The sequence below is a fragment of the Chlamydotis macqueenii genome, chromosome 13, assembly GCF_036417535.1.
Source record: "Chlamydotis macqueenii isolate bChlMac1 chromosome 13, bChlMac1.mat, whole genome shotgun sequence".
NCBI lineage: Eukaryota > Metazoa > Chordata > Aves > Otidiformes > Otididae > Chlamydotis > Chlamydotis macqueenii.
In genome coordinates this window covers 3,536,402-3,591,290 of record NC_141568.1, presented here as the reverse complement: position 1 = coordinate 3,591,290, position 54,889 = coordinate 3,536,402, and the positions used below count along the sequence as shown (strand labels likewise).

General features: G+C 45.3%; 1 protein-coding gene across 1 annotated transcript; it reads left to right on the top strand.

Moving 5' to 3' along the window:
• The first annotated feature begins 1,240 nt into the window (after positions 1 to 1,240).
• Positions 1,241 to 31,819, top strand: CRISPLD2 (cysteine rich secretory protein LCCL domain containing 2). Its single transcript, XM_010120281.2, has 15 exons — positions 1,241 to 1,388; positions 5,400 to 5,725; positions 11,055 to 11,173; positions 13,257 to 13,389; positions 13,517 to 13,632; positions 15,574 to 15,674; positions 17,176 to 17,331; positions 18,202 to 18,262; positions 18,905 to 18,971; positions 19,947 to 20,077; positions 20,223 to 20,266; positions 21,175 to 21,247; positions 21,736 to 21,811; positions 26,276 to 26,409; positions 28,444 to 31,819. The coding sequence occupies exons 2-15, from the start codon at positions 5,483 to 5,485 to the stop codon at positions 28,496 to 28,498; spliced, it is 1,509 nt and encodes a 502-aa protein (XP_010118583.1). The 5' UTR covers positions 1,241 to 1,388; positions 5,400 to 5,482; the 3' UTR covers positions 28,499 to 31,819.
• Positions 31,820 to 54,889: the final 23,070 nt, after the last annotated feature.

The window sequence follows — 54,889 nt, the reverse complement described above, 5'->3', positions numbered from 1 at the left end:
TTAGAAGAATGGGAGGACTTTTTTCCCCAAGAACTTTGGAGAGAGGACCAGATGGTAGATTTGGAAAAATCTTAGCTGCTTTGCTTGGATTTGCCAAAGCCGGGAGATGGGTGCTCCCCTGCCTCGTGCGGGGACCTGGCTGGTACCAACCCCGCGGTGCTGTCGGACGGGACCCCAAGCGATTCCCATGGGTGGTGACGCTGGGACCAGTCACCCCAGTGCTAGGCACTGCAGCATCCTGCTGTGGCAGAGATGCTGTCGTATATCCATATTGTTACTCATGATACTGGTTTGTTTGGTTTTTTTTTACTTAAAAAAAAAAAAAAAGAAAAAAGGAACTTTCAGCTTCTCATTTGCTCAATCGTTTCCTTTCACAGCGAGTAAAACCGTATTTCAGCAGTGCATGGAGGACCGTGAACGCAGGCACGGAGCTTGATGTGAAAGCTGGGGGTTTGGGGGTAAGATGTAAGCCTTGCCTAGATGTTTCGCTAACTTTTAAAAATTTATTTTCCGTTTTCCCTGAGGCTCCCGCTGTGGTGCTGGAGCACACGGGCGTGCGTGGGGAATCTCGGCGCCGAGAGAGCTTGGGGAAGAAACCACGGAACGAGAGATCTCCCGCTTTCCCAGCAAACACTCAGCTCTGGGGGGAAAAAAAAAGGGGGGACGAGGGGAGTGTGTCCGAGGCTGGACCCCAGCTCAGCCCCACTGCCGGAGCCGGCGACCCCTCTCTGCCGTGGGGTCCAGCGCAGCCCCCTCCGCCCGGCAACAGCGGGAAGCACTGGGTATATTCCCGTGGGGAGCGGGGGGAGCCCCTTGCAGAAACCCCTCTTTCTCTTGAACTCCCCTCCCTCGCCACCCAGCCCCTCACCGCGGCTGCCGGCACCCCGCGGCCGGGGGCTGTGCCCGGCGCTGCTGCGGGGGAAGGCAGAGCGAACCCTTTTATAGCATCACCGGCTCCCCCCTCCTCCTCCTCCTCCTTCCCCTCCCCGGGTGTTGCGTTTCAGCCTTCGGGAGGATGGTCCTGGCTCGCTGAGCCCAATGACTGTCTTCAAACAGCGACTCCCCTCTTCCTCCTGCCTTTTTTTTTTTTTCTTTCTTTTTTTTTTTTTTTTTTTTTTTTCATTATTACCACAGGCCCCTTGCCAAGCAGGGACGATCCCAGGGTTCGTCCTCTTCGCCTGGAGAGCATAAATACCACTGGGGAGCTTTGTGAGACTGCAGTTGGTACGGGCTGCCGAGCCGAGACCTCGCATTCCTCACACCTCCCAACGCTTGTCCCATCCTTCCCCCTCTCCTCCCAGCTGAAATATTTCAGATCTATAATTTATTTTCCGCAAGCGGGCTTGGAGGAGCTGCAGTTGCCCGGGGACTTGGAAGTACTCGGCCAGGTAAGTGCAAGCTTTGGTCCCCGCTTCTGAAATGTGGTTTTGAGGGGTGAGTGTGTGTGTGTGAGCAAGAAATGGCTTTGTTAAGAATGCACAATTTTAGAAACTTCTCCAAAAAGTTGCCTGCGTGGTATAAAATAGCACAATACTGCCTCAGCTGCCCTTACGTGTGCTTTGCAGAGGTTAAGGCAAGATTAATAAGCGTTAATCTTGAATGAAGGGGAGGAATTCACAAGGCCAGGAGTGGATTTCCACTGAAACAGAAAACACCTGCGGGATGCTGCGGCAGCCTTGAGTAGCTGGCTGCCCGCGGGCACACCTAGTCTGCTCCAGGGAGCCTGTGCTTAGGCAGCTCTGCTCTCAAGCCCGGTCTAAAAGGAAACTTGCAGCGTCGCCACGTGTTGTGTCTGTTACCGGTGGGTTTTCCATGTGGTTTTTGCGGAGAAACTCACCCACTTCAGTTCTGTGGGAGTGGATTGTAATGGGAGATCCAGATGTTTTGGCCGGCGGCCTCGAAGATGCTGAATGCGTAGTGTGTCCTGCGCAGGCAACGCCATGTCCTGTGTCAAGGAACTTGTCATCCCGCTTTTCTCCTGGAGCCAACACAATTCTTCAAAGCTTGAAATGTGCGCATTCGCTGAAGAGATGACGTGGGTTTAATGAATTAAGTCTGCTGTGGCTTTATCACTGGCTTTCTTTGCACAGGTTAGAAGCTGATCTAGGCTAACTCCCCTCTGCTTTGCTGGTATCCCAGGTTAACTTTTAGCATTTTCCTCCCTTGTCAGCTTATTCCACGTGTAATTCCACAGGTCCCGGGATGTTTTAGCTGCAAGTGCCATCCATAACCGAGAAGTAGACAGCTATTCCTATACTTCCCCGGGCAGGCAGTTAGGGATCCGTAGCCGTAAGGAGTGAGGTGAAGCGAGGATGTAATGCCGTACCGACGTCAGCCAGCCCGCACGTGGCTTTCGCAGGCGGCGCTGCATGCCAGGCTTCGCACGCTACCAGCTCTTCTGCTTTCTGTGACACGCAGGCACCATCCATTAGCTGGGGAAAATAGCTTTCTAAAAATAATCTTTTCCAGAGTCCGGTGCTGCTTTTTAATTCCCTCAGAGCCCAGAAGAAGGCCTCCTTTTTGTCCCCAGCACATCAAGGAGTCAGTTTCTGCTGACTCACTCGTTTCTGATCGCTCCCAGATGTTTACCTGGCACCAGTATCAAGGGCCTGGTGTGTTTAAAGGGAGGCTGTGCTAATGCTCCTCTTGAACCCTTGAAAACAACAGCAGAGACTTCCTCAGCTGACTGTCAGCTGATAATTTTCTCCGGATAATGTCAGATCCCAACTCAAAGGCAGTATGATTTCAATCTTCCCCACAAGGAGTTCCTGCTGCTGCAGCCCGGAGGCGTCGTCCCAGCTCTGCGGGGCGCTCGGGCTGGCTGAGCTTTAGCACGTGTCCCGGTGTTTCATTGCACCTGGGCACGAGGATATTGAAAGAGGCAAATAGATGGACATCTGACATCGATGAGAGCTTGCTGAAATGTGAGCATCTTTCTCCTGCTTCCAATTAATCCGGCCAGGGAGCCCCCTTCATCCTTCCCTTGGATGCTCAGCGCCTGCTGCCCCGGGCCAAAGCTGAAGAAGGGACCTGCCCACCCCAAGTGAAAACAAAGATGGTATCAAAGTGACCTAATTTTAGAGAGGTGCTAGTATCCCCTCACTCGCAAACGGGATACAGGGCAGAACATCCCAAGGAATAATGCCCCATCTGTTGCAAGGTTTTGGCTGGCTGGCAAAACCAGACATGTTGGCTTCGCTGCGTGGCCGTGAGCGGGGCAGCTCCTCCGGGCTTTCAGATGTTACAGCTGACCTTTTTTTTTTTTTTTTTTTTTTGCGCAAGCTGCCCTTTCTGTAAGTTCAGTGTTTGCCTTAAATGGGTGGTGGATACGGGCTCCTATTTAGCGAAGGGCAGCCGGCCAGATGAGGGGGTCCAACTGCAGCGTCTATCGCCCGTCTGTTCCTGCCCGCGCTACCTACAGGGCAGGCTGCAGCTAAAGCTGCCGGTGCTAAATGGCCGCATTGTGAGCGGCTGTGGCAGAGCATCTATTTTTAAACTTTTAGGGAAGTGCCTCAAAGTAGGAATTGTTCCCTGAATTTGGGTCAGACAGTCTACAAAAGCACCAGCTGGTTTTGCCTCCCCTACCCCTCCGTGGCCGTTGGGCTGCTGCTTGGGGGGTGGGGGGGGGGGGGGGGAGCAAATGCCAACAAATGGGGCTGAGAAGAGGATGAGGTTAAAACAATGTTTGTCCCGATGCCACCGAACGTCCTGTCTTTCAGGTGTGTCCGGAGCTGGGGACAAGGCATGTGTGTGTTCGACTTGCTCTGCAGAGCAGGAAATAATGCGAAGCCGTTACCTAAACGGAGCAAATTACATTCCTGCATTGTTCTGCCGAGGCGAAGGCTTAATGCTCTGCCTGGACAGCGGCTGAGGGCAGCTGGTTTTCATCTGCCTTAATTCGGCGCAAGGAAGGAGCCTCGAGCAGGGACTTTTTCTATTTTTGTGTAGACAGCCAACAAGTTTTCAGGGGTTCAATGGCCTCAGGTTTTTGGGGGTTTCACCTCTGCAAAATACCTTGTGCCTTGCCACTGTGCCCCGCAGATGCTGTTGTGCTGGGTCTGAGGAACGGGGATTTGGGACTTGGTGCTCCAGCGCAGCTTTTCCAGCCGGGAGCAGGCGCCTCCCTGCCTTGGATGGTTTCCCGCTCACCCGGTCTCAGCGCGTCCAAATCCCCTGTCACTGGGATGAAACTTCTCGAACAACTCTTGCTAGCCTGGGGTTTGTTTCCTGGCGCTGCGTAGGAACGCTTCCAACGTGCCTTTTAACAGTGCTGTCAAAACCCGATCCTCACTTAGTGTTGAAGACAGAGATGGGGAAGCTTGCTCCCAAAATTTAACCCCAAGGAGAGAGATGCTGTGCTCACACCGTCGGTGCGGATGCTTATTGCCCTGATGGGTTGATTCTGCCGTGGTGGCAATTAGGTCTCACCTAAAGAGCACCAGCTGCTGCAGAGCCGTGCAGCAGGACACGTTCCCTTCCCTGAACGGCTCATGATCTAAATAAAACTGGCTGAGAAGTGCAAGGCTCATTAGATGGAGAACTTGGGGCGGGGGGAGTGGAAAGGAGGAAGGGTTTGGAAATGGCAGGTGGAGTGGGAGCACCACGGAGCAGGAGAGATGTTGGAGATTAAATGAAGCCGTTCCAACCGGGCAATGACCAAATCGAGACAGTCTCTTCAAGCCCTCGGTGCTGATGGCTACCGAGCGTGCACGGGAACACCTACTCTGGCTGGGGAAGAGTCTGGCTCGCTCCTCTCCTAATCTGCCATAATTCATATCGCTGGCTGTGCTCCCGCCCGCTGTAAAGCGATGCGTCAGCGAGAACACCCCGGTGCGTCATTCGCCAGCAGGGATTTTGGTTATTCGACGTTACGGTGATATTTCACATAAACAGCCGCTTTCACGGAGTCTGGCAGCTGCTCTGCTGGAGCAGGGCCTCCAAAATAGCTCTTGCTGATATCTGACCTCTGCGATCCAGCTTGCTGGGAATTTTACTTTCCCTTTTATTCATATCCCTTCTCCACTTTAACAGCTGCTCAAATGTCTCCCCTTCCTGCCTGTGAAGGGATGGAGCTGGGGTTATTCAGAGCTGCTGGAATTTTCTGGGTGACACCTGCAGCCCTGGCATCTTTGGTGGAGAAGGCATCTGCCGCCTTGCCTGGGTAGGGCTCGCTGCCATTGCAATGTCGGTGGAGTTCCCTGGGGTAACAAACTGAGCTGCCGTCACTCACGGTGTTGTTTGGGTCTTCCTGTCATTGGAGTGAACGATAACTGCTTAGGCTGCAGGCATCACTCTTCTGCAAGCGAAAATCTGGGGTTTGTGGCTTCCTTGGTGGGGGTCATGTGCACTGAGAGCTTCTCTGGTCCTGCTCTGACTGCCTGTTTCTCCCCAAAATCCAGGCCTGCGCTGAGCCACAGGAGTCCCTGCAAGGAACCCTACCGTCATCTTCATCTCTGCTTCTGCTGGCTGCAGAGGAGGAGGCATGAATCCTGCCCTGCCGTGGATCCTTCCTCTTGGATGCGTACTGTTCCTGACACAGGCAGCCGAATGCTTCATCTTATCCAACTCGAGTCACCTGGAGAGCATTCTGAGCAAATATCGGGGTGGGGAAGCTCACTCCAGATCCAAGAGAGCTATTTCATTCTCGGACAGACAGGAGATACTGATGCTCCACAATAAACTGAGAGGTCAAGTGTACCCAGCGGCCTCTAATATGGAATACATGGTGAGTCCAGCTCCTGATAGCTAACTTGATTATTACTTTTTGTTTCTTATTTTATTTTAATATTCCTTACGGTGCAAGAGGTGTAGCAAATTTCCTCTTTACTTCAGAGTTTTTCTCAAGAGGTTTCCTGGAGCAATTTCATTCCAGAGTGAATGATGCTTTAGATCATTGGACTGTTTTGGTTGGAAAGGGCCACTAATGGGTCATGGAGTCCATCCGCTGCATAGTTTCAGGACTGGTTCCATTATTCATAAACTAGCGTCTGGCCCAGCGCTGGACGCATCTCCAGTGATGGCAATTCCACAGCCTGCCTCAGCAGGTTCTTCCATTACCTTAATGTCATAAAAGCATCAGATTTTCCCTGGTGTTTAACCCACGTTCTCCCCGTGAGAGCTCTCAGACCGTTGTGACTGGTGTTTCAGGACAGCAGAGTCTGCTCAGAGAAACCTCTGATGGTCTGTGGGTTACCATCGCTACCACCCAACGCTGGAAGAAGCATTTGCCCTTTTTTTCACCCACTGATCACCAGAGATTATCAATGTGAGCCAAGCATCCATGATGCTGCTGGGAATCTCTTCAGGACCTTAGAGGAACAAGGCTTGAGGAATGTGGCTCCATCCACAAAGAATTTTGGTCACTGGAAATAGCTGGAAAGGCTTTGGGAGTTTGTGGGTGGATGGGTCAGTGCTGTTGGCTTTTCATAGTTCAAGAAACCAAAATAAAAGTTTGGTCAATGTATTCTCCCACTTCAGAGGGAGAACTTAAAAGTATGAGTATGAAATATGCCTTTACCATCAACAATTCAGATGAATAGGTTTTTTTCACCTGCTGCCAGATCCCTGCTTTGAGCTATTTTTGACATGCCACCAAAATATTGCAGGGCCAGAAAATGATGTAGGCAAATAATTTTTTTTTTGTGTGTGCCTTTTCCCAATGTGAAAATATAGGTATGGCTGAAACCAGCCTGACTTCAACTGTGTGCTCCTGTTGACAGATGAAATGATTAATGATTTGTTAAGACCGTGTTTAAAAGGGTAAAAGAAAAGTACACTAAATGTAGTGCAAAATTGTGTGCCAGCTGTGCTGAAATGAGTGCTGCAAATGGAAAATCCTGCCTTTTGTGACTGTAGGGAAAAGGAAAAGAGAAGGGAGGGCAGAGGAGAGTCAGGAAGGACAGCTGTCCATCAGCTGGTCTCCATGAGCATTCACACTGCTGGTCCTTCATCCCACTTTTGTCAGAAATGGCGGGCCTTTCTAAGAACTGGTGCTTTGTATCTCTCAGCGGGCTCTCATGTTATCCTGCAGCCAAGGTACGGCTGGAGAAGAGGTGACCTGATTAATTTCCAGAAAGTAAACACAAAGCATGAGAAAGCCAAATGTGTTTAGGTTGGCTTTGGGGATCTGAGAGGGCTGCCGTTGCGGGCTGTCCGCCGGCCGGCTCCTGTTTATGCTTAGAGCGTGGTTACGCTTTTCTGTTTGCCTTTGCTCAGGCTGCTTTTCTAGTGGGTTTTATGGGCGATTGAGGGTAAATGAAAGGGCCTTATATGCTGTGAAGAAAGAGGCTGAGTCTAAGATGGTGCTGCTTGGAAAGGCTATAATCAGGCTTTCATGTATTTGTGTTTACCCAATACTACTTGGAAATGCTGTGTGTATTCTGAACGTGAATTTCACTTTAATCCTTTGTTCTCCCTAGGACATTTCTCATTTGGACTTGTTTAAGAGGACAGTCTGTGTTTAGTGCTGGAGATAAACTTTTCTCTTTTCCTTTGGTGCCGGTGTGGAGCGTCACAGGCGAGGTGTGGTGCTAATTCGCGGATAAGTAGGTAGAACTTGTTCTTGCCCATCCAACTCCAAATGCTGCCTTGTGAAAGTCCTTTCTCCCAGCTCCATATCTGACGTATTTAAGCCATCTGAAGTGGCCAAAGGAGCTAATATCTTCCAGGAAAGGGACATATTTATCTACTACAGGATGAACTTTAGTTAGCAGAGGCTGTTAGTAAGGAAGCAATAACAGTGAGTCCCGTGACTTACCTGGAGATCAAAATAATTTTATACACATGGGATAAAGGTAAAGGGGAGTGAAGAAATGCAGAAAGAAAGAGTTTTGCTGCTGGGTTGGTGTAATTAATTGAAAGCTAGCACTGGTGTTCAGTGTTAACGGAAAGTGAGTGAGTAGCATACATCTTCCTGGTGAAGCTGGTCAAATCCAGAATTAGCTTAACTCCTCTAACAGCTTTGTGATTGACACTTCACGGCGTGTTCGGATTGTATAACAGCGGTCATGGCAGTGGATGGGATCCAAGACCAAAACAACCTCCTGCTTAATGAACCCAGAGCAGAAAGGACAGAATAGTTCCGAAGACATCTTGACCTTTCAGGATGGCTTAGTCAGATGGCTTTCAGCAGTGATGAAAGGCAGGAATCCTTCCTCTTGCAGAGATCTCAAAGACAGCTGGATAAAACAGAATTGTTCTCAGTACGGATTGCTGAAGGAAAATAGTTTGTTTTCATGTATAAGGTATCCATCCTTCCTCTAAACTGTAGGGTGGTGACTTTCCCTGTCAGGATGGGGTAGTATTTCTTTGTGGGTTAGCAAAGCACGTCCAAGCTTCTGCCAGTACATCTCAGTCCTGGACTCTCATGCCACTTCTAGAAGTGAACTGCCAGTATTGCAAAACATCTCAGCTGGGGAGAAAAATGAGCGAGCAACCTGATCACTACAGTTCAGGTCCCTGGGGTCAGGTTTACAAACTAGTTAGGCTGAGTAAGTAGGCTCTTTGTGGGGTATATCCTTACTAAATCCAAACCTGCAAATTGTAGTGTGGTGTGGGTCTGCTGTACATGGATTTACATATACATATTATACTGTACTTTGAAAATAAAAAAGAGAGTCCATGTGCTAAATCACTCTGAATTACACATGCCTGAAGGCTTCTTGACCTCTGCTTGAGAAGGAAGCTGAGCACAGGCGCACAGCACCCCTCTGGCTTCAGTAGTCTTCCTAGAAACTGCTTTGAATATTGGCATAAAGAATTATTGCAAGCATAGCTGGGAAAGTCTGAAATAGCTTTTTTTTTTTTTTTTTTTTTAAATATGCTTATTGTTCTGAAATAATTCCAACGTCCTGACCGCATTCACATCTGAGAAACAAGAGGCAAATAACTGCTCTAATTTAAATGGGTTGGCTTTGTAATCTGACGCCTGCAGAAACGAGCTTCTCTACTTATCAAGCCCAAAGCCGTGCAAAGATGTAGTTCATTCCCAATTGCCCGTTGAGTATCTTTTGTCCAAGTTCATTCATTTTATCCGTAGGCATCAAAGGAAGATGTAGCGCATATGTTCACATCAATTTCCATTTAGTGGCCTATTGGTCCTAACGTCTCTGCATTAAATTTGGAATGTCTCCGCCTTTGAGGCTGCAGGGAGTAACGCTCTGCTAGAAAGTCTGAAGTGCTAGCAGTGCACAATGTCTTGGGAGAGTTTCTGTGGCTTACGTGTTGGATGGGAAGGCGGATTGTGGCTGGTCATTGCCTGGTGCAGAAAGTGGGAGACCACAAAAAGCTGTGTGTCTAGGCACAATCGCAGCAGTCTGCTCGAACAGAGGTTTGGAAATATGTGTGTGTGTGGTGGGTCAGATCCCATGCACCTTCAAGGAGTTGGAGGGCTGAGACGGAAAACGGTTTTATTCCCTCTGTCAGAGCCGTGTCCGCACGGGGTTTTGCAGACTGACATGAATTTGCTTGGCTGCTGGTCAGTCCAAAGCCGAGCTGCTGAGCTCAGAGCTGCTCCGGGACGTTGTTGGAATTTGGGTTGCTCAGCATGCTTAATGATAAGCTATTCTCAGAGGTCTGGGCTGTTAGCTCAGTCAGATGAGCTCATGTTTGCCTTACGAAGATCGTGTAGACACACCGAGTTCCAGGAGACACTGCGTTTTCCTGTCGTCGTAGCCAGGGGTATGTGGTCCCTCCCCACCCCAATTATAACTGCCTGAGACTGTGTTCAGATACTCAGAATGAGCACTGGATGTTTTTTCCAAATGTGTTTGAGAGCCTAAATGCTCTCCAGTACTGCAAATGGGCTCTGACAGGTCTTTCGATGCGTTTGAGATCAGGAGTTGCTTCTCTTCTGGAGAACACGGGACTTGGAAAGAACAACTGGTTGTGATAGTAAATGTCCAAAGAGGATATAATCTTGTGCTGGCACGTGAACGGGCTGGAGACACATTACAAGACCTTTCTTCTCTTTGGTTTCATTTGTAGGAATGTGAGGTAATGTTTTAATCCCAGTGAATTATCGAAGGACTGTTGTGAATAGACCAGCTGTCAGTAATTACATAATGAACTTGAGGCACTGACTGCTGGGTCCAGCAAGTCTGGCCTGTAAAACAGATACGCTGCTGGGGAGTGGAGCCAAGGAAGCCTGCTTTCCTATTTGCCTTTGTGTCATATTTGAGCTCTTGCTTGGCTTACAGGTGGAGGGTGTTCAATGAGAAGTGATCTCACACCCACGTCCTTCCCTCAGTGGGAACGTAAATGGGATTTCTCACTTCCAACCTGATGCCTGATGTTGCAGTGAGACTGATATTAGCTTAACAGCTCTAGGACTTTGCCACCGCTGTCAAATTCGACTGGATTCACTGCTGGACTCCGCAGTTATTGTGGAAGGAGGGGAGATGGGACCGGGAGACTCAGACCCACACCCCTTGCTCAAGAGATTGGGCCAAAAATCTCCAGCTATGTCAGTAGTGAAGGGCAGGAACACATCCACTGCTGGAGTTCCCCTTGATGGGAAAGCCAGGAAATGTTCTGATAATAAGGACTACGGATGGAAAATCGCGCTGCAGCTGCATCAGAGCACTGACTGCATGTCAGGAGTCTTGCAGATCTCAGAAACAGGTGTCACGAGGAAGCTCTGGGATCTCTGCCCTTGATGTTTTTTTTTTTTTTTAATCAGATTAGAATGACACCTACCAAGATTGTCTTTTCGTGTTTTAGGATGGATAGTCTAGATGGGTTCTTGAGGTTTTGCCAGGTCTGTTTTCTGCTGATCTGCACAAAGCATCTCCTAAGCAGCACGGCATCAAGCAGGAAAAATAACAAACCCTTTAGTGCCCTGCATTCCCATAGCAGGGGGACATAGTAAGAAACTTGCTTTTATGTCAGGGCTCATCATTACAATGTGCTGGCTTCACAAGGACATGCCAAACACCAGGACTGAGCTGTAGTTTAGGCTCTCTTTCTCCTCTAGTTGCTGTTGGTTGAGTGTCCTGATCTAATAAGTTTGAGATGACAAATTGACCTGCTCTTTTTTTTCTCCTCATCCTCTGCAGACCTGGGATGATGAGCTGGAAAGATCAGCCCAGGATTGGGCTCAGCAGTGCATCTGGGACCACGGGCCTAGTGCCCTCATCAGGTCAATTGGACAGAACCTGGCAGTTCACTGGGGCAGGTAAGAGTTGGGCTGCTACAAGCCCATTGCAAAGAGCAATTTATGGATCCTCTTCTAGAGCCAGGTGGGAAGGCTTGCCTTGTTGATGCTTAGTAGAGCACTGGGGAGGTGGGAGAAAAGGTGAGGATCAATAATTGGTATTGCTTCAGTGAAATGGTTCTAGCGAGAACATCTGCAGCCACCGGCAGCTGACCATTCCCAGCAATCCAACGTTGATGTGGGTTACTCCGTTTATCCGTATCTCCAAGCACTGCAGCTGTAATGTTTCTGACGTCACTCTTGCTCCTTAAGGAGAACAACTAGAGAAGATGTGACACCTGCTGTTTTGGGGGTGGTTCTGGCACTGTGCTGAGAACCAGCTGAAAGCTGAAGTGTCTCAGGAACAATGTCTGGACTCAGCTGCGAGTTTGGAACTTAATTATCTCTTGCTGTATTTCCCATAAATGTTTATCCAGCTCCTATTTTCTCTTTATTGAAAACACTTTGCAGGTTGGGTTTTTTTGGTTTGTTTTTGGTTTGTTTGTTTTTTTTTTTTTTTTTTTTTTTTTTTTTTTTTCAGCTTCCTGGGGAAGGTTTATAACCTAGAGTTGTTAACCCATCTTAGGAAAGCTGACGTTAAGGCTTCCAAACAGACTTGCCTCTCCATCTCGTGGTGGGGTTTGTTTATTGTTAAGCCTGCTTTGTACAGCAAACATTTTGTGTGTGCTCAGGAGCCCTGATGGGTGGAAATGCACTTGCGCTTGTTGTAAATCAGGTGGAACTTGGTTGAAAGCAATGGAAATTTGCTGGTGTGAAATTTGCCCGATATAAAAGTCGGGCCCGTTTTTGTTGGCAGAATTAAGTAATGATTGGAAAGTAGAGTGGTTAATCCATTGGAAACAAAGTGAAAAGATCGGGCTGTTCCTGGCTCTCCTACAAGTGCTCGGGATGGCCATGGGTTACTGATGGAGGCAGATCCGATCTCCCTTCCTTTGCAGTCACCGAGAGGAAAAAGAAATCAGATTTATCTCCATTTTTTCAGCAACGGGCCATAACTTGATTGCCTCAATTTCCTCTCCTGTAAAATGGGATTCGGAAAGTATTCACTTAATGACATCATGAGATGAATGTTTTTAAAATACTTCTAATGAATGATTTTTAATGAAGAGCTGGCTGGAAGCGCAAACCCCACTTGGTAGTGATATCATTGGTATTTCTGGCAGCTGGCTTCATGTGAGCTGCTGAAAGCAATAAAAAGCAGCGAGTTTGAAGTGCTGCTCTGCTTTGATGCAGAGTTTGCTGACTGTGTGCGTAGCATAAATTCGTATGAATTTCAATAGGCGGCTCAAACACCGTTTGTGTTCCCCCAAACGGCACAGGTAGCATCAGCGCTGCCACAGACCGCAGTATCTGGTCACAGCTTGCACCAAGCACAGGCGGCGTACGCAGGGGCTTGATGCAGAGGGAAATTGCTGCCATGAAAGGTGGGGTACGAGTGTAGGACCCCAACTGTTCTGCACTGCTGACTCTCGGTGTGACGGGAGCGTGAAAAAGCCCACTTGCTCTCAAAGGTCTTACAGTGTTAACTGCTAGTGTGCTGCCAGATTTAGCAAATTGCCTGGCGGTAAAATAGGTACACGATGGCTTTCGGTTTAAGATGTTTGGCAAACCTTAACTCCTGTTTACTTTCAAAATACAACTTTCTGCCAAACTAGAAGGTTGTTTTTTTTTTTTTTGTTGGTTTTTTTTTTTCAGTTGTGTGGAAAAGTCAGGAGGACATTTCAGGTCAGCGGCACTTGAAGAGCATGTCAAACCTATAAATAATACAGAAAGTCAGACCGGGCTGTGAATCTTAGGGAAAAAATTTGTCTTGAACATTTTCAATGAGATTTTTTTTTTTTTTTTCCCTGTTCATTAGACCACGTTAGGGAGTTCCGTCAGCAACACCTTCTGAATGAATGGAACTCACCTCAAGAAACTTTTATACAAAAATTACCAAAACTTGTATTAAAAAATCTGAGCTTACAATATGACAGGAGGCTACAGGTATTTTCTGAAAACTTCTACCAGACCTTGGTGATTTGAACTGTCTTTGCTCCTTCAGGTATCGGTCTCCGGCTTTCCATGTCCAGTCGTGGTACGATGAAGTTAAAGATTACACGTTCCCGTATCCTCACGAGTGCAACCCGTGGTGCCCGGATAAATGCACTGGCTCCATGTGCACGCATTACACCCAGGTAAAGGAGAAGAAGGCCTTTTGGACCTCCACTCCCCACATCCCTCCGTGTCCCGTTTGCCGCTGCAACTTGTGCCTGCAGCAGAGGGGTGGTTTGCTTATTCTCAACAACTGCGTTGCGCTTGCAGATAGTCTGGGCCACGACAAACAAGATCGGCTGTGCCGTGAACGTCTGTGAGAGGATGAACGTCTGGGGAGAAATCTGGGAGAACGCCGTCTACCTGGTCTGCAACTACTCGCCCAAGTAAGGCAGATGAGCTGGGCTCTCTCCAGCTTTCCTAAAACTGGAAAGGTTTTTTTTTTTTTTTTTTTGACTAGCCCAGGATCTGGGGAAGAGATTTCAGGCAGTCTAGACTGGTGGTTGTGGCTTTAAATTTTCTCTTTAGACGGCAGCACAGTGCTGGTTCAAGACTTCTGGAAAACTGAATGAGGGGCTGGGGCCAGGCTGGAGCTTTGATGTTCCTGCCATGGGAAGGAGGAGCGGGAGATGGCCAGGATGGAGCTGGCGTGCGCTGCCAAGCGAGGCTTGCTCGCTCTCTCCGCTGCTGCGAGGGCGGGAGGGGATGGGGATGGTGATTAACGCCGCTCTGCACGGCTCCGGCAGCAGCCTCCGGACCCAGCCGGGTGGGATTGTGGTATCGTGACACATTTTCACGGCTTTCTCCTTGTAAAATCTGCTGGTTCAAACACACCGTTGCTTTGCGCGAAGCTGGGGCCTGCTGCAAGGAGCTGCGGAGAGATAAATCCCAGACCCGATGAGCTCCCCGTGGCTTTAAAAAAAAAAAAAGTGAAATAGTTAAATCTTGACTGATGCAGTTAACTCAGTGGTTTGGTTAAACTTAAAAATGAAAATCACATTTCTTGACTACTACATCCAGGAGAAGTTTCCTCCCTGACGATGGCAATTAATATTTTCTGCTTTAATGGCTAATAGGAGAAACATTCCCACTCCAAGCCCTTGGCAATTTAAATCTTGGAAACAAAATGAAATTGGGAAATCTCTATATGTGAACAGAGTGGCTTGGAAAGCATCTGGCTGCTGGAGATCATAGGGCAGAGAAATGTGTGGGTACAGAGCTGGCACCTCGTCGCACGATCCCGGGTGGGTTAGCTAAGCCCCTCTCCCCACTTTAGCTACCGCGCACATTACGCTCTTGATTTGACGGGATTTAATAACCTGCTCCTTGTAAGGGATCACGCCGTCCCCCATGGAGTTCCCGTAGCAGACTAGGCTGTTTGCACATCAGCCACTCAGGGCTGCTGGATGGAAAAACATTCTATTTCTGCAGTTTCTGCCTGATCTTTTCTCTCTGGCGTCAGTGCGCATTGTCCTCATCTAGCCTTATAGGTGGAGACAGCTGAAAGAGCAATAACCCAAGGGTTCGTAGCCACAGGCTAAACTCCGGCTCCTTCAACCTTCTCAGCCCCCAAAATTTGCAGTGCAGAGTGCCAAAAAGAGCTTTTGTTTCTGGGTAGTCTCTTGAGGAAAATGCACTCATCCATTGATTTACTTCTGTTTACATAAGATCGCAGTATTTATATTGGAATTTAACGTAAAACCTATATTGTGCGCAATTTATTTAAGTAAACCCCTAAAAATGTCATCTTGGAGGTGAAATGAAGAGTAACATTTTTCTTGCAAGACTTTCCTGGGCTGGTTGTTTGCTCCTTGCTGAGTTACTCTGGGCCAGGACGATGTTTCTGCAGCCTCGGAGGCAAAATTGGCGACCTGGGGTTGGCCAGGTTGGGTGAGGAGAGAGCGCGAAGAGCTGCTGTGTTCTCCAGATGATCTGGCATGAGGGCCCGTGTGTTTCTAGTGTTTGGGAATGGTTCTAAATGGAAAATGGAGCAGCTTTTAAATGGTAAGAGCTGTGCTCCTGCCTGTCCCCATGCAGCTGCCTGGGGGTGTCGCAGAAAATAGGGGGAGGCCTGTGGCTCTGGTGAAGGTAGCATTGGGCAAATGGAGGCCCCTAAAGCCCACTGAGCTGTTGCTGGAGGATGACAGGCATCACAGGGATGGAAGGAATGGGTACAGGTCATCTTTTTCCCATTTCCAGCCCCTTATCCAAGGACGAGCACAGCAGAAACACCCATTTTCCCCACTCCCTTAGCGCCAGGCGGTCCCGGGGGGCTTGGATGGGTATTTAGGGTGTCTGACAGGTGCGTGTTGCTCCCGTGCTTGCAGGGGCAACTGGATCGGAGAAGCCCCGTACAAGACCGGCCGTCCCTGCTCCGAGTGCCCGCCGAGCTACGGAGGAGGCTGCCAGAACAACCTCTGCTACAAAGGTACGGGGAGCAAACTTAGGCCTGGACACTTCTAATTAGAAGCAGCCCACAGCTTTATACACCTTTTTAATTAGCCATCCTTAATATTTTGATATTACAACACGTGGGCAATCAGTGGCTGCAGCTGAAACAGAAAAGCCCTGAACAGCTTAAAATTTGGAGCTCGGCTTTGCCGCGTTTTCCCTGGTGAAACGGCGAGCGAGCGCTCGGGTGGAGGGGAAGCTGCTCTGAGCTGATGTGGGTTTGGCTCCGATGGGATTTTGAGCGCCGGCAGGCTGCGGGCAGGAGCGATCCCGTCCTCGCGGGGTTTGTTTGGGAAGGGAATGTTCTCCGGCGCTTACCGGAGGCGACGTGGGTGGGCAGAGCTTGGCCGCCTGCCCCGCTCCTTCGGGGGCCGGGGACGGAGCGCTTCCCTCGCTTCCCACCTCGGTTTTCACGGCTGCAAAATGAATATAGCGATTCGTGTCTCCTGGAGGAGAGAGGGGGATCGTGGATGGTTTTTCTCGACGTGTAGAGTTCTCTAAAAAACATTATTCGCGCTGAAACCTCCCGTGAAGCAGCTCTATCCTCCAGCACTTGGAGGATTTTCTGGGGACGTGCGTCGAGGGCGTTTTTCTTCTCCCATGCGTTTTGTTTCACAGAGAACTGGGCTGTTAGAAACAGGCAGATTCCCTGGAGGCTTGCCCAAAGCAGAGCCTTATTTTGCTGCCACGTTGTATTTATAATTTTTAGCCCAGGATTGTGGGTCCAGGGGGAGAGGAGAGGAGTGTGGCCCGGTGGTAGAAAGCCCTCTCTGAGCTGCCGTCCGTCCTCCCTTTGGTTGCATCCTTCCCCTCCTCAATGCTGAGGACAAGAGCAGCGGAGGGTTTCGGGTAGGACCAGCCAAGCAGAATGGATTTTGCTGGTAACGCTTCCCAAAATTGCTTTGCCCATCTGCCGCGGCAGGCAGCTTGGTCTGTGGCAGATGTAAAGTGAGGGATAAACCTGCTGCAGGTGCTGAAGCCAGGACGGGGCTGTAGCAGGACCTGTGCTTTACCAGAGGAGCGTTGAAGCTGTGCTGATGGGGTGGTTTGGAGAAGCAAACCCAGGCAGGAGGAGAAGAGGTTTCAGCCGCCTGCCCGAATACTAAAGCCCTCCTTTTGCACGTGTCCTACGGCAAATTTGTGTTTTCCTCCAAGGAGAAAGAGTTGTATGGGAAAGAGAAGAAATATCTGCACTGTTTTCACTAAATAGTGGGGATCATTTCAAACCTTTATTGTCAGACGCTCTGAGTGCCGCTTTGTGTGCAGAGGAGCGGGCGAGGAGCCATCTCCCCTCCTGGTGCTGCTCTTGCCCCGGCACTGGCCCTTCTCTGCCTTTAACGGGTATTTTTGAGTTTCCAACTATTTAAAAGTAGATCCTCATCAAACCAAACCATCATCTCCCTCAAAATATGAACCTGTATGACTTCTCCACCAACGCGAACACGCTGTAATTATTTTCAAACCCCTCTTCTAACCAGATTACCAATACGAAAATCCCATCGCTGAGACCGACGAGACTAACGAAGTGGAGATTTCGCAGACTGCGGAGCAAAAGCCCGTGTGGTTCTACCCTTCGGAAAGCAAGCCCAACAAACCCATCAAGTCCAAGAAAATCATTCCAGAGACCTATATGAGTAAGACATCCTCTTTCTTGTTCTGCCCCTGTTCATTTTTAAAGTACCTCAATGGGAAAAGGTGTGGAAAATTATGAGGAGGCTGAGTGGAAAAATAGCTGGGAGGATGTTTGAGTGGAGGGGGAAGGTAATCTGTGCAAAAATGTGCTGCTAATTACAGCAGAAGCCTGCTAGAAGCTGGGAGCAAGACTTCCAAAAGGCACTCGTGCCTTCTGCATGTCAATCTGCAATAGTTATTTGTTCTTCTAAGGCGTCTCCAGGAAGTGTCAGTGAACCAAAGGTCCCCTGATCAGCAATCACTTTAGGAAATATCTATTTTATTTCCCATGTAAAAAACTCCACGATCAGCAGTTACTTTGCAGGTTTTCTGTTTTCTTTTTTTTTTTTTTTTTTTTTTTTTTTAGTTTGTTTCCTTTTTCTTTCTTGCTTGGGAAGACTTCTGAAGTTATTTATGAGCTGGTAGTACTTCCTCAGTTGTTCAAATCGCTGTTAATTAAAAGAGACTTATTCTGAGAACAAGGTGAGGCAAGCCAGCGCATCCTTTTCAAGTTTATCAACCGGCATCTCGGCAGTCTGTAATTAAATGGAGAATGAGAGCTCTGGCTGCAGACCTCGGGCTGTAAATCAAAGCCTTCAGCTGTCAGATGTTTCTTCCTTGCTAATATTTCCAAAGACACCTGTCTCAGGTGAGCGGCCAAGGAGGCACGAACTGCTCCAGGCTGCTTGGTCTGTGATAAGATTTTATCTCGCTGCACCAAAGACCTCCAGGAAAGATGCACGGTGGTTGCTCATCTCCATAGCTCGAGAGCAGGCTGTAGCAGTCTCTTTCCCTTTTAAAATATTTATTTATTTCATTTTTTTTCTCCCCAGCACAAGTCATTACCTGTGAAACCAAGATGAGAGACAAATGCAGGGGCTCGACATGCAACAGGTAACATTTTATTGATACCTCTTGGAGTGTCGTGGGGAAAAAAATGGCCTAAAAATTGTCTGGTTCTTGCAAATATGGGATAGGCATACTATACGTATGTTTTTGTGATTATCTAGGTAGATCTCCTTTTTTTTTTTAAAAAAAAAAAAACAACAAAAAAAACCCAAATAAAAAAGCTTTAATTCCTCCTAACGCAAAGCCTTCAGCCAAGCCTAGCAATAAGGTGATTCAGTTTGTTTTATTCAGCCATGATGACATACAGTTCCAGGTGTCCAAAATCGTATAATGAATTTTGACAGAGTCGTTTTTTGAGCCTTATTCAAGCATTCCACCGCTGTCTAAGCCAGACCAATAATTCATGGCTTGTCCCCTCCCAGCCAGTCAAGAACTTCTGGTTAAGGTTTCTGCAAAGAACGGGACAGTTTATCACTTGGAGGAAAACCAAATCCACAGAATCTAAATATTGGTCGGGCTTTTAAGGAGGGTGGAGAAACTGTTTTAAAAAGTAGCTATTTTGCAATCTTGTTTTTAAATGGAAGAGTTACGTGAAATGAATGGAATGACTATTAAATGAAATGGAGTCAAATTCTGTTTTTCTTGAATTGTTTTTTCGCCACCCTCAAAGATATATATCTTTACTAGGTATTTGTGCCCAGCTGGCTGCTTGTACAGTAAGGGAAAGATCTTTGGAACATTTTATTATGAGAGTGTAAGTACCTTTTAATAGCTCATAGATGTAATTTGTGGGGAGTTAGCGGTAACAACAGAAATGGGAAGTGCCAACTATTCTAGCGTCGTTTGGCTTTCTGCGTTCTCCAGTTGTGGTGCTGTCAAACAGTGCTAATAAAGATTATCAGCATTTTCCTCATCTTAGTGATGAAAAAGAAGCGGTCTGGAAAGGCAAAGGCTTTCCAGACTTGTTTTTTGTCATGAATGCCCTTCATGTGCAATAAAACCCGTGGAAAGTGAGGGGTGGGGATCAACAGACAGCTCTTACAAAGATCTCTTCTTTAGTGTGGGCAGCTGTCATGCTGAACAGAAAATTTATACGAAAAGCACTGCTAAATGTTGTGACTAAATAATATTTTGGGCTGACTTGCTGGATATTGAATTAGGGAGATAATTTATAAATAAAGCATGGCACTGTTTTCCCACCAAAACTACTTTTGGGGTGAAGAAAGGTTGAAGATAAAAGAGTTTTTGTGTAAAAGCAAGTTTGCTTTCCTCGTTCTCACTGTTGGTGCACGACTACGTCGGCCGTGATACGTCTTTGCCCTGCAGCTTCTGTGACTGCAGACAGCCGCCTCCTCCAAGTGGTTTCAGCAGAAATATTTTGGGTTTGAATATTTTGTTGAGAACTGGAAATATTTTGTACTGGTCGTTAATTTCCAATGCTACTTTTCTTCTAAATGGTATCTAAATGTACGGTTTTGTTATTTAAAAAAAAAAAACCTTGCCATTCAACCAGGCAGTGCTTAAAATAATTATAATAATAAAAGAATAAGGCTGCGTTGGGAGAGTAAGATTTAACAACCAGATTCCAAAGGAGTGTACTCGGCTTCTTTTCCATTTGGCACTTTGGTGGCGGTTTTGTTTCTTCCTCATTTTGTGCCCAGCGGTTGGTCGGCGTTGTTCCGCGAATGGGATTTATTTCACATGCTGTTTGTGTCTGTGCTCTTGTCAGTCATCAAGCATATGTCGTGCTGCAATTCATTACGGCATCCTGGACAATAAAGGAGGACTGGTTGATATCACGAGGAAGGGGAGGACACCGGCTTTTGTGAAGTCTACCAGGAACGGCGTGGAGTCTTTTAGGTACTACCTTCACGAAAAAAACCCCTCTATTTGCTTTAAATATATGCAGATGTTCAGTTGTCTTTGCTTGTATATAGCCATAGTGATTCAAGTAATTCTAGTATGCTTAATTTTTAATAAATGCTTTTGTTTGCTTGTTTTGCAGGAAAGCTAAGCCTTCAAATGCATTCATGGTTTCCAAAGTCACAAGTAAGTTTTAAAAGTTGAGAAGAAACTGTTGTTGCTGGAGTTTTGTGGGAAACTTGCAAACATCATTCCTTATGTCCTCTTTTTCATTTTAAGTGGTCATGTCAAATGGTTCAGTACCACAACTAAACCCTACAGTGGTGATCCATCACCCGTTATGGGCAATTCCACCATCAGCCACCTCATTTTTCTGTGGGGATCTAGCAGGAAGGTACAGAAAATGGTGATAATGGGCCATCTCCTGGTGATGGATTACGGTCGGGTCCAGACATCAGCTGCAGTGTCACAAGCTGCTGATAGTAAAGCGATGGAAGATGAACCATCCATGTATGAAAGCCTCAGTCTAGTGTGAACACTGTATAAAAACTGAAAAAAACCCCAAACTTAATAAGATAGTGCAATAGTATAACGAAACACATAATATATACGAAATTAATTTATAACAGTGAGTCATCACAGTTATGATAAGCATATAAATAAATACTGTGGAGCTCTCCTTTTTAAACAATTAGCACTTTCTGAATATCTTTGAATAATTCCTCCTTCTCCTATATACAATCATCATTTTGATTAGGTCCACTTGAGCCCCTTTCAGGGACAACTACAGGTGTCAGGTTATTTGGACTCCATGTCTGGAGCTGTAGCAAAAGTGGGTCAGCTGCTTTTTTTTTCTTGTAAAAGCTGTGACCTTTTGAAGTCCGTTGTAGGATGGGGGCAGGATTTCTGCTGGAGCGCTGGTCAGAACCTCTCCTGGATGCACGCTGCTGGCAGCGGAGGGAGCCGCTTTCCTCCTGGTGCCCTCAGCTGGGCATGGGTCTCACCAGATGGGTTACGTGACTGTGACTTGTGTTTTCTGCAGCTGCCTGAGCTTTTAGGTCTAATAACTTGTCTTTCCGTGTTTATTTCCGCAGCACAGACGCTGGATTGCTATACTACAGTAGCTGAGCTGTGCCAGTTCAAAAAGCCAGCAACCCATTGCCCGAGGTAACTGCGCTGGGAGCACGAGCCTGCTTGTGTTCAGCTTAAACCTGCTCTGCTCTGAGGAAGGAGGGTGCTGAGGTCCCTAAACCTGAGGGCTAGCGGGGATGGAGCTGGTTTCACCGGATAAACTGGAGGAAGGGGTTGGGAATGGCATATTTTCTCCTACCGCCGTGCTTTTCTTGGTATCGCAATAGAAAATGCATGTTAAGTTTTTGGACCACGTCAATAACACAGAAGTCAGGCTACGCCATCCCGTTTCAGCACACCCCTAGGATAAGGGTGCAACTTCACACTTCCCTCTTTTACTGGTCTAAACCCTTCTATCGGTAGCTCCAGACTAACTACCAAATGTCATCTGAGGGGAAGAAATGATTAAATTCACTGTTGCCACCTGCAGACCAGATGCAGGCACTTGAAATCTCCCAAGAATGCAGTTTGCTTTCCGGTTGAGTCTTGATATAGAGAATAAATCTGAATAAATTGTTTTCTAGGATTTATTGTCCAGCCCACTGTAAAGATGAGCCATCATACTGGTCACCGGTGTTTGGCACAAATGTTTACGCAGACGTGAGTATGCTCCTCTCCCTCACGACCCCGTGTGTCGTGATGTCCGTATCGCAGAGATGGGGTCACACTCTGCGATTTAGGGAAGGCGGTCAGCCTCTCCATGATGTGGGAATGGGGTAAATGGGGATGAAGGAAGAAGTAGCACCAACAAAGTGCAGCAGCCACAAACCTGGGCTTGGGGAAGCAGTTTTGCTCTCCGACACCGAGTTATTTTTGTGGACTTGGGCACGTCACTTACCCACGCTGCGCCTTAGGGACTGTGGCTGTGAAAGCGACGTCAGTGCTTTTCCACCTCTGCAAAGTGTTTCGGGATCTACAGATGAACACCAAAGAGTTTTTACTAGAAGCTCTCACACTACATAGCTGGCAAAAATAGGCCTTCCTCCTCCTCCCCTGTCCTCCTCTTTCTGGGAGCTGAACAGCGTTTTTGAGCAGCCGGGGCACGGCGCAGAGCGGTGGAAAGCAAGCATGCGAGTTGGTTTTATTGGTTTGTTTTTCTAAACTCTGCTCATGGGGATGAGCAGAGGCTTGATCCTAAAACTAGGCAAAGAGTCATTTTTTTTTAAATCTCTTAATATTAGGCCTCTAAAACCCTGGGTTTCAACGTTTTTCCATTTGTGGGTGCCTCTTTTTTTTTTTTCCTTTTTTTTTCCTTTTTTTTTTTTCTTTTCCATCGGAGATTGTCTTCAGAAACCCCAGCTCTCTGTCTCTGTAGCCTGTAGGAACTTGCTCTCTGAAGGCCTGGAGGAAGCAGTCAGGAGATCACAGACCCCCAGCTTGGGGTTGGTGTGGAGCTTTGCAGACTCCTGAGGAAAAAAACATCCTGGAGAAATCCTGTATTAATTTGGGGCAAGCGATTATGAAAGTGAATTTAAAACCCCTTTTTTTTTTTTTCTTCGAAACCTGTATTTTTTTAAAGGTCGAGCTGCACAAACAGGTTAGCCTAGACCAGCTCACATGCAAATTCACAGGGCAGCTGCCACCCCGCAGTACCTCCTCTCTGCGTGCTCCAACGTGCAGGAAATGGGAAATAGTTTCGTCTCTTTTACTGAGGACAAAACCACCTCAGATCACCCCCGAACACGAAGGTATTAGGTGAAGACCAGCATCCCAGGCTGGCTTTGTTTCCTGGTGTGTGCTGACGCAAAAGGATTAGTGTCCTTTAATGGATCGCGAGCTCCATTTCCTACCAAACCCCCTGGGTATTGTTTCATAAACGGAGGCACGGACCATGGTTTGGGAGAAATATAAAGTAGGAAAAAGAAAAAAAAACGTATTTGGCCACCTCCTAGACGGCTTGGTTAACCTTCTGTGCTGCTAGCATTATGTGGGTGTAGTAAGGAAAGCATTTACGTTTTTAGGAGAGTGTGAGATTGGTAGCGGAGCAGGTGAAACCAGCTGGGAAAAAAGGAGCGTGAGGTGGCTGTGGAGTGTGCCGGGAGGTATTGATGCTGAGAAATGCTCCAGCTGGGAAGCTGAAATGAGAAATGCGCTTATCGTGCAGAGAGAGTTTGGGCAAAGGCTTTTCCCAGGGAGCGCGGGCTGTGCAGGATGCTCTCCAGGAGGGGATGCTGTGAATTAACCCGAGCCGGCGGCAGAGGAATAATTAAAGCAGGGGATAAGCTGGATGAGACAAGCGCTGGCCTTCTGGGAGGGCTCTTTGCCTTCACGTCTAGAGTCACAGCCCTGCGGGGACTTGTGCCCCAACTGTGTCTGCTTAAATAAGTTATCTAAAAGAAAACGAAGCATCTTGCTCTGTTTCCAGTCTGCGCTCCCTGCGAGGTGCCCCATGGCCGTTTAGCACCTTCTCCACAGCATCCATTTGCTAAATGCTCCGGCAGGTAAGGAGCTGATTGTCCCAGCTGTGATGACAAAAGCGCACATCTGGTCTGTGTAAGTGGACCTGACCCACTGTGCTCGTGGACAGACAGCGCTCACGCTTACACGATCCCAGGAAGGCACATGAAAAATTGTTTGGCCATGAAGAACAAAACTGTGACGTGAAGAATTGACAATTTTTATAAGATAACTCTGATTTTTATCCAGGTGGCATAGGTGCCGCTGTCTCGGTTTGAGTTAAGGAATTTTTACCAACTTTAAATGCATTCTGATTGGCTTTTTTTAAAAAACTCATAATTATAAAGTTATCTTGGATTGTATGTTTATAAGATTATCTCCTGGGTGCTCCTGTCGGCTTAAAGCATGAAGAGATATTGGCAGCCTTTGCTTTAAAAAGCAGTGCAGGAAATTGTTCATGGTGAAGTTAGTAAGATTATGGAACAGGGATATAAAGGAGCCTTAAAATTTGGGGTAAGTTAACAAAATGCAAGAAAATATGCTATGGGAAAAATTCATGCCCAAACCCAAGGTCTTTCCACTGAATAGCATTACTTCTAAGTGAGAACAGGCTTCCTGCCTGTGTGCAGGGTTTGCAAATTGAAGCAGCACGTGGAGGCATGAGGGGAACGCATCCAGCGTCCTCCTAATTCTGAAATTAGTAGTGAGAAGCAGCTGGCTGGGGAACAGAAAATGTGTTGTCTCTTTTCCCTGGTGGCACATTGGGGAAAAAATTAAAAAATTTCTATGGACACATGATTGTGCCTAGGAAATAAAACTCAGCTCTTGCTAATGGGGATGGGACAAGTTCTGGGGTGATGCTGGAGCTGTGTGAACACCCTGGAAACCCATCCCCAACTCTGAGCAGGAGCCCTTTTGAGGTAGGAGAGAAAAAGGCTTTCTGGTCTTGAGATAAGGTCTCTTATCCACAATTGTGTGGCAATGCGTTGGAGGAGGATAGATCACCCATGTAAGAGGCAGGCATTTCTCACCAGAGCAAACCAAGCTGAGAAACGAACTTAATGATTAAACCAGTCACACTGATGAGGAAATTATGGGTGATTAAACTCATACTCGCTTACTATTGCTAATGGCCCACTAGAAAAAGTCTTGTTTTGTGGCGTATGCCTGAGTCAGGAAATGCCCCCAGAGCATCCCAAGGGGCTGCACCGTGGAAAGCCATTGCGCTGCCCGTACAGCTGTTGTACTTCTGAATTTGAGGGGAAGGCCCGTACTCTCTTAACATCTCCTCTTCCAAAAGCTCTGTGGTCAATTCATCAAAGCAGAGGCCAGCCCGGGATACGAGAGGGCTGTAATCCAACAGAGTGATAAGGGGAGGTTTGGAGTAAGACAATAAAAAGCCTTTGGCTCAAAGCTTTGAGTAAGCAGCAGAACAGCGAGTCCTGGAGAAAAACTGGAATGCCTTGAAAAGAACATTGTTTAGGATGTCTCCCAGTGGACAGTGTTGCAAATTGATTCAGGACAGCCTAATTTTATGAGCCAATTTTAGATTTACAGATTTCCCACCGCATACTAGGGAGAATTCACAGCGTATCTTCCAAACACAGCATTCCCTTGCTCCCCTGACCATATATAGAAGCAAAATACCAAACTGGCACTCAAAACTCAGAGAGCTGCCAAGAGATAGGCCATCCAAAGTGATAAATATATAGGGGACAAGGCAAACCCGCCATATATGGCTGCAAGAATGAAACGGCCCGATCCATATTGTACATACACAGTGGGAACGTTTGCCCTAGACGCTGGTTTTGCGGTGCTTTTTGATTTTTAGCAAGCAAGGTTGGGATTTTCACCTGCTGCACTTCCCTGTGCAAAGCTGGTTTTTGCTTTTTGTTATTGCAGCTTTGCTGTCTGTGAATCTTCTAGAGCCAACTTTATACCGTGCCTAAGCCTTCTCTGCTTTCGCTCTCTTTTCTGGATGCTTTGGGAGCTTAGTCACCGGCTGTCAGTGTTTTATGTTCCTCCAGCTCTTCTGACTCTGCACATCTTGGAGAGCAGGGTAACGGTGCGATGTGCAGCAGGAAGCTTCAGTTTTTTCAGAAGTGTTAATCTCCCTCCATACTCGGTGTTGTCTTATGGGGTAACGTCTGTCCAAAAACTACACTGCACAACGGGTGCAGTGCTGTTTTTCCTAGAAAGAAGGATGTGAACGGTCCTGGATAATTGGTGTTCACTTACCTTAGTTCAGGAAAAGCAACTGGGTGAACAAACTTTGCTGAGGTGGCTGGTCACTAACAAAGAGTTCCACCGCCGCGGTTTCTCTGGTCCAGACCCAAGAGGCGCTGGCTGGAAAGTTGTCCTCCATTCAGCTTTGGCCCTGGATAATCTCCCAGGCACAGCTCCACCGCAGAAGGGAGTGGTGGACAGGCTGCTTGTCCTCTGTGGTGGTGGTGGATCTGCTTACAGCTGGGGCTGATGACACACCTGCAAGATCTAGTCCCTAGTCTGTCCATAAGAACAACAGAATTGTTTTGTAGCTTTTTCACTCCACTCTTTTAAAAAATATGATTATTTTTCTCTGGTTTTCTGTGATGCTTAAGGAGATGGTAAATCTCCAGATGTAAAATACAAATATTTTGTAAGTTGAAATAATTAAATGTTTTCCAGAGCTCCAGTATCTGCAGAACAGCAGTGCACGCAGGAGTCATTCCAGATGAAAGAGGTGGCTTTGTGGACGTGATGCCTGTAGAAAAGAAGAAAAGTTACATAGGCTCCTTAAAGAACGGAGTCCAGTCTGAGAGGTGGGATTTTTTTAGTTTGTACTTTCCTCCTCTTCTTGACTGTGTGTTCAATTGTATGTCAAAGTCAGCGGATATCAGCCAGAAAGGCTGGTGGATTGGAAATACATGGCTTAGCAGTGTCACTGTGAATTTTGAGATGCAAACAAATAGAGCGTGTTGTCCTGCTGTTACCTTCCCAAGTGAGGACCTGCTTTCAGATTGGTGTGGAAGGTATGAAATACTGTTAAGCCTTGTTTTATTTCCTTACAGGTCCATACTAATACATTTTGTATGTGTGTATCACATTAAAAGATAAGCAGGGGTATTTCCTCAGCTTTCAGCCTGGGCCATGCTTTGAGGTTTATAATTGGGATTTCCATTTAATTCTTGGATGTGGGATGCATTTGTACTTGATAACTAATTTCCCCGATTCTCTCTGAAAGAAGCACGAGTAAAATAACCTGTTGACAGATGATAAAACAGATTTTGAAGATGGGATGGCCACCCCTGTGATTTTTTTGTAGTTTCTTTGGGCTAACCCGCTGGTTTCAGAGTACAATTGCAAATGAGTGCTTCCAAAATCCTGCACCTCCAGATGATTGCAGTGACAGAGTCACAGCTCCTTCAGTCTTTTCTGATTTGAAACTTCTGTTTCAGTCTGTGATGTGTTTTTTCAGATATTGATGTGATGGTACTGATCTCTCAGAGCTCTCTTTGCAAACACAGAATTTCCCGCTGCTGTGGGGAGGGTCGGTCACTACTAACATGGCTCTGACTGCTCTATGTAGTTCCTCTTTTAGTTATCATAGGAAATCCAAAGAAGTTTCCTGTTTTTATTCTAATAATGGATATCCCAGAATGCTGTAAAGCATCTCAGAAAATAAAAAAAAATAGACTAAAACAAGAAAGCTGTAGACATTAAATACGGGCTTCTGTAGCTTGGATCTATCACGGTCAACATTTCGCAGTTGTGTGATTTGCAGTTCAGTAGTTTGGATTTAGGTGGCAAATTCCTGTTCGTATGAGTTTTCCTCTGTCTCTGTCTTGCTTTCACTTATCTTTTATACTACTGGATAACTTTTTATTTGGATGGCAAACTCTGCCCTTGCTAAGAATAAACCGCTAGCGGTGACATGCAATAGGAGCACCGGGTGCTGATCTGGGAGGTGAGGGAAACCGAAGACGTTCTCACAGCCAGGGTGAAGGTTTGGAAAGTGTCGTTTACACTCAGCAAAAGGAGCACCCTCGTGCTGTGAGATCCACTGGACAGTGAAACAGCTTTTCAAAGATCAAGGTGAAAACCTTACCCTTTGGGACACTGGAAATAACCTTTCCTAAAGACACGTACCCAAACAGGTACTGGAAAACGGTGCATTTAAGATTTACTGAGTCTTTACACCTGTTGGAATGTTTATTTTGTGAGAATATGAAATGTTACCTTTTTCCTGGGGTTTTGCAGCCCAGCAGGGCTGAAGAAGTAAGGGCTGGGAACAGAAACAACCCCTCGTCCCCATGCACAGAGCCACCCGCGGCAGCTCGCAGTCGGAGCAGTTGGGGACGCCTCTGCAGATTGAAAACGAATATCTGTATTTATCGTCATTTAACGTGAGCTGATCTGGCTGCTCCCACTGCCAGCAGCAGGAGACAGGCCAGGCAGGCCCTGGGAACCTGCCAGCCTCTTTGACAACTGCTTTTAGGAAAGCATGTTCCTCTTTGGGCCTGAACCCCCGCGTAAGGGAGCACAGTGTTCCCTGGAAAAGAGCTAGGACTGTACGAGAGGCTTCTGCTTCCCAGCTCTTTTTGTTGGCGTTAGCCCTGTAGATTTGGATGAAAGCACAAAACAAAAATGAACTTGTAGATTTTTGCCTCTTCTTTTTCATCCTTTATCTTTCTCCTGCTCCTGGTAGGGCCACATCAGCACAGAGCCAGCGTGCTCAGACAGTGCACCCTGAAGAAATTTGGAGGTGCCTGAAGGTCTGTCACCCGTTGTGTCCTTCAGTGCCTGCCTTTGGTTCATTACATGTTTGGTTTTTTTTCTTTTCTCTTTTTCTCCAGCTTGAAGAATCCTTCAGATGGAAACGCTTTCCGAATTTTTGCTGTGAAGCAGTAAATTCCTAGGGAAGGTGCAGGTTTCTTTGGGAGAGTGCTCTGTTGATCTCCAGAGACAGGAAGGCTCCTCTGACGGCATCAGCTCTGACCGTACCCTCCTTGCTGATCTCTTTCAGGGAATTAAGAAAAGAAAAGGAAAAAAAAAAAAAAAAAAAAAAGAGACACCAAGTTCTGACTCAGCTGTTCGCATCTCATCGCACCCGTTCAGCGTTGTATCTTTTCGTTTCGTGTTTTTGTTTCTCTAGGGGCATTCAGCAGTGATAAACTCTTCTAACTTTTAATTTACGAGAGAGGTGTGCTACACAGAACGGCAGTGGCTCAATGTACAGCAGACGTAGGGATCTTGGCCTGGCCCTGGGTGGCATTTTTAGGGTGTGAAGCATCCACTGCGATGGGCGTGAGGACGTGCACTGTCGAGCAGACTCAGAAGTGAGCAACTGTCCAGGCGCTGGACCCTTTGAAATGAGAAACTGTTTTAAAAGTTGCATCTTTTGAGGAGAGGCTGGGCTTTGATAGAGTGGTTTTGTGTATGTCTGATCTTTTCTGTGCAAAAGAAGAGAGAATTTGGTATTTTCCCAAACGAGATGGTGTGCATCAGCGCTGTAAGGCTGTTGGGGCATGGAGCTAGGCTACGTTGTACGATGGTGTCACGTTTGGGGAGAGGATGTTCTTTCTGGCTGGACATCAAAGTGTTTTGAGGACTGGAGTAGGGCATGAAATGGTGGCAGAGATCCTCGCTGCAGAAAATGAGACCACCAGATAATCAAAACAGCAGGTTTAGTGTTTGCTGGTCAAACATTCGCAGATATTTTGCGAGAAGTCGGGGAACTGGGGCTTCTGTGCTGGCACATCTCATCCTATACTACACACCATTTCAAATAAGATTTCAGTTACATGCAGTGTATTGTTTTATACAGCAGTGCTGGTTGTTTTATCTGTAGTAGTTAAGTAGTGGTAAAGTTAACCTTATTTCTGCTAGGAACGGTTGCATCCGTAGGAAGCATGTTCCCTTCACCTTCGTGAAGCTCTTTGTGGTGTGTGCAGCTCTGAGACTTTAAAGATAAATTGGGGTGGATTAATTTTTCCTGTTCAGTTTGCGACACCAGCAGATCCCAACTTTCAGTGTCAATGCTGTACCCGTGGGCATCTGTCATCCAGGGTGGTGTGTTTTGCAAAACTCATGGGTGTTGTAATGATGTTGTTTACTATTTTGTTATTTATGTCTCAACATGCATCTGAATGCATTTCAAAGCCAAGAGAAGAGCTGGCATGACTTGCTCTTTAAGGCAGGAGAGTATTCTCTGCTTCGCATGGGAAATTAATTTCAAGAATTGGTCTAAAACACAAATCTGCTTGTCTTTTGATGCACACACATCCAGTAACTTCATTACTCATGAGAAGGCAACATAAACTTCAGTTCTTCAGTTCTTGTAACTGCATAGCCCTTCTGCTCAGTGACTTGATTGTAAAGTTGTACAACAAATGGGGAAATATTTCCCTCTGTTTGGCAGATGTCTCATAGCTGCTCTTACGCTCAGGCTATGCTTGGTTTAATCTAGACATAGAAAAGCCATCTCTTCAAGCTGTTTGAAAACACAGACCAAAAATGTTTGTATGACTAAGCACTTCTTTAATTCTGTAAACACCATGAAATCAGCAAGCAAATTACTTTTATCATGCAGTTTGTCTCACTGATGGGGTTTCTTTCTCTGTGAAATCTAAATCTGAATTTCAAAAGACACCTTCTGCAAAATACGGAATTAGAGCAGCTTTGCATCATCTCTGAAAGTGCTGAACAGTAAACTTACCTTTGGGGTGGGTGGTGGAGAGAAATGACTCTGTGTTGTCTTTGTTTATAAAGTATCATCTTCCAAGGTGTACAGTATTTGCTTTAGATAGGAAAACTGAACTATTTTTTTTTTTTCTCACTAGATAAATTGATGTTAAAAAACAGCTGGAACATAGAAAAGCTGCTGGTTGGAAGCATTTGAGATCTTGGCAGTGAGATGAGGCTTCCCTGTCTCTGCCCACTGTGAATAATGATGCTTTGCATGGTCTGGTTCAAGCCTATTAAATACTGCAGCCTGAATCTAGGACCATCTTGGGGCAAAAGGCAGCCACAGTGCTATTTATTGAGTTGGAAAGTGTGAGAGATGCAATCGGGTACGGGGACTGCGAGAGCACACAAAGCACCTCAGTGCTAACGTGGGATCCCACCTCTGCTACGCTGTCCGTGACAACTCCGTATGCTGTAAAGCGATGGAAAGAGATGTGAGGGCTTTTGGAGAAAAGTCCAGGGAATTATTGTGAGCAAATAAAAATCCAAACAGCTTGGGATGTTCCTACCTGATGAAAAGGGGGCGAGGGAAGGATTATTATTCCAAGAGAAGTGTCCTAAAATACTTAATTCAAGTTACAATTGCATATTTTTATCTTCAGCCAACTGGTTTGGATTTTTAGAAACCAATGTTAATTTAAGTCTGTATCTGTTTATTTTTATATTTGTTGTACAAAAGAGAAATTGTGACTTTGCTACACAAATATTATTTGAGGTCCTGGGTGCTATTAATTTAAACATACCTCCACCAGAATTAGGGGCGATCAGGTCCTCCAAGGCAGTCATGATATATCAATTAATTGCAATCGTGTGTGCTAGCTATTCATACATAGGTGGGACAGTACCAGTTTTTAGCCAAATATTTACTGATTTTATTTCTGATGCCAAAACATTTCTCAGCCTAATATATTTCAATGCCGCTTAAAGATGCAGCACGTCTTTATATCACCAGATCCGTTCCTCCTTAGACCCCAGCTCAGCAGATCAGTAAGCACGTGCCAACGTGAAGCACCCGGGTGGAGCCTTAGTGGAGCATCTGGTGAAACCTCTGGCCAAAGCAGTGCTGCCTGGTTGTTCTTCTCCAATGAATTTATTTTTGAAACCAAGAGCGCCGGTGCAGATGCTGCCATTGCAGAGCATCTGGCTCAGCGTAGCCAAATCTCCGGAAATCACAACCAGCACGAAAGCCGAAGCGTGGCACTTCCCCAGCTGATGACGTGCTGTCGGGTCAGTTGGCTTCATAAATTTCTTTGTTTTAAGACAGTCAACCAATAGCTGATTGAGGAGTCTCCAGTTGGTTGGTGGTGCCATCTAAATATTTAGGGCCAGTTCATAGAGTTGCTTTTTTTTTTTTTTCTATGAAAAATGATGTATTTTACTTCCTATGTGTAAAAGTTTCTTGTAAATTTTTGTGTACCTTTGCATGTTTTTCAAGGGGGCCATGTGTTTTGTTTTTTTTTTTTCCCTAAATACAGAATTGTAAAATATCTTCCCCCCCCTCCATTTTCTTTTGATTTCTGAATTATTTGTAAAATAAAACCTTCCCAGAATGAATGCTTCCCTTGTCTTTAATGCTCAGCCAGAGCTGGGGTTGAATTTAGAAGAGCTATTTGGGATTACTCCTGGGGACTGGCGGATCCCCCGGAGAGCCCGAGCGAGATCGGGATGTGCAGAGTCTGTTCCACAAACAAATAAATAAAACTGCCCAGTACCCAGGCATTAAAAGTCAACCTTTTCCCCATCGAGAATAAGATGTGTCCTTTCCTGAAACATCCTGAGAGTAAGGGAAAAGCAGTGTCTGTCTTTAAGTCCCTGCAATATAAGGGCTGAAGTAGATTAATGGGTTGGAAAATGTTTTTAACGAGGTAGTGCCGCAAAATACAACTGAGATGGACTCCTCCTCACTTGATGAGACTTTTCTTAAATGTATCCTTATTTTTTTAAGGGAAAAGTATACAGATTTTTTTTTTTTTCCCCTTAATTCCCCTTGAAATTTTCTCCAAACTCATACTTCCTGGCAGCATCACAAATCAAACCAAGTTGTTTCGTGGTAATTCAACACCATCTTGGCTAAAGGAGCAACACGACAAGGAGGTTTACAACTCAGCCTCCAGGCAATGAGCACCATATGGCTTTTGACCAAAAATGTGGACTGAGCCATGGCAGAGAGTCCTGATTGACAAGAAGGCCGTGCAATTAGATGTTTTCCATTACATATACAAGAAAATCAACATAAAATACAGAGATGTTTGTATTACTCCAAGGCTGGCCTGATACAGTTATGATTGAACGGTGCTTACCTGTAAAACCCAAACCAAGGACTGACATGGTCGCGCAGTTATTGAGCTGCCGGTGATTTCTGCAGAGGGCATGTTTCACAGCTATTGCGTGCTCTGCAATTACAAACTGCCCATTTGAACGTACTCGTGCCCAATTTGTGCTTGCTTTCCCCCACTGTCACTGCTGGAAAAAAATGTCCCTTGTTGAAAATACTGGGCAAGATTTGCACAAGCAAATCTTAAAACTAAGCAGGGAAGGGTATTCAGCCTAATGCTCACGGTTGTGCTGAGGCTGCTCAGACCATCCTATTCATTGCAACAGTTATTGATTTCTTATTTGCTACTGCTAGAAAATGCCCCAAAATGGTATTGCAAAATTTAGGTCCTGGTTGGCGTAAGGAGGGAAACAGCATAGCACCCAAAATTTAAGGCTGATATTCCCGTCCTTCGTGTTCGCTTCTGTCCCTTGGAGGCTGGCTGTGATTTTGCTAACTGTTGTCTCCTCCTGTTCGAGCTGTGTGCTTTGCCCTGTGTTCGTCAACCAAAAAACAAGGTGTTATCGGGAGTGCTGTGAGCGAACAACATCGCAGACAAAGCTGTGTCATCTTTCTGTACCGCAGGTATGTGAATCAGGTAAGTGAAGACTTAGAGAAACACACATAGAGGCAGGACCAAAATTTAATATATATATATTTATTTTTTTTCCCAGCCAGGGGTGGGATTCAGGTTCATGCTTTAGTGAAAAGGGGGTGAAAACTGGAAGGCTGAATGTGAGCAGAGTGGAAAGGCAAGAGAAACCCATGCATGGGGGTAGCAGTCTACAAAGGGAATTGATTTGATAACCCTATTTTCCCACTTTACTGGAAATTCTCTGGCATCAGCAGGATGCAGGGCTCTCCCTGCTAGTTGTTTCAGGAGAAAAGTCTTGTTCCCTGTTGCTCTGCCTTCTGCTGCCTGCTCCTCACCGCGTGCTGAGCTCACCAGAGGCTATGTATAGCACGGGCATACCTCGGGATGGGTGTTCTTCTAGAAACCCACTGTCATTTATAGGATGCGCCCAGGCCGTGTTTTCAAAGCCATTTTGCAAACGACAGGGTTCACCCTCATTTACACGAAGGACCTACTTTAAGGCACTTAGAAGACGTTTATGCCACTTTAGGGTGCGGCCAGAGCAGCGTAAAGAAGCCTCAGTGCAAATAGAAACCACCCTTATATCGTGTTGACAGTGGTTAAAATAGGGTTATGGAGTTAAATCAACAGACAAGGTCTCCCTTATGCAGGACTCTTCTCTGCCGTGTTTGCTCCTCACCCTTCGCACCACGTGAGGAGGCCAGGGCTATATGCAGCTTCCCTCGTCATCCGCTGTGTAGCCGGGTACACGGCAGTTCTCTGAAGTGTCAAATTGAATAGAAGGCTATTTATAGTGGGCTGAAAGTCAGGAGGCTCAGGTGGAGTATTATAGCTGAAGGAGAAGGGAGCGCAGGCTTGTAAAATAAATTCAGGGCTTAGGAATGTCTTACGAGTAAGTATTGCTTCTCATGGGTTCCTTGGGGTTAGGGGCTGTGGGTGACCATGACCCCAGGAGAGGACCTGCCAACGCCGTCCTGAGAAGGGCTTGATACTGAACCTCAGGTTTTTATTTCAGTAAATGCTTCAAGGCTTCTTTCTCCCGCACATCTGTATTTTGCACTTGTGGAAGCTAAGGAAATAACATCTATGAACTATGCCAAAGGGCAAAGTTTGTCAGAAACAAGTCTTAAAACCAGCCTAATTTCTTTTTCTATGAGCTTAACAGGCCTTGTAAATGGTGGGGGCGGGAGGGGAGAGAGAGAGAGTAAAAACCTGACACATGTTGACTGTAGGAGGGTTTTGGTAGCATCTCATCTGATGTACTTGTAACCAAAATACAGTTTAGATGAACGCAAGGGAGCTCCAAAGCTGGATCAGTAACTGTGTCTATCTGGAGAGCAATGCTCCATGGTTCGCAGCTAATGTCTGCTTTGTTTCTTCTGTTTAAATCTATGGAAATTGGTCCTCTGCCTTTTGCGGGCAAAATTTCAGTCTGATTCTGACCAGTGTTTTCATTAATAATCTGTTTGGTGGGAAAGAGAATATGCTTATTAAATCTGCACAGAGATGGATGGTGCAGAGCTGGGAAGGACTAAGAGCGTGCTGAAAGGTAAGGCTAGAAAATGAAAATCACTCTAAAAGCTGGAGAAACAGGCTGCGGAAATAAGTGGGCACTTGGAAGGAAAGAATACAAGGAATAATGAAAACTCAGCTCAATTGAGATTGAAAAAAGTCAGGGAGGTAAATGTTATCTCAGATGTGCAAAGGAGGACACAGTCTGCTAGACGCATGAGCAACCTTCCAGCTTTCCTTCCTGCTGTTAAGGTCTCCAGGGCAGTACAACGTCTGGGTTTGTACGCTACTGCCCAAAAAGTATGCGACCAACTCTGGGAAATCCAGGAGGAAGCAAAGAGAGCGACCTGATAGCTAAAAAAACTCTTGAGAAAAGAGGAAGGATTGCTGAGGGTAACAAAGAGAGGGAGAGAACTCTTGAAGGTAAGGTAAAGGTACCGTAAGGGGAGAGAGAACATTTGTTCTTTGTAGCCAAAGGGGCCCCATTGAGTAACGGGCTTAGCTGTAGTAGGAAACACTGAGACTGGCCATTAGGAAAGGCTCTGACTGGAACGGATACTCTGCGTGGTCTTTTTAGGCCATCGTTTAAGGTTTTTAAGAAAATGCCTGATGGCAACTCCTAAGAATGGACTATGCATTGCTAATCCTGCTTTGAGTGGAGGATGGACTAGAGAATATCTTGCTGGCCCACCCAACTGTAATTTCCATAATTTTCAAGGCCAAAGGAAACATGAAATCATATGGAAAGGGTTATGATCTGTTTGGTCTGGGATGGTGCACAGTCATGGAGTGCCTTTGTCCCATGGGTGATACAGATGATGACCTTCTAATACAAGTGGCCTAGGTAAAGATGTGCAGAGCCATGCGAGTATGGATTGAGATAACAAAAACCAGTCACTGCTCTCCTAGCTGCTGTTCAATTTTTTCTTTTCTCCCCTGTAGGTCTTTTGGCAGACAAATCAGTACTGTGGGATCCTGAGGTGGGTTTGCAGATGGGTGTGTGGACCTTCTGCCATGCCTAAGGTAAAGTACTGGGGACAAACCTAGAAAAATGCTGATCTGAAATGCTGGCAAGGGGTGATTTAGGGCATCCCTGTAGGGATGTCACTGAGCAGAGTAATACAAACTGAATGTTGGCTGTTGGAGAGCAGCACTCAGGAGACGTGTCGTACCAGTGCGAGGCATGCAGCACCATCTGAGGATAGGCTTTTGGTGGGAAGATGGGAGACCATGCAAATTTTCCCATCTGCAGAGTCATGAAACAATCTCAGGCGTCTGAGGGCATCTGGCCAGCTCAGCAGGCTACGTTCCCGTTTCCAAATACACAAGTGAACTCAAGCTGTCTTAAACTGTTACAGCAGAACAGATACATGGAGCTAAGCAGCCTACTGCTGGTCAAGGCTTTTCTGGGGAACAGCTCCTTCATCAGAAAAAGATGGTTTTTACAAATCCAGAGCACTGAACTGGAATTTGTTTGGACACTAACCATTTTAAGAAGAGCAGTAAAATTATGAAAACATTAGAGTTTTGATGAGCTCCAAACTGTCTAGTCTAGACTACCAAAAGGACTTTAAAAGCCAACTCTAGTTGATGTTGTGGATAGCTCAGGGTGCAGTTCCAGAAAACACTTGTGATCCCCTTTTGAGGAGAGTTACTGGAAAAGTGGCCAAGCCCTGGCCCCTTGGCCACATGGACAGCACGGCATGATGGCCAGGGCTCGGTGCGGAGTGCGTCCCTGGCCACCCCGGGTGTCCTGCGTTGACGCAGACGAAACTTGTGTGAGGTCTCTGCTCTCCTCTTATATAATCCATGACTTCAGATAAAATTAATGCCAAGTACCCAAAAAAGGGATTGTGCTCTCTCGCAGCCTCTTCCCGTAATCTGAACACAGCGTTCGACTGTGACAGTTTTGCTAGTAAAAGAGAGGTTTTTCCTTTGCCTTGAGATCCAGGTTTAAAATTAGCTGCGTCTCAGCAGAGCCATCGGCAGCGATCCCTGCCAGCCTCAGTGCTCGGCGTTAGAGGTTCAGGGCCATAAAAGAGCCCAGCAGCCCGGTTTAAACAGTGACCAGAGAAGTTTGTTCAGGGAGGGCTCCCTGGCTGCTAACAACAGGAGCCTCCATTAGCTCCTACGTCCAGCAAACCAGTCAAACTTTATAAAAATACTTCCTAAAGTAAATATTAGTGAGTCACAGATACTAAATATTAATAATTCATACATTGGGAACAGAAATATTAGCAGGATCTGTAAGGTAGGTCTTTTTTACGTGCAATTGGGTATGTGTTCCTCTCTCTCTTTTTTTTTTAATTTTTTTATTTTTTTTTTTTCCTTGCGTGTGCCAACGTTTCATGTCTGAGATGCAGGCTTGGAGCTGCTCTGAGGGCTTGGGTCAGCGGAGCTGGTTGGTGTCAGTCCCACGAGGGACTCAAGCAGGGAGGGCGTTGAGCCGTGCTCCTCGCCCGGGGGTCAGCAGTGGGGCACTCTTGGGGAATCGGAGGGCTTGGCTCCATATTTGCAAATTGCAGATAAATGAGGGATTTTATTTTATTTTATTTTATTTTTCATTGCCAGACTGACCCCTGGGGGGAAAAAAAAAAAACCCAACCCCAGACCAACCACGTTTGTGCAAAGTTTATGCAACCACTCAATTCCCCAAAGCACTTCTGTCGCATTAAGGGGCAAAATGGAGTGAGAGCCACCCCTCGTTTTTCTAGCAAGGCAGTTTTAAGTGAAAAGTGGTTTTGTTGATCAAAATGAAAAAAAAAAATATCCAGAGTTTTAAAAAGTGAGATTGCAGTTATTTGAGTTATTTATTTTCATGTTTTTAAAGCATGAGTTCTGAAAAGTTTGTTGGCACTGAAAAGCATTAATGGAAAATTTTAATTAGTTGTTTTTTTTTTTTTTTTTTCAGTTTCCCATGGTATATAACTGGCATTTGCTAGCTCATAGTGGAGACTGAGGTGTTGCCTGGGTGAAGAAGGAAGCATTTTTTTTTTTGTTGTTAAAATTGCAAAGGAGTGTCAACTGAAAGAAAAAAAAAAAAAGATTCCAGGCAGAACTGTGAAGGAGAAAGGGTTTTCTTGGAGGAATGGATCAAAAGGAGGAGTGAAGAGCAAGGGCCCTCAAACTGGAGTCTAAGGCCTTATTTTTGTCAAATCTGAGGACAGTTTTGCCTTGGATGTTGAATGAAAGCCAGTCCCCAAAAACCAGAGGGGTGAGTGGAAGTCAGGATGTGAGGTGATCCCGATGCTTTGAACCACCACAAACACATTTTCCTCTTCCTCCCCAAAAGAAAAACGTTTTATTCTGCCAGTTATGAAAGACTCAATTTCATCATCAGTGCCTAATTCCTAATTTCATAATGCTGTTCCCTGGCTGTGCAGTCCATCCTGCCGAGGCTGGTCAAGCACAGAGGCGGGGTCCCTTCTGCCACTTAGGTGGTCCCAAAGTACTTCTTGCTTCTTGTTCCTTAGCTCCTTTAAGTCAAACCCCAGCTTTGCAAGGACTTGGTGAGAGCTTCTCTCACTTTGAGCAATTGATTCATTAATCAGCACACACATTAGCTTGAAGGTCTGCACCTCTTGACGGCAACTTTTCGGTCCCACATGGCAGTGCAGGTGGAGGTCTGTTTATGGGAACAGGGAGTGGATATTCCTCTTCAGATTTTGCTTTTGGACCCTGGATCTGGTCCAGTGCAAAGACAAAAGGCACACTGTGGCTCTAGGGAAAATACTTGTTACTGAGCCGAGAGCTGTATTGGCATGGAGATGCCAGCAAGTACACATGGAGCTGGTTTTTCCTTTGATCTTAACTTGAGGGTCTCAAGGATGTAGGATATAAGTTTGTGTCTTCCAAACCTGCTCCAGGTGGTTTCTACTAAAAAAGTATCCCGTGATGCTCAAATTGTCCAAAAATACTGATGGTATGTTCCACACTTCCCCTCAAAGCATGTGGAAGAGTTCTACCTTCTTCCAGGAAAACCGTCATCGGTGAGGTACCAGACCGTGATACTCTCCACTTCAGCTAAACGCAATGTAAAGGGGGTTTCTTACGAGGAAAGGACAAACATAATCAGCCTAGCTTTTCCTGAGCTAACGTTCAGGCTTCCTGGAAATTAATGGGTGGTATTCCATTGATGGGTGGGCAGGCAACACAGCTGTTGTTTCTACGTCTTCATTTTGACGCCTTCACAGGGAGCCTTCCTCAGAGAAAAATGAAGTGGAACAGCTCACTCAGCTGGTCGAATAGCACCGAGACACACACAGCCTGGAAAACTGCTGAGGATTACAAGCCTGGACAAAGCCCCAGACTTCTGCTGTGACACCAGTGACAGGTATCATTAGTTCTGTGCTTGGTCACTGAAAGCGGATGGTCCCTTGTAACGATCCCATTAGTAGACTCAGTTTAAACACTCATGTGTTGAGGCACACCGGTCTGCTCCCTTGCTGGGATGCAGTGAGGCTTTATGTCTTGATTAGCTGCATCCCGTCTGTGGGAGCATCTCAGTTTTTGTAGATGGGTAAAAGAGCCATTCCCACAGCTAGGGGCGTGCAAAACAGAGGGGAGCTCTGTTCTCACCAGCACCTTTTACCTACCAGCCCTCTGGGCACAGTAATTTTACCGGATGTGAATTTCTCATCAAAGCTCCGCTTTGTGCTGAGCTCTCCCGTCCCTTTGTATTATCACCTGCCGACTAGTCTAGTCTTCTGTGATCTCCACCTTTAATTAAAAGCAGACCACACACCCCTGAGACTTGCACACCCTCCTCTTTGCATTCCCTCTCCCCTTCCCGGTGGCAGAGAGTGGCACAGCGCACAGCCCAGAGCACAGCATCACGTTAAACTGGGAGGAAGCTTTTCCTGGGAAAGCAGAGTGGCAAGAAAACTATTAGAAGAGGAAACAAAAATGAACCACTGATTCATTTTTAATGAATGTACTGAAATTACTGTAGATTTCAACATCTGTTTTGGCTGGGATAGGAACCCAGTATTGCAGAGGATGCAAAGACACAGATCTCCTTTCTAAAAGAAAGGCTCACAAAATGCTATTGGGATCTCATTTATGGAACCATTGAGCCAGGGTCTGAGCTAGTCATTGCACTTCCGCCCCACGTTTGCCTGCTCAGGGTTTGCACATGAACCTCACTTCTGTACAGATTAGAGGCTCCAAACCAGCCAGGCAGCAAAACACACATTTTCTGGGGTGGTGGCATCTTCATGAGGGTGTCTTTACAGGACAAATTATTTCCATCATGGAAGAAGCAGGACAGGAGATGGCATCAAACCATGCCTCTGGTTGTTGTTGGCTGTGCTGTTACAGCTGGAATGAAGAAAAAAGGTATGGGCAATGTTTCCTGTGGGCATCCACAGGGCTGAGGAGGGGAGGTTTGTAACACAGGGTCACCAATGAATTTTCTAATTAAAAGGTCATGAGTGGTCCTCAGAAATTGTTGGAGGATATTGCATGGTAAAAAAAAAAAAAAAAAGAGGCAATCAGATGCCCTAGGAAGCCCACAGACTCTGACCGCAGCTGCGTAAGCCCTAGTCTGCAAACTGCACTGCTCTGATTCACCTACGTGTGATGCCTTGTTTGGTAACAGCCACTTACTACACTGCAACTACCTTGATACTCATTTCCTCACATCTTTTGTTGGTATCTGCTTTAGGCCCGTTGTTAAAATAACTGCAGAGTGTTGGTGGGCTGATGTGGAGCAATGTGGGGGCATTGCATCATTTGGTGTTTGAATGGAGTGTCTTGCACAGATGGTCCCCTCTGGGCACGGTAGTGCCTCTTCCTGAGCATAATCACCCCTCATTAAGCCCCATTAGTCTGCTGGCAGTGTGGTGGCTTGGACGCCAACCCTCACGCAAGTGAGTCAGCGGATGATGAAGGTGGTGTCAGGCCTTACGCTTGCAACCCCATTGCGTGGTGCAACATGAGCTTTTGGTGTCTTAACAGGAACAGGAGTTATGGAATGGGACAGGCGTTTACTACTCCAAATCCGGAATCAAAGTATTGTGAGAGATGACCTGGTACGCACAGCAAAAGCAAGAAGGGTGTTTCCAAGTATGTCTTGACTTTAGGGAACAAGTTATTACTGTGATGAGTCTGACAGTTGGTTGTGTCCTCTTAGATGTTCAGTCACTCTTCCTCCTCGTACCAGCTGGGACAGTTGTCCACAAACTTGTCGTTGTAGCAGGGCTTAGAGTTAGTCCTCTAGGGATGTGGGCATGGTTTTCTTTCTATTGGGTAGCTAATAACAAGACAGGAAGGAATAAAATGAACTTTTAAGAAGAGAGACTATATTTTGATTAAATATATACGAGAAAGGCAAGAAAGTCTCAAGAGCGTGTAACATAACAGTTGCAGCTCTTGACTGTGCCAAGAGGATACAATCATGGAGGTCTTTATGGTGTGCCATGGGAAACGGGCCAAGAGGTGAAATCAGTCCCCAAGTACCGCCTGTCAGGAGAAGCCCGTATTGCTCTGGGTCAGTGAGATGTGGATTCTGGATGGAAGGGCTGGGAAGAAGACAGGTTGCTTGTCTCCTTATTAATGAAGCCAGTTATTCCTTTCCAGAGGTAGGGAAGGCAGATGTGAAACATCTTTCCAACAATGTCAAAGACATTATTACATTGCTTGTAGCCCTATTTGGCTGATTCAACACATCCAGTGTTTGTGCCTCATCACAACAAAAGCAAGAGCTGCTCACATCCTTGTTCACCCAGAGGAACCAATCTCAACCGTGAGGTTTTTGAGGCAAAGAAACTAGAGCCGTGTCCTGAGACATAGACAAGGCAGCCACGTTTTGAAGCTTACTGGATTTTCCTTCGTTGTCCTTTTACTCATGTTGGATCCCTGTACGCAGCCTGACTCATGGCTTCGGGAAATAAAGAAATAGGTCTTGCCTGCTCAGAAAGCCAGCCACTAGCAATACACCCAAACCACCATGTTGGACTCTCAAGCTCCTCGTGTGGGTGATTTCCAACTAAAACGTCACATCAGTAGCCATCAACAAATCCAGCTAACAGTTCCACATTGTGCATTTCACTCCACTGGTCTTGTACTCTCCTTTACCCCATCTTGTCCTTTTCGACACAGTGTCCACTCATATCAATTTGAGATTTATTTTTGGAATGAAGATAAGATTGTCTGGTATATCTCAAAAAAAAATCTGTTAATTCAGAACATTCTTTTGATCATAGAGCAGATAAACATAACTCTCTGCTCTCCTTTATGAATTATTCACCCTAAGAAAGTTGGGTTTTTGTTAATGGACAGCAGAGCATACAGTAGCTCTTTGTACAGCACAGAACAGAGACACACAAGGCATTTGGAGAGCTTTGGTGCTAGCTTTAGCAATGTTCATCTAAGGCGTGTCCATTTTCTCACAAATTTTTTTTTTTTGTGAGAAAGTTGAACTTCTGACATCTGAATTTTGTGGCATTTTAAGTAAGGAGTTGACTTTTTCTCTGGAAAATTTTAGTTCTCTCCTGGGAAGACGAGAGCATGCCCAGTCTAAATACTAAAGAAAGTCACATGTTGTTTGAAACACTTCTCCCATGCTCCAGAAAGCTGGCGGGCAGTTACCGTGTGTTGCTCTTTTGCTGTGCAGAAAACCCCTCCAACCTGTCCTGTAGGTATTTCACCCTGACTTCCGACATTGCGTGGTATGGATTTGGACAGTAGGAGAGAGGAGCCTTGCATTATGCTCTGACAGTTACTATGTTGGGGTACTTTTGATTTTGATAGAAGTGTGTCCTTATTAGACACAATTTCTCTGCCTTGTGATAATTTTTTTGGATCTGTTTTGATGTCTTGGAGAATCTTTACAACTGGTCCAAGGTATCTGGCAAATACAATTTGTAATCCTGCTTCAACTTTCTTTGTCAAATGAATGAGTCTTAAAGGAGCATTTAATCTCAGAAATTCCTTTTCCCTAATGAAAGAAAACTGGTATTCTGCTTTGGATTCGCAGCACTTGAATACGTGGCTCAGATTGCGTTCTTGCCTGTAAGTTATCTGTGAGACTGAAACTGTAAATGACTTTTTTTTAGGGTTTGAATGGGACACTCAGTTTTTCAAGGCACAGTAGACTCATCAGCAGTATCTGAGGTGGTGTCAATTGGCACAACCTCACTGCAGTTGATGGACTTACTTCACATTTTGGCTGCAGGTGTTTACAGCCTAAAAAACCACATAGACTCTTGCTATTAAGAGTAAGACGTATCATGTCACACATGCTAAACCCAACCCCATGTTCTGGGACAGTTAGACTAAAAGCAATCTTGCCACTGTCTAAGGTTCAGAACATGACCTGGTGGGGCTTACAAGCCTTAGCCATGAATTATGCTGCTGCTGACGGTCGTTTCCTGTTACGGTTGGAAAGGCTGCATGGATTCAGGCAGAGCTGCCCTCTCCCAGGGAATCACATGGGCCTGGAAACAGAAATAAACTTCGCATGGCATTTCTTCTAACTGCCTGCCTGCTCCTCTGAGGTATATGGCGTATCAAGAGACCAGTGTCAGCAAATGCATCACTCTTCACTTACCATAATGTTATTTCTAGACCCTTGCTTGGTTTACAAAGAACAGAAATCTGATAAAATGGTTGGATAAAGCGCAGTATAAATTCAGCTGTTCTACAGATGTGAAATGATAGAAAGTCATTTGGTTCTGTCTCTTTTTAAAACAAACCAGCTCCTTCACTTCTTCAGCGTGCAGTCTCTTAAGCCCTGTCACAGCATCTCCACCCTCGCAGAAAGAACAAATATCCTCCCCCTGCTTTCGCTGTTGGAAGCCCATCTGCAAGAGATGCGTTTTAGGCTTTGTACGTGAATATATTTTTCATAGTCTCAGGGGTCTTTGTGGGTACAATGCTGTGAGTAGAGAAGTATGAACATAATAGCTGTAAATAAGACACAAAACAACGTTTAATAAGAATGATTTAAAAGTGAACTTGACTTTCTTGTTACTAATCTGCTGTCTAGAGCTGAGTTTCTGCTAAGAGGTTGTCAGAGAAGTTCAAGGATTTCCTATGTGCATTTGTCCATTGGATGAACTCAGCTCTTCTCCTGGCCTTCAGGTTTCTTTGCTTTTCCTGTTGTGCTCAACTGGAATTGCAGGTAGATACCATGAAAGACTCTGTTCAGCTTTCCTGATGGAAAATTGATACCTGTCACATGTCTTCTGTGCATATACCGCTAAAATACATTGCTGTCACACCATTGTCCTTTACCCTTTTTATCTGTTGCAAGGCTTCTTGGAAATACACTCTATTTTCTCTTCCATTCTGCTCTCTACGTGGTGATACACTGGAAGATATTATAAAACAAAACAGCAAAGAGGATATGGTTTATATTATTTTGTTTATAAGAACACTCTTGACTGGTAAATAGCTACACCCTTCATAAGTAAGTGTTTTCAATTTTCCTTTTGAAATACGAAACAAGTAATGCTTTCAACAAGCAGCTATTCTTTGTCAAGTATTTTTCTTGTTTTAGGATACCCAAATAGCTTGAAAATCAAAATGTTTCCAGAAAACATGAAAGTTTGGGCACACTTTTTTTTTTTTTTTTTTTTTTTAAGCCATGCAAAGTTCAAGCTGTGACTGTAAAGACCTGACTGTTCACAGTGCTGAATGCTCCATGCCGAATAGAATATCTTTCAGTATGGGAACCAGTGTGCGATCTGTAAAAAGACACAGCAACCTCACAAAGCCACTTGCACAAGAGGCTTCACTTGGATTCTTTCTTGTGAAATTCAGTAAAAAGTATCTTGTTTTACAAACCAAGATCTTGAGATGTGTAGGGGAGAATGGCACCTTCAGACACGTGTCACTGGAGTAAGGGAGTTTCATGATGATGATTTCTTGGAAATGAATGACCAGATCACAGCATTTAGGTGTCCTTGCTGTATTGCTTCCAGCAGCATGAAATTATTACAAAAAGCTCTTATTTACCAGCTCATGCCTTTTCCCTGGGAGAATTTCTGAGTGCATGCCTCAGATGCTTGGTCCCTTTTCCCAGGTGGGACACAGAGGTGAGATTCTCCTTGACTTCACCGTGAGATAACTTAAAAAATTAGATCTGAAAGTGAGGTGGCCCAGATCCAATTTGTTCTAGGTTAGCCTTACATCCTTATTAAAGGCTTCTTGGTCTTGCTGTAGCTGGAATGGTTTCCTCTCTATGTCTTGTACTCCACTGTATTGTTCTACTCTTCCAAAGACTGTTATTTCAACCCAGTTTAAGATCACCTTGAGAGCGACGGGGCTTGGCACATCTGATTTCTGGGCCCAGGAATTGCTGCTGATCTCAAGTTGTTGGCTGATTACACAAAACAGTTTATAGATTAAGTCTGAATAAACCCTTCGTTAAGATCATACTAAATAAGATTCTAAGGTGAAAGAACTTTATAGCAAAACAGGCTCTTAGGAGTGTTAAGAGTAATGATTTGATTAGAGAGTGAGAAACAGGACTGGGAGGACAGGAAGCTGACCTCAGCAATAAAAGCACATGGTTGCTTTTTTTTTTTTTTTTCATTGGAACCCAGTGTGCAAAGGTACAATTGTACAACATGGCCAACATTTCAGCAGGCCACTGCAAATGATTTGTGCTTTTCCTGACTCTGGGCATCTGCACAGACTTTTGCTTTGCTTTAAATCTTTAGGCCAAATCCTCTTGCTAGTATGCAGCACAAAGAGATTCCAGCGTGAGGGCTGAGGACCCTCCACCAGCTGGAAGTGGTGGAGGTGCCCGTGGAGGTGAACTGACCATGTGAGCTGCAGGGGGGTTTGGCTCCTCCAACTCAGAATAAGCTTTTGGACCCGACCAATGAATAAGAGTCAATGTAAGGACATCTGCAAACAGAATATAATTTGGGAAAGTAACCAGGGCAGATAACCTAGGTCAAGTTGTTGGAGTTAGCTGGAATTGGAGCTGGAGAGAGGCTGAAGGAGGGGATACAGAAGCAGCCAAACACCCACATGATCCCAGCTCCAACCTTTACTGCCTTTGCAGTACTTAATTTGCTGTTTCCTTTGAAAACCAGGCTAAAGTCCCAGCAGCAGATCGTTTTCAACCTCTCAGCCTCTGAGTTAGAAAGGAAAGGCTTTATCCCAAAAGTGGATACTTCCCATATCACTGGAAGTGCCAAGTGGTGTTTGCATTCTTGTTATTATTTCTTCTTATCTTCCTGCAGGAGGAAGCCTGTCCTGGGAGCAGGGCTTGTACACTTGGCTCCTGCTGCTGAAGTGTTAATGAGGTGCCCTCTGTTTTGCTCACCAGCAAACCCATTATCCCAGCAGCTGCCCCATTTAGCTATAGTGAGGTTCATACGGGGCTGCCATCAGCCCTATAGCAGGAGAGGCAGATGGTGCCTTCTTCTGCGACCCAGCCCTTGTGTGGGTAACCCAGCTTCTCTTTCAGGCTGCAAAACCGAGGGAAGCGCATAGCCCAAAGAAAGTGTCTTTGAGGGCAATGTCTGCAGACGGGGCACTGTGGCGGGAAGGATGAGTCTATTCTTGTTTGCACTTCGACAGTTGGCTTTGGCAGCCTCCGAGCCATTGCAGCCCGTGAGCATCAAAGGGTTCCTGTTTGGATATGGGCAGACCAGACTTTCCCAAAGGAAAAAGCAGGACCACATTATTCAAAATAGTTGTGTGTAATCGAATAAAGAAACTTGGAGACTTGCAGGGGAGGTATGGCCACCATTTCATGTCTTGCCATTTCACATAGAAGTTGTAGAAGACTTTGGTCACGGGAAGACCTCCCAGAAGAAACACTCATGAAATACAAATGTGCAGTAGCACTTGAAAGTCTGGTGAGAAATAATTATATTGCATTAGCTGTGTCATTGCCTATAAGGCCACCAATGCTTTAATCACAAAGGGGGTTGGAGATACTGCATGTATACGCTGCGAGAGACGCCTCTTTCTCTGAAAGGCTGCCAGAAGGAGGTGTGTAAGGAAGGCAGAGTATTCCTGTATGACTGTATATCAAGCACTGTTTTAGTATAGAGTTTGCCACTTGTCCACTTGGTCTTACTTGGTCTAAAGAAGCTGTGATGTCTCCCCACAATCCTAATGTCATTTGCCCCCTTGGAGGCTTTTACAGGCTCTTGAATCCCTGTGTCTGTCACGTTTCACGTGAGGCAAGTGTCAGCATTAGAGACAGTCATCAGAAAAAGACCAGCAGCATGACAGGTCAACCACAAGAAAGTGAAGACACGTCTGTCAGGGCTGATGGTTGCACACAGGGAAATGTATCACTGGGTTGCAATGGTTGCATTTCTGGTAGCGATTTGAGGATTGCAAAACCAGGATGAGAAGCTGCACGTGAGGTGATGCGTGTATGCACATGGAGGTCCGTGCAAAACCCTGTCTTTCAGCAGCGCTTTGCTCTCCTTCAAGCAGCACAATTTCAAGGGTAGCTGAACTGTCATTCATAAGGCTGTACAAGGCAAAACCCATCCTCTGAGACTACTTTATCTTCTGATGAACGTTTCTCCAAAAGCTGTGAGGTGCAGAAAGGAACATAGCTTTCTGTTGGTTGGAAGGGTAGAAGTAATAGTGACAACACAAAATATTTAATGTATTCTTTATGTGGAAGAGGTAAACAAATAGTATAATTTAAGAAGCCATTTAGCCAATTTTGGATGTTCTGTTTTAAAGTGTGATTGTGATCGCATTTCACAGGGCTGCAAGGTAAGACCTGCTGAGTCAGCAAACATTTCCATTTACTCCACTCAACTTCTTCATTGAAGTATTGAAGCACTGCATTGAAGCCCATTGTAATGCGAGTTGAGGAGATTTAGACAGAATTTAAACATGTCCTTTTTTAAAAATATGTATCACTGGCAAACATTGAGTAATAATTCCACTGGCATCAGTAGAAACGTTCTAGTCTGAACACAGCATTTTTCAGGTCCAAATCAGCTTGTGTTTGTGGAATTTTTTTTTGCCATTTTGCAAAGTTTATTTTCTCAAATGAGAAAGAAACATCCAGAAATATCATGACTTCTACAGAAAACAAGTTGGAGTAGGCCAAATAAAATGACAGTCTCCATTTGGCAGGGAGAAGAGATGATGCAATTAGCTGATTTTTATTAAGAAATGAGTAGAAAGGCATGAATTTGATATATAGCCTTTTGCTGGCCAGAAATATCACGGTGTACACAGCAGAAAAGATAAACAGCTAAACGCTTTAGCAAAAACGGCCTGGGTCTGTGCCTTTAGTCAGATAATGCTCAATTATAAGACTTAAGAGACGAAAGAATAGACTAAAATAAATTTCCTTAATTTATTTTCCTTCTCTGTTCTACCACTTTCAAGTTTCCTTCAAATCTCTCCCATTTGCTGAATTTTTCTCTGCCAGAAATCTGGCCCAGTCTTTTGCAAACTAGAGCACAAGGGATGCTTTCAAAAATTACAGAGAGTTTTCTCTTTGTTCTTTTCTGGAAGATATTAGAAAACACAAGCTGTTTGTGTGACATCTCTGCTACTGTGGAAATGTATAAAGCAATCATGGTGTACTCCAGAAGAACCAGAGCTGATATGTAAAACTCAGAACAAGTAAAAGTAAGAAAAAAAACCTACAGAGCCTTTGAGAAAATCTTATGTCTCTACATATACCTCTGGAGTTTGATTCTGCTTTGCTTTTTTTTTTTTTTTTTACTTTTTGACTTTGATTGACAACTGCTTGAACTTCAGGGGTTTCACTGAACCACCAAATCTTTTAAAGTAATGCCCATTAACAGTGAGAAGAGCACAGTCTGGTGACTTACTCTCCTCCCTGAAGCAAACCCTATAGCAGAAACGTTTATTACCAGCGATTCCAGGACAGTGTTGTAATGGCTTGCTATGGCTCGGTGGCCTGGATGGAGATCCATGAGATCGTAGGTATCTTCTAGCACCTAATGAGAGCCAAGTGGTCTATGCTGAGCATCTGGGCCTGCCTCTGTGTCCCTGGAGACAGGTAGATGTCTCTGGGGTCCCCAAAGGTTGTTGGTTGATGGTTGAGTGTTGATGGTCCCCATCTATTGATGGCTGAGAGACCAGAGAAGGAGCACAGTTTCTTACCTTAGATTGGGATCTCATTTTTTACAAGCCACTTGTCCTAAAGAGATCAGCTCTTAGTTGAGGTCTTATGGGAGGAATGAGGAGGCTAAGCCAGTTTAAGCTACTCTTAAGGGTAGCCATCAGTGAGGTTATGGTGTTGGAGTTGGCTGTGTGAGAAGCACCAAGGGAGATACAGGGTTTGTAGGCATCCCACAAGACCTTCCCGATCCTGTCATCACATCTGAAAAGTGAGATGTGATAAATCCAGGTGTTATCATTGCTTCTCTTTCTCAGTAACCAAATCCAATAGCTGTCCTACCTTTATTATAGGTGTATGGTTTAACTATGTGTCTTTATAAAAATTTTTCAGAGCCGTGGTTGACAAATCATCGTGTGTGGCTGACCCAGCAAAGCTAACATGTGCCCAAAACTGTATTTTCATGAGTGTAAGTACATCTGTTCTTGCTGCTACATCTATTTTTGAAGGTATATCAACAAACACATTCTGGTTTTGACCTCACAGAAGGCCAACGGTGTAGTAGTCATCTCTTTCATTAATCAACCTTACGTCATTTGCTTGATTTAGTAACAGTTTTGTGTTGTTCCTTTTCTCTCTTTCATTGGTGAGTTGCTGAAGTAATGTTTGCAAAATATTTGGGTTGCATGTGGCAAAGCATGAAATGTAGCTCAGCGTGAAGCCCAACCTGGCAATGGTTTGCTGCGTCAGAGATCTTTGGAGTATGGTCCCTCGCATGACATCTGCAAATGAAAAGCAGAGTTGTCTGAGGTCAGGTCACCAGAGGTGACCCTGAGCATGACTTTATGCGACGAGGCAGTTTCTTCCTTTTATTTACTTTTTTGAGGTTGTCCTTGGGACTGTTTGTGGTGGCGGTGCATTGAAGTCTTCTCAGAGCAGAGGTGCTTTGCAGCGCTCGAGAGCAGAGCCAGCTCTGGCAGCACTGGTGAGGCTGAGTGTGTGGCTGCAGAGCGGTGCTGGCAGAGGACAGGAAACTTTTTGAGAGTTTGAAAGTGTTTTTTCACATTTGGCCGCTGGACAAAGCAAACAGACACAAAGCATCATTCTCTTGAACGTTATAGCTGGTCCATCTACCAGAGCCTGTTAGAAATGAGAATAAGCCCATTGTCCTGAATGCTTCTCCTGTTGTAAGCCTGCAGAACTGATATAATTCATTTCCCGTATCTTTTCTTGACCAAACCATACTCTGCGCTAGATCTTGTAATTTCCTCATATAATAATAACCAAATCTTTTATATAATATTACATTTCTTTATCAGTGCAACTGACATCCTGTTTGCCTTCTGTGCTGCAGCTGTACATGGAGCTGAAGCCTTCAGGAATGTTTTCTACCTTCTCCTAAATCTCCAGTACAATTTGCTAGCTGCAACCCCTGTCAGCTTTTGCAGCACCTCCAGTCTGGATCAGGGGATAGATAGCTTCAGGAAACGCTGCCCAACGCGATCATACGTCAGACAGTGAAGCCTTGATTATTCGCATCCTATTTAGGGAAGCGGAGCTTTCCCTATGCTGGGAACTTGGGATGTCCCCTGAGGTTTGCCTGGCGCTGCAGGAGCGCGGGTGTTGCAAGAATTTTGCTTCTGCAAAGCACAGGCACAGCAAGGGACGAAATCAGCATTTTTGGGAGAGGTGCACCCTGTGCAAAAGAAGCTTGGGAGGTTGTTGAGGTCACTGGTGGGGCTTCAGGGGAGTTTCAGCTCTTGCCTCAGTGATATATTTTTCGCCTCCATTCAGACAGCAAGGGTGCAAATGTCACCCTAATGTGCTCCTCGAGTGCACTAGCAGGATGTGCTGCAGGGTCCTGTGTGAAGGAAAAGGCAGCGTCCACCCTCGGCTGGGACAGGGACTCTGCTCTTCCACCCGGCATCGCTCCTCACGCTCTTTCCGCTGCGTGCCGCGGGGCTGTCACGCTGCCTTTTAGCGTTTGTTGTGGCAAATGTGGCTACTAGCTCTGTATAATTTACAAAATACAGAACTCTTTCCAGACTGGATCACGCAATCACCACTGAATTGCAAACCCTGAAGTGTCTTCGTGCATTAACAGGAAACACAAACGCAGGTTTTTGCTTTGGATGTTGCAGCTCTAAGTTGCAGGGTAGTAAGTGCTGTTTCCTTCTCCTTTTGATCCACTTTTATTCTAATTTTCATAAAGATGGATGTCTCAACATCTTAAGGAGAATCAAAACTGCATTTCAATCGAAGTCTGACTGTGAATTATCGCTCACGCTTTGTGCTGCTCGATGCGTTTGGACCATGCGTTCTGCATAAAACAAACCAGCCTTGCATGTTGACGACAGAAAACTCGATGTGTAACTCATTGCTCCTTCAGCTACCGGCCCCAGCGGACAGGTATCATAGTTATTATGGGCTGGGTACAAAAATTGCATTGAAAACAGTATTGTCATGGCAAAATGGACCACATTTTTCTTGAGACTGGAGTGCCTTTGCACTCAGTGCCAAATGGAAGTTTTTCCAGCGTTTTTGTGGGGAGGATGACTAAGCTAGCATGTTGTTAATATATATCTTTACTGCTGTCTTCAGGATGTTTGATGTAAAGGGGGGGAAAAAAAAATCCTCACAAAGTAACAATTACATGCAACGGTTAAGCCTGAAGACGTGTTCAGGGTTCCCAGCTGGAGAAATTCCAGAAATGTGTTTTTGGCTGGGGAGGCTGGCAAAGCACTACCTGGTCCTCCCTGCTCTGAGGTAGGATCAGATACATCTGGCTCATCTTGGGTAGGTATCTGTCACTACTGAGCCTGTCCCCAGCTATCCTTAGGATCTGCAATGTTTCATAGTAGCCAACCTCAGTGTTCTTTCTTGCAAATAAAGCAAATTTCTTCGTGTCCTCCTCACAGCAGTCTTGGAGAGCTGCTGGTTGCTCTTGATAATGATCTTTGTGTGCTCAGCTGTGTACACACATTTCCCATCCCCTGTTGCCACTTTTCTAGGTTAGACCAATTAAATTCTTGTTCATATACTGTGTTTTCCAAAGTGTCTTTCTTTCCCAGCTGTTCTGTCTTCATTTGGGTTTATTCTCTTCACCTTTCCTACTCCCGAACAAAGGCAGTACTTGAGTTCCAGAGCTAGCAGCATCGAGCAGGATGGAGCAACCCTGGAGCACTCCCGTTACTGCAGCCCTGCACGAGGTTGGCTTCATCTCAAGCAGCTTGAGTCCGACTGACTCATTCTGTCTGCAGCTCCATCTTGTTCCCAGGTTCTTCACACCCAAGTACAACCCCTGCCATCAGTTCCCCATTCACACTCGGTTTCCCTTTTCTAAGTACAATCCTCTTGTCTTTGCGGAATTTGTTCATCTTCATTTCAGCCCAGTACACCACTTTTCCAGGAGTATTTGGAATTTAATCTTGGCTGGTAAATCTCTTTCAAACCTTCCTACTGTGATGCAACCTCAGCCTTTGCAAGTTCCCTCTTTGTTTCTTTATCCAAGTCCTGAGCACGAATGCTACCTAGAGCAGATTCATGGGTCTGCCCCAAAGACCTGACTCTGAACTAACAAAATTGAGCAGGATGTTTTAATTAGTTTCACATTCATGTGAAAGGGGTTTTGTCTCCACCATGCTTACCCAAGTTAGCTTATCCAAATGTCAAGCAGAGTCCCAGCAAAATTCCCAGGGAAATAAATCTCCAGAACTTTGTTTCTGCTCCACGCTTGTTGGTGTCCTGCTATGAACATTACCTAGATCTTAGCGAAGGAATGCCGTATTTTTTTTCACCTGTCTTGATGAAAACAGTGGTCTTAACCCAGACTTTTTCTTCACAGTGCTGATTCTGTACTTCTCAATTTGTCCCTTGTTCAAGCAATAGCACTGCTTTTACTTTATTCAACACAGAGCTATCATCTATTCGCTTCACATAGCAAATGAATCCTTTACTTTTGTTAGGGAAGAGAAAGATGAAAAGCTCCAGCAAAACAGGAAGCAATGACAAGATGTGGGTTTATTGGATTGTTAGCCCTGGGGCATGAAGTTTGCATGATCTGGTATTTTTAAAGTAGTTGCATCCAAAGGTCACTGAAAACGTCAGGCCGGAGACAAACGTTAGGCTGATTTCTTGAAGTTCAGGCACTGGATCTCATGGTTTATTGAAAGGCATATGTTAGGTTATCAGCATGAATTATAGGCATTTGGTGGAGAGTTTTTTCTTGTTACGCAAAATTTATTGTGCAATTTTTTTTTTTGGTAACTCAGGACCCCACTGTCAGCCTGTGCACTATGATGCACACAGATATGTTGCAGAGCTGGGCTGTAAAGGTTTCAATTTGTATTTTCTGGGGTAGAAATCTCCGCCTGAGCAAGAACCGCTAAAACGTGAACTGCCATTGAGGTATTGCGCAACTCACGCAGGGTCAGAGCTCACAGCAGAGCGGTTCAGCCGCAACGTGACGATGGTGGTGGATCATTTTACAGGGCAAACTCTGGATTAAGGGAATTAATTACCTAGTCCACAGATGTAGCAATTAGATCAGTTATCCTCTTTATTCTACTTTACTTGGGCTTGTATTCCCTCCTGACATGGGAACAGAGTCCCAGAGATACTTGACATATATGAATTCTGCTCAGTTTGGGCTAGAAGTTTCTTGAATAAACCACAAAACCAAAGGACTCTCGATTTCCATTTCCTAATTACATTTTATTATATAAATGCTATTAAACTTGATAACAACGGAACACAATGTACCAAACATTCAGAGAAAAAAAAAGAGATTGGAAAGAAAACAAGCTTCAACCTTTAGTAGAATTTGGACTTTTTCTTAAATAAAACCATCTGTATTTATATTTTAAAAGTTTGTCAGGGCCAAATGTTGACAAACTGTGCTATTTCCTAATCTGTAACCTGGATGGTGACCCCTTTGTGTAGCCAGGCGTGTCCTTAGCCTTCCTATACAAAATACAGTGTCAGAAGCCAGAGAAGGAAATTATTTGCCAAAAATATAAAAAGAAAAAAAAATGAAGGGATGTATGCTACCTAGATTGAAGCCTTAGGGGAAAAAAAAAGTTATGCACTCTTATTGCAATCAGGTAGGCTCAGCTAAAATAAAAACCAGGAAGGCTGAAATTCTGTAAACTAATGAACTGGTCTCACCAATATAAAGTTTTTTTTTTCTTGATTTCAAGCACAAACTTTAGATTGAAGCATGGGCTTTCTTTAAGCCTAGAGTGTGCTTGGATCCTTGGCTTGGTTCATATCTACATCCTGATTCTGTTTTAACTTAAGATACGTTTATGCACATGCAGAAACAGAAAAATATGTTTTAAATGCCAGTTAAACAATTAATATTAACCAATAGCGATGAAAATAAAGATGAAAAAAAAGAACGAAAAATAGCATATACTTTAACTTAGTTCAGCGATTTGAATTCAATCCCAACCTAAAACCCAAATCACCTCTTGGCTGTTACTCATAACTGAAGAAGCTGGTGTGCCCACACAGCAGGTTTGACTCAACTGAGAGGCAGTAATTTGTCCCACCATCCCTTTCCTGACTGAGGAGCTTATTTCTGTGGGGTATTGTGGAGGCTGAGCTGTCGTACGGAGCATGGGCCCACGAGAGGCTCTTAAACATGTCCATTGGTTGGGACCTCTGACTTCAAACATTTCTAAAGCTGTGGGTTTCTAAGGACTGAGTATAATATCTCCATTAGTCACTGCTTCCTGAGCTTATATGTTCTTCCCTAAGCACATAAGGACCTTTGATCGGAACCAGTTCATATGTTCTTGTGTTCTTCTAGTCTTTTCACCTCTATTTTAATCTGGGATACCTCATTGGGGTTGACCAAACTGAAATAAAACCATTTTTTTTTTCTTTTCTGAGTAGACACAACATCAGGCATCCCTGTTCAAACAAAATCCTGTTAAAGTGATCACAATTGGATGGAGAAAAGATGTGGGATCTGGTCTTTATTTTTACTTTCTTGCCTCTACAATGATTCAAATTGGCTTGGTTAAAAAAAAAAAAAAAAAATAAAATCCCTCCTTCTCCTGCCATAAATCAGTGTGTTCTGGCTTTTGTCTCCAGGAA

Coding starts and splice junctions, on each gene's coding strand:
- CRISPLD2 (XM_010120281.2), top strand. CDS start 5,483: ATGAATCCTGCCCTGCCGTGGATCCTTCCTCTTGGATGCGTACTGTTC. Junction 13,390..13,516: donor TGTGCACGCATTACACCCAG/GTAAAGGAGAAG, acceptor TTGCGCTTGCAG/ATAGTCTGGGCCACGACAAA. Junction 20,267..21,174: donor CATGGTTTCCAAAGTCACAA/GTAAGTTTTAAA, acceptor TTATTTCCGCAG/CACAGACGCTGGATTGCTAT.